Source organism: Apostichopus japonicus, chromosome 6, assembly GCF_037975245.1.
Source record: "Apostichopus japonicus isolate 1M-3 chromosome 6, ASM3797524v1, whole genome shotgun sequence".
NCBI classification, from domain to species: domain Eukaryota; kingdom Metazoa; phylum Echinodermata; class Holothuroidea; order Aspidochirotida; family Stichopodidae; genus Apostichopus; species Apostichopus japonicus.
Window position 1 is genome coordinate 12,841,084 of NC_092566.1, and position 63,173 is coordinate 12,904,256.

Genomic DNA, 63,173 nt, shown 5'->3' on the forward strand with positions numbered 1-63,173 from the left:
GAATATGCGGTACCGATCAATCGAATGTGCGGTACCGATCAATCGAATGTGCGGTACCGATCCATCGAATATGCCGTACCGATCAATCGAATGTGCGGTACCGATAAATCGAATGTGCGGTACCGATCAATCGAATGTGCGGAACCGATCAATCGAAAGTCCGGAACCAATAAATGGAAATTGCGGTACCGATAAATCGAATGTGCGGTACCGATCAATGGGATGTTTAGTCCCGATCAATCGAATGTGCGGTACCGATCAATCGAATGTGCGGTACCGATCCATCGAAGGTTCGGTACCGATCAATCGAATATGCGGTATCGATCCATCGAATATGCGGTACCGATCAATCGAATGTGCGGTACCGATCAATCGAATGTGCGGTACCTATCAATCGAATGTGCGGAACCGATCAATCGAATGTGCGGTACCGATCCATCGAATGTGCGGTACCGATCAATCGAATGTGCGGTACCGATCAATCGAATGTGCGGTACCTATCATTCGAATGTGCGGTACCGATCAATCGAATGTGCGGTACCGAACAATCGAATGTGCGTTACCGATCAATCGAATGCGAGTTACCGATAAATCGAATGTGCGGAACAGATCAATCGAATGTGCGGTACCGATCCATCGAAGGTTCGGTACCGATTAATCGAATGTGCGGTACCGATCCATCGAATATGCGGTACCGATCAATCGAATGGTCGGTACCGATCAATCGAATGTGCGGTACCTATCAATCGAATGTGCGGTACCGATAAATGGAATGTGCAGTACCGATCCATCGAATGTGCGGTACCGATCAATCGAATGTGCGGTACCGATCAATCGAATGGGCGGTACCTATCATTCGAATGTGCGGAACCGATCAATCGAATGTGCGGTACCGATCAATCGATTGTGCGGTATCGATAAATAGAATGTGCGGTACCGATCAATCGAATGTGCGGTACAGATCCATCGAATATGCGGTACCGATCAATCGAATGTGCGGTACCGATCAATCGAATGTGCGGTACCGATCCATCGAATATGCGGTACCGATCAATCGAATGTGCGGTACCGATAAATCGAATGTGCGGTACCGATCAATCGAATGTCCGGAACCAATCAATCGAATGTCCGGAACCAATAAATGGAAATTGCGGTACCGATCAATCGAATGTGCGGTACCGATCAATGGGATGTTTAGTCCCGATCAATCGAATGTGCGGTACCGATCAATCGAATGTGCTTTACGGATAAATCGAATGTACGGTACAGATAAATGTAATGTGCGGTACCGATAAATGAATGTGCGGTACCGATATATAGAATGTGCGGTACCGATCAATCGAATGTGCGGTACCTATCAATCGAATGTGCGGAACCGATCAATCGAATGTGCGGTACCGATCCATCGAATGTGCGGTACCGATCAATAGAATGTGCGGTACCGATCAATCGAATGTGCGGTACCGAATCATCGAATATGCGGTACCGATCAATCGAATGTGCGGTACCGATCAATCGAATGTGCGGTACCGATCCATCGAATATGCCGTACCGATCAATCGAATGTGCGGTACCGATAAATCGAATGTGCGGTACCGATCAATCGAATGTGCGGAACCGATCAATCGAAAGTCCGGAACCAATAAATGGAAATTGCGGTACCGATAAATCGAATGTGCGGTACCGATCAATGGGATGTTTAGTCCCGATCAATCGAATGTGCGGTACCGATCAATCGAATGTGCGGTACCGATCCATCGAAGGTTCGGTACCGATCAATCGAATATGCGGTATCGATCCATCGAATATGCGGTACCGATCAATCGAATGTGCGGTACCGATCAATCGAATGTGCGGTACCTATCAATCGAATGTGCGGAACCGATCAATCGAATGTGCGGTACCGATCCATCGAATGTGCGGTACCGATCAATCGAATGTGCGGTACCGATCAATCGAATGTGCGGTACCTATCATTCGAATGTGCGGAACCGATCAATCGAATGTCCGGAACCGATCAATCGAATGTCCGGAACCAATAAATGGAAATTGAGGTACCGATAAATCGAATGTGCGGTACCGATCAATCGGATGTTTAGTCCCGATCAATCGAATGTGCGGTACGGATTAATCGAATGTGCGGTACAGATAAATAAAATGTGCGGTACCGATAAAATGAAAGTGCGGTACATATCAATAGAACGTGCGTAACCGATCAATCGAATATGCGGTACCGATATATAGAATGTGCCGTTCCGATCAATCGAATGTGCGGAACCGATAAATCGAAAGTTACGGACTGATCAATCAAATGTCCGGTACCGATCAATAGAATGGGCGGTACCGATCAATCGAAAGTCCGGAACCGATCAATCGAATGTCCAGAACCAATAAATGGAAATTGCGGTACCGATTAATCGAATGTGCGGAACCGATCAATCGAATTAGCGGTATCAAACAATCAAACGTGCAGGATCCATCGAATGTGCGGTACCGATCAATCGAATGTGCGGTACCGTTCAATCGAATGTGCGGTACCGATCAATCGAATGTTCGATACCGATCAATCGAATGTGCGGTACTGTTTAGTCGAGTGTTCGGTACCGATCTGTCGAATGTGCGGAACCGATCCATCGAAAGTGCGGTACCGATCGATCGAATGTGCGGTACCGATATATAGAATGTGCGGTACCGTTCAATCGAATGTGCGGAACCGATGAATAGAATGTTCCGGACCGATCAATCGTATGTGCGGTACCGATCAATCGAATGTGCGGTACCGAACAATGGAATGTGCGTTACCGATCAATCGAATGTGAGTTACCGATAAATCAAATGTGCGGTACCTATCATTCGAATGTGCGGAACCGATCAATCGAATGTTCGGAACCGATCCATCAAATGTTCGGTACCGATCAATCGAATGTGCGGTACCGATCCATCGAATGTGCGGTACCGATCAATCGAATGTGCGGTACCGATCAATCAAATGTGCGGTACCGTTTAATCGAATGTGCGGTACCGATCCATCGAATGTCCGGAACCGATCATTCGAATGTGTGGCACAAATAAATCGAGATTGCGGTCCCGATAAATCGAATTTGCCGTTCCGATCATGCGAATGTGCGGAACCGATGAATAGAATGTTCCGGACCGATCAATCGAATGTTAGGTACCGATCAATCGAATGTGAGTTACCGATAAATCAAATGTGCGGTACCGAACAATCGAATGTGCGGTACCGATCCATCGAATGTGCGGTACCGATCAATCGAATGTTCGGTACCTCTCAATCGAATGTGCGGAACCGATAAGCCGAATGTGCGGTACCGATCCATCGAATGTGCGGTACCTATCATTCGAATGTGCGGAACCGATCAATCGAATGTGCGGTACCGATCCATCGAATGTGCGGTACCGAACAATCGAATGTTCGGTACCAATCAATCGAATGTGCGGTACCGATCAATCGAATGTTCGGTATCGAAAAATCGAATGTGCGGTACCGATCAATCAAATGTGCGGTACCAATAAATCGAAATTGCGGTACCGGTTAATCGAATGTGCGGTACCGAACAATCGAATGTTCGGTAACGAACAATCGAATGTGCGTTACCGATCAATCGAATGTGAGTTACCGATAAGTCAAACAGATAAATGTAATGTGCGGTACCGATAAATGAATGTGCGGTACCGATACATAGAATGAGCCGTTCCGATCAATCGAATGGTCGGTACCGATCAATCGAATGTGCGGTAACGATAAAGTGAATGTGCGGTACCGATCAATCGAACGTGCGGTACCTTTCAATGGAATGTGTGGTACCGATCAATCGAATGTGCGGTACCTATCAATCGAATGTGCGGAACCGATCAATCGAATTTGCTGTATCAAACTATCGAACTTGCAGAACCAATCAAATGAATGTGCGGTACCGATAAATCGAATGTGCGGTACCTATCAATCGAATGTGAGTTACCGATGAATCGAAAGTTACGGAATGATCAATCGAATGTACGGTACCGATCAATCGAATGGGCGGTACCGATCAATCGAATGTCCGGAACCGATCAATCGAATGTCCAGAACCAATAAATGGAAATTGCGGTACCGATCAATCGAATGTGCGGAACCGATCAATCGAATTTACGGTATCAAACAATCGAACGTGCAGAATCCATCGAATGTGCAGTACCTATCAATCGAATGTGCGGACCGATCAATCCAATGTTCGGTACCTCTCATTCGAATGTGCGGAACCGATAAGCCGAAAGTGCGGTACCGATCCATCGAATGTGCGGTACCTATCATTCGAATGTGCGGTACCGATCAATCGAATGTCCGGAACCGATCCATCGAATGTGCGGTACCAATCAATCGAATGTGCGGAACCGATCAATCGAATGTTCGGTATCGAAAAATCGAATGTGCGGTACCGATCAATCGAATGTGCGGTACCAATCAATCGAAATTGCGGTACCGGTAAATCGAATGTGCGGTACCGAACAATCGAATGTTCGGTACCAATCAATCGAATGTGCGGAACCGATCAATCGAATGTGCGGTACCGATGAATCGAATGTTCGGTACCGATGAATCGAATGTGCGGTACCGATCAATCGAATGTTCGGTACCGATCAATCGAATGTGCGGTACCGATAAATCGAATGTGCGGTACCGATAAATGGAATGTGCCGTACCGACAAATCGAGAGTTCGGTACCGATAAATAGAACGTGCGGTACCGATATTATGAATGTGCGGTACTAATCAATCGAATATTCGGTATTGATCAATCGAATGTTCGGTACCGATCAATCGAATGTTCGGTACCGATCAATCGAATGCGCGGTACCGATCCATCGAATGTGCGGTATCGATGTATCGAATTTGCCGTTCCTATCAATCGAATGTGCGGAACCGATGAATAGAATGTTCCGGACCGATCAATCGTATGTGCGGTACAGATCAATCGAATGTGCGGTACCTATCAATCGAATGTGCGGTACCGAACAATCGAATGTGCGTTACCGATCAATCGAATGTGAGTTACCGATAAGTCAAACAGATAAATGTAATGTGCGGTACCGATAAATGAATGTGCGGTACCGATACATAGAATGAGCCGTTCCGATCAATCGAATGTGCGGTACCGATCAATCTAATGTGCGGTAACGATAAAGTGAATGTGCGGTACCGATCAATCGAACGTGCGGTACCTTTCAATGGAATGTGTGGTACCTATCAATCGAATGTGCGGAACCGATCAATCGCATTTGCTGTATCAAACTATCGAACTTGCAGAACCAATCAAATGAATGTGCGGTACCGATAAATCGAATGTGCGGTACCTATCAATCGAATGTGAGTTACCGATAAATCGAAAGTTACGGAATGATCAATCGAATGTACGGTACCGATCAATCGAATGGGCGGTACCGATCAATCGAATGTCCGGAACCGATCAAGCGAATGTGCGGTACCGTTCAATCGAGTGTTCGGTACCGATCTATCGAATGTGCGGAACCGATCCATCGAAAGTGCGGTACCGATCCATCGAATGTGCGGTACCGATATATAGAATGTGCGGTACCAATAAATCGAAATTGCGGTACCGTTCAATCGAGTGTTCGGTACCGATCTATCGAATGTGCGGAACCGATCCATCGAAAGTGCGGTACCGATCCATCGAATGTGCGGTACCGATATATAGAATGTGCGGTACCAATAAATCGAAATTGCGGTACCGATAAATCGAATGTGCGGTACCGAACAATCGAATGTTCGGTACCAATCCATCGAATGTGCGGAACCGAACAATGGAATGTGCGTTACTGATCAATCGAATGTGAGTTACCGATAAATCAAATATGCGGTACCGAACAATCGAATGTTCGGTACCAATCAATCGAATGTGCGGAACCGATCAATCGAATGTTCGGTATCGAAAAATCGAATGTGCGGTACCGATCAATCGAATGTGCGGTACCAATAAATTGAAATTGCGATACCGATAAATCGAATGTGCAATAACGAACAATCGAATGTTCGGTACCAATCAATCGAATGTGCGGAACCGATCAATCGAATGTGCGGTACCGATCCATCGAATGTTCGGTACCGATCAATCGAATGTGCGGTACCGATAAGTCGAATGTGCGGTACCGATCAATCGAATGTGCAGTACCGAACAATTAAATGTGCGGTACAAATAAATTGAAATTGCGGTACCGATAAATGGAATGTGCGGTACCGATAAATGGAATGTGCCGTACCGACAAATCGAGAGTGCGGTACCGATAAATAGAACGTGCGGTACCGATATAATGAATGTGCGGTACTAATCAATCGAATATTCGGTATTGATCAATCGAATGTTCGGTACCGATCAATCGAATGTTCGGTACCCATCAATCGAATGCGCGGTACCGATCCATCGAATGTGCGGTATCGATGTATCGAATTTGCCGTTCCTATCAATCGAATGTGCGGAACCGATGAATAGAATGTTCCGGACCGATCAATGGTATATGCGGTACAGATCAATCGAATGTGCGGTACCTATCAATCGAATGTGCGGTACCGAACAATCGAATGTGCGTTACCGATCAATCGAATGTGAGTTACCGATAAGTCAAATGTGCGGTACCGAACAATCGAATGTTCGGTACCGATCCATCGAATGTTCGGTACCGATCAATCGAATGTGCGGTACCGATCCATCGAATGTGCGGTACCGATCAATCAAATGTGCGGTATCAATAAAATGGAATGTGCGGTACCGATCAATCGAATGTTCGGTACCGATCCATCGAATGTGCGGTACCGATCAATCGATTGTGCGGTACCGATCCATCGAATGTGCGGTACCAAAATGTGCGGTACCGATAAATCGAATGTGCGGTACGGATAAATCGAATGTGCGGTACAGATAAATATAATGTTCGGTACCGATAAAATGAATGTGCGGTACAGATCAATAGAACGTGCGTTACTGATGAATCGAATATGCGGTACCGATATATAGAATGTGCCGTTCCGATCATTCGAATGTGCGGAACCGATAAATTGAATGTTCCGGACTGATCAATCGAATGTACGGTACCAATCAATAGAATGGGCGGTACCGATCAATCGAATGTGCGGTAACGATAAAGTGAATGTGCGGTACCGATCAATGGAATGTGCGGTATCTTCAATCGAATGTGCGGTACCGATCAATCGAATGTGCGGAACCTATCATTCGAATGTGCGGAACTGATCAATCGAATTTGCGGTATCAAACAATCGAACGTGCAGAACCGATCAAATGAATGTGCGGTACCGATAAATCGAATGTTCGGTACCGATCAATCGAATATGCGGTACCGATAAATCGAATGTGCGGTACGGATAAATCGAATGTGCGGTACAGATAAATATAATGTTCGGTACCGATAAAATGAATGTGCGGTACAGATCAATAGAACGTGCGTAACCGATGAATCGAATATGCGGTACCGATATATAGAATGTGCCGTTCCGATCAATCGAATGTGCGGAACCGATAAATTGAATGTTCCGGACTGGTCAATCGAATGTACGGTACCGATCAATAGAATGGGCGGTACCGATCAATCGAATGTGCGGTAACGATAAAGTGAATGTGCGGTAACGATAAAGTGAATGTGCGGTACCGATCAATGGAATGTGCGGTATCTTTCAATCGAATGTGCGGTACCGAACAATCGAATGTGCGTTACCGAACAATCGAATGTGCGGTACCGATAAAATGAATGTGCGGTACCGATAAATCGAATGTGCGGTACCGATAAGTCGAATGTGCTGTACCGATCAATCGAATGTCCGGAACCGATCAATCGAATGTTCCGGACTGGTCAATCGAATGTACGGTACCGATCAATAGAATGGGCGGTACCGATCAATCGAATGTGCGGTAACGATAAAGTGAATGTGCGGTACCGATCAATGGAATGTGCGGTATCTTTCTATCGAATGTGCGGTACCGAACAATCGAATGTGCGTTACCGAACAATCGAATGTGCGGTACCGATAAAATGAATGTGCGGTACCGATAAATCGAATGTGCGGTACCGATCAGTCGAATGTGCTGTACCGATCAATCGAATGTCCGGAACCGATCAATCGAATGTGTGGCACAAATAAATCGAATGTGCGGTCCCGATAAATCGAATTTGCCGTTCCGATCAATCGAATGTGCGGAACCGATGAATAGAATGTTCCGGACCGATCAATCGAATGTTAGGTACCGATCAATCGAATGTGCGGAACCGATCAATCGAATGTGCGGTACCGAACAATCGAATGTACGTTACCGATCAATTGAATGTGAGTTACCGATAAATCAAATGTGCGGTACCGAACAATCGGATGTTCGTTACCGATCAATCGAATGTCGGAACCGATCAATCGAATGTGCGGTACCGATCCATCGAATGTTCGGTACCGATCCATCGAATGTGTAGTACCGATCAATCGAATGTGCGGTACCGATAAATCGAATGTGCGGTAACTTTCAATCGAATGTGCGGAACCGATCATTCGAATGTGCGGTACCGATCAATGGAATGAGCGATACCGCACGTTCGATTGATCGGTACCGCACATTGGATTGATCGTTCATGCACATTCTATTCATCGGTTCCGCACATTCAATTGATTAGCCATACCGATACATCGAATTTGCAATACCGATAAAGCAACCGTGCGGTATCGATCGATCGATCGAATATCGGAACCGTTGAATTGAATGTACGGTACCCTTAAATCGAATGTGCGGTACCGATCAATCGAATGTGCGGTACCGATCATTCGAATGTGCGGTATCGATCAATCGAATGTGCAGAACCGGACAATCGAATGTGCGGTACCGATCAATTAAATGTGCGGTACCGATCAATGGAATGAGCGGTACCGATCAATCGAATGTGTAGTACCGATCAATCGAATGTGCGGTACCGATAAATCGAATGTGCGGTAACTTTCAATCGAATGTGCGGAACCGATCAATAGAATGTGCTGTACCGATCAAACGACTGTGCGGTACCGATCAATCGAATGTGCGGAACCGATGAATCGAATGTGCGGTACCGATCAATCTAATGTGCGGTACCCATAAGTCGAATGTGTGGTACCGAACATTCTAATGTGCGAAACCGATGAATCGTATGTGCGGAACCGATGAATCGAATATGCGGTACCGATCAATCGAATGTGCGGTACCCATAAGTCGAATGTGTGGTACCGATCATTCGAATGTGCGGTACCGATCAATTGAATGTGCGGAACCTATGAATAGAATGTGCATGAACGATCAATCCAATGTGCGGTACCGATCAATCGAACGTGCGGTACCGATCAATCGAATGTGCGGTACCTATCAATCGAATGTGCGGTAGGGGTCAATCGAATGTGCGGTACCGATCAATCGAATGTGCGGTCCGATCAATCGAAAGTGCGGTACCGATCAATCGAATGTTAGGTACCGATCAATCGAATGTGCGATACCGATAAATCGAATGGGCGATACCGAACAATCGAATGTGCGTTACCGATAAAAAGAATTAGCCATACCGATACATCGAATTTGCAATACCGATAAAGCAACTGTGCGGTATCGATCGATCGAATATCGGTACCGTTGAATTGAATGTACGGTACCCTTAAATCGAATGTGCGTTACCGATCAATCGAATGTGCGATACCGACTAATCGAATGTGCGGTAACGTTAAATGGAATATGCGGTACCGATATATCGAATGTTCGGTACTGTTCAATGGAATGTGCGGTATCGATTGATCGAATGTTCGGTACCGTTGAATTGAATGTGCGATACCGATCAAGCGAATGTTCGTTACCTATCAATCGAATGTGCTTTACTTATCAATCGAATGTGCAGTACCGAAAAAAAAAGTATGTGCCGATCGATCGAATGTACGGTAGCGTTAAATCGAACGTGCGGTATCGACAAATAGAATGTGCGGTACTGTTAAATCGAATGTGCAGTACCGATCAATCGAATGTGCGGTACCGAACAATCGAATGTGCGGTACCGATCAATTAAATGTGCGATACCGATCAATGGAATGAGCAGTACCGATAAAAACGAATATGCGGTACCGATCATTCGAATGTGCGGTACCGATCAATCGAAAGTGCGGTACCGATAAATCGAATGTGCGGTACCGATCAATCCAATGTGCGATACCGATAAATAGTATGTGCGATACCGAACAATCAAATGTGCGGTACCGATAAATCGAATGTGAGGTACCGATCAATCGAATGTGCGATACCGATCAATGGAATGTGCGGTACCGAGCAATGGAATGTGCGGTACCGATCAATCGAATGTGCGGTACCGATCGATCGAATGTGCGATACCGATAAATCGTATGTGCGATACCGAACAATTAAATGTGCGGAACCGATAATTCGAATGTGAGGTACAGATCAATCGAATGTGCGATACCGATCAATCGAATGTGCGGTACCGATCAATCGAATATGCGGTACCGATAAATCGAATGTGCGGTACCGGTCAATCGAATGTGCGGTACCGATCAATCGAATGTGCGGTACCGATAAATCGAATGTGCGGTACCGGTCAATCGAATGTGCGGTACCGATCAATCGAATGTGCGGTACCGATAAATCGAATGAGCGGTACCGATCAATCGAATGTGCGATACCGATAAATCGAATGTGCGATACCGAACAATCGAATGTGCGGTACCGATAAATAGAATGTGCGATACTGATAAATCGAATTTGCGATACCGATAAAGCAACTGTGCGGTATCGATCGATCGATCGAATGTCGGTACAGTTGAATTGAATGTACGGCACCGTTGAAGTGAATGTACGGTACCGTTAAATCGAATGTGCGTTACCGATCAATCAAATGTGCCGTTACGATCAATCTAATGTGCGGTACCGATCAATCGTATGTGCGCTACCGACTATTCGAATGTGCGGTAACGGTAAATGGAATGTGCGGTACCGATATATCGAATGTTCGGTACTGTTCAATCGAATGTGCGGTATCGATTGATCGAATGTTCGGTACCGTTGAATTGAATGTGCGGTACAGGTCATACGAATGTGCGATATCGATCAAGCGAATGTGCGATACCGATCAATCGAATGTGCAATAACGAACAATCGAATGTGGTACCGATCAATGAAATGTGCGGTACCGATCAATCGAATGTGCGGTACCGATCAATCGAATGTGCGGTACCGATAAATCGAATGTGCGGTACCGTTCAATCGAATGTGCGCTACCGACTAATCGAATGTGCAGTACCGTTAAAACGAATGTGCGATACAGATATATGAAATGTTCGGTACCCATGAATCGATGGTGCGGTACCGATCAATCGAATGTGCGGTACCAATCAATCGAATGTGCGGTACCTTTGAATCGAATGTGCGGAACCGATAAATAGAATGTGCGGTACCGATCAATCGAATGTGCGGTACCGATCAATCGAATGTGCGGAACCGATCAATCGAATGGGCGATACCGATCAATCGAATGTGCGGTACCGATCAATCGAATATGCGGTACCGATAAATCGAATGTGCGGTACCGGTCAATCGAATGTGCGGTACCGATCAATCGAATGTGCGGTACCGATAAATCGAATGTGCGGTACCGGTCAATCGAATGTGCGGTACCGATCAATCGAATGTGCGGTACCGATAAATCGAATGAGCGGTACCGATCAATCGAATGTGCGATACCGATAAATCGAATGTGCGATACCGAACAATCGAATGTGCGGTATCGATAAATAGAATGTGCGGTACCGTTAAATGGAATGTGCGGTACCGATATATCGAATGTTCGGTACCGTTGAATTAAATGTGCGGTACAGATCATACGAATGTGCGGTACCGATCAATCGAATGTTCGGCATCGATCAATCGAACGAGCGGTACCGATCAATCAAATGAGTGGTACCGGTCAATCGAATGTGCAGTACGGTAGAATAGATTGTGCGGTACTGTTAAATCGAATGTTCGGTACCGATCAATCAAATGAGCGGTACCGGTCAATCGAATGTGCGTTACCTAACGATCGAACGTTCGGTACCAACCAATCGAATATACCGTAGCGATCAATCGAATGTGCGGTACCGTTCAATCGAATGTGCGCTACCGACTAATCGAATGTGCTGTACCGTTAAAACGAATGTGCGATACAGATATATGAAATGTTCGGTACCCATGAATCGATGGTGCGGTACCGATCAATCGAATGTGCGGTACCAATCAATCGAATGTGCGGTACCTTTGAATCGAATGTGCGGAACCGATAAATAGAATGTGCGGTACCGATCAATCGAATGTGCGGTACCGATCAATCGAATGTGCGGAACCGATCAATCGAATGGGCGGTACCGATCAATCGAATGTGCGGTACCGATCATTCGAACGTGCGGTACCGATCAATCGAATGTGCGGTACCGAACAATCGAATGTGCGGTACCGATCAATCGAATGTGCGATACCGATCAATCGAATGTGCTGTACCGAACAATCGAATGTGCGGTACCGATCAATCGAATGTGCGGTACCGATCCATGGAATGAGCGGTACCGATCAATCGAATGTGTAGTACCGATCAATCGAATGTGCGGTACCGATAAATCGAATGTGCGGTAACTTTCTATCGAATGTGCGGAACCGATCAATAGAATGTGTGGTACCGATCAATCGAATATGCGGTACCGATAAGCCGAATGTGTGGTACCGATCAATCGAATGAGCGGAACCGATGAATCGAATGTTCGGGGCTAATCAATCGAATGTTGAACCGATAAATCGAATGTGCGGTATCGATCAATCGAATGTGCCGTACCGATCAATCGAATGTGCGGTACCGATCAATCGAATGTGCGGAACCGATCAATAGAATGTGCGGTACCGATCAATCGAATATGCGGTACCGATAAATCGAATGTGCGGTACCGATCAATCGAATGTGCGGTACCGATAAGCCGAATGTGTGGTACCGATCAATCGAATGAGCGGAACCGATGAATCGAATGTTCGGGGCTAATCAATCGAATGTTGAACCGATAAATCGAATGTGCGGTATCGATCAATCGAATGTGCCGTACCGATCAATCGAATGTGCGGTACCGATCAATCGAATGTGCGGTACCGATAAATCGAATGTGCGGTACCGATCAATCGAATGTGCGGTGCCGATAAATCGAATGTGCGGTACCGATAAATCGAATGTGCGGTACCGATCAATCGAATGTGCGGTGCCGATAAATCGAATGTGCGGTACCGATCAATCGAATGTGCGGTGCCGATAAATCGAATGTGCGGTACCGATCAATCGAATGTGCGGTGCCGATAAATCGAATGTGCGGTACCGATCAATCGAATGTGCGGTACCGATCAATCGAATGTGCGGTACCTATCAATCGAATGTGCGCTACCGACTAATCGAATGTGCGGTAACGTTAAATGGAATGTGCGGTACCGATATATCGAATGTTCGGTACTGTTCAATGGAATGTGCGGTATCGATTGATCGAATGTTCGGTACCGTTGAATTGAATGTGCGGTACAGATCATACGAATGTGCGATACCGATCAAGCGAATGTTCGTTACATATCAATCAAATGTGCTTTACTAATCAATCGAATGTGCAGTACCGAAAAAAAGTAAGTGCCGATCGATCGAATGTACGGTAGCGTTAAATCGAACGTGCGGTATCGACAAATAGAATGTGCGGTATCGTTAAGCCGAATGTGTGGTACCGATCAATCGAATGAGCGGAACCGATGAATCGAATGTTCGGGGCTAATCAATCGAATGTTGAACCGATAAATCGAATGTGCGGTATCGATCAATCGAATGTGCCGTACCGATCAATCGAATGTGCGGTACCGATCAATCGAATGTGCGGTACCGATAAATCGATGTGCGGTACCGATCAATCGAATGTGCGGTGCCGATAAATCGAATGTGCGGTACCGATCAATCGAATGTGCGGTGCCGATCAATCAAATGAGCGGTACCGATCAATCGAATGTGCGTTACCTAACGATCGAACGTTCGGTACCGACCAATCGAATATACCGTAGCGATCAATCGAATGTGCGGTACCGTTCAATCGAATGTGCGCTACCGACTAATCGAATGTGCTGTACCGTTAAAACGAATGTGCGATACAGATATATGAAATGTTCGGTACCCATGAATCGATGGTGCGGTACCGATCAATCGAATGTGCGGTACCAATCAATCGAATGTGCGGTACCTTTGAATCGAATGTGCGGAACCGATAAATAGAATGTGCGGTACCGATCAATCGAATGTGCGGTACCGATCAATCGAATGTGCGGAACCGATCAATCGAATGGGCGGTACCGATCAAACGAATGTGCGGTACCGATCATTCGAACGTGCGGTACCGATCAATCGAATGTGCGGTACCGAACAATCGAATGTGCGGTACCGATCAATCGAATGTGCGATACCGATCAATCGAATGTGCTGTACCGAACAATCGAATGTGCGGTACCGATCAATCGAATGTGCGGTACCGATCCATGGAATGAGCGGTACCGATCAATCGAATGTGTAGTACCGATCAATCGAATGTGCGGTACCGATCAATCGAATGTGCGGTAACTTTCTATCGAATGTGCGGAACCGATCAATAGAATGTGTGGTACCGATCAATCGAATATGCGGTACCGATAAATCGAATGTGCGGTACCGATCAATCGAATGTGCGGTACCGATAAGCCGAATGTGTGGTACCGATCAATCGAATGAGCGGAACCGATGAATCGAATGTTCGGGGCTAATCAATCGAATGTTGAACCGATAAATCGAATGTGCGGTATCGATCAATCGAATGTGCCGTACCGATCAATCGAATGTGCGGTACCGATCAATCGAATGTGCGGAACCGATCAATAGAATGTGCGGTACCGATCAATCGAATATGCGGTACCGATAAATCGAATGTGCGGTACCGATAAATCGAATGTGCGGTACCGATAAGCGGAATGTGTGGTACCGATCAATCGAATGAGCGGAACCGATGAATCGAATGTTCGGGGCTAATCAATCGAATGTTGAACCGATAAATCGAATGTGCGGTATCGATCAATCGAATGTGCCGTACCGATCAATCGAATGTGCGGTATCGATCAATCGAATGTGCCGTACCGATCAATCGAATGTGCGGTACCGATCAATCGAATGTGCGGTACCGATCAATCGATGTGCGGTACCGATCAATCGAATGTGCGGTGCCGATAAATCGAATGTGCGGTACCGATCAATCGAATGTGCGGTGCCGATAAATCGAATGTGCGGTACCGATCAATCGAATGTGCGGTGCCGATCAATCGAATGTGCGGTACCGATAAATCGAATGTGCGGTACCGATCAATCGAATGTGCGGCGCCGATAAATCGAATGTACGGTACCGATCAATCGAATGTGCGGTGCCGATAAATCGAATGTGCGGTACCGATCAATCGAATGTGCGGTACCGGTCAATCGAATGTGCGGTACCTATCAATCGAATGTGCGCTACCGACTAATCGAATGTGCGGTAACGTTAAATGGAATGTGCGGTACCGATATATCGAATGTTCGGTACTGTTCAATGGAATGTGCGGTATCGATTGATCGAATGTTCGGTACCGTTGAATTGAATGTGCGGTACAGATCATACGAATGTGCGATACCGATCAAGCGAATGTTCGTTACCTATCAATCGAATGTGCTTTACTAATCAATCGAATGTGCAGTACCGAAAAAAAGTAAGTGCCGATCGATCGAATGTACGGTAGCGTTAAATCGAACGTGCGGTATCGACAAATACAATGTGCGGTACCGTTAAATGGAATGTGCGGTACCGATATATCGAATGTTCGGTACCGTTGAATTGAATGTGCGGTACAGATCATACGAATGTGCGGTACCGATCAATCGAATGTTCGGTATCGATCAATCGAACGAGCGGTACCGATCAATCAAATGAGTGGTACCGGTCAATCGAATGTGCAGTACGGTAGAATAGATTGTGCGGTACTGTTAAATCGAATGTTCGGTACCGATCAATCAAATGAGCGGTACCGGTCAATCGAATGTGCGTTACCTAACGATCGAACGTTCGGTACCGACCAATCGAATATACCGTAGCGATCAATCGAATGTGCGGTACCGTTCAATCGAATGTGCGGTACCGATAAATCGAATTGCGCTACCGACTAATCGAATGTGCAGTACCGTTAAAACGAATGTGCGATACAGATATATGAAATGTTCGGTACCCATGAATCGAATTTGCGGTATCGATCGATAAAATGTGTGGTGCCAATCAATCGAATGTGTGGTACCGTTAAATCGAATGTGCAGTACCGCTAAATAAAATGTGCGTTACCGATCAATCGAATTTGCGGTACCGACCAATCGAATGTTCGTTACCTATTAATCAAATGTGCGGTACCGACCAATCGAATGTGCGGTGCCGATCAATCGAATGTTCGCTACCGACTAATCGAATGTGCGGTACCGTTAAATGGAATGTGCCCAACCGATATATTGAATGTTCGGTACTGATCAATCGAATTTGGGGTATCGATCGATAGAATGTGCGGTACCGTTAACTCGAATGTGCAGTACCGTTGAATCGAATGTGCGGTACCGTTATACAGAATGTTCGGTACCCATCAATCGAATGTGCGTTACCGATAAAGCAACTGTACGGTATCGATCGATCGATCGAATGTCGGTACCGTTGAATTGAATGTACGGTACCGTTGAAGTGAATGTACGTACCGTTAAATCGAATGTGCGTTACCGATCAATCAAATGTGCGGTAGCGACTAATCGAATGTGCGGTAACGTTAAATGGAATGTGCGGTACCGACATATCGAATGTTCGGTACTGTTCAATGGAATGTGCGGTATCGATTGATCGAATGTTCGGTACCGTTGAATTGAATGTGCGGTACAGATCATACGAATGTGCGATACCGATCAAGCGAATGTTCGTTTCCTATCAATCGAATGTTCGTTACCGATCAATCGAATGTGTAGTACCGAAAACAAAGAATGTGCCGTACTGTTAAATCGAATGTGCGATATCGATCAATCGAATGTGTGGAACCGTTAAATAGAATGTGCACTACTGATCAATCGAATGTGCGGTATCGATCGAATGTGCGGTACCGTTAAATCGAATGTGCAGTACCGATCGATCGAATGTGCGGTACCGATCAATCGAATGTACGGTACAGATCAATCGAGTGTGCGTTACCGTTGAATGGAATTTACGGTACCGTTCAATCTAATGAGTGGTACCGTTCGATCTAACGTGCGGTACTGCATTATCGAATGTGCGGTACCGTTGAATCGAATGTGCAGTACCGTTAAAACGAATGTGCGTTACCAATCAATCTAATATGCGGTACCGATCAATCGAATGTGCGTTATCGAACGATCGAATGCGCGGTACCGTTAAATCGAATGTGCGGTACCGATCAATCGAATGTGCGGTACCGTTAAATCGAATGTGCGGTACCGATTAATAGAGTGTGCTGTACCAATAAATCGAATGTGCGGTATCGCTCAATTAAATGTGCGGTACCGTTATATCGAATGTGTAGTACTAATCAATTGAATGTGCGGTACCGTTAAGTCGAATGTGCGATATCGATCAATCGAATGTGCGGTACCGATCGATAGAATGAGCGGTTCCGATCAATTGAATGTGCGGTAACTTTTAATCGAATGTGCAGTACCGTTATATCGAATGTGCGGTACTGATCAATGGAATGTGCGGTACTGATCAATCGAATGTGCGTTACCGATAAATCGAATGTGTGTTATCGATCGATCTAATGTGCAGTACCGTTAAATCGAATATGCAGTACCGTTGAATCGAATGTGCGGTATCGATCAATCGAATGTGTGGTACAGATCAATCGAATGTGCGATAACGTTAAATCGAATGTGCTGTACCGTTAAATCGAATGTGCGTGACTGATCAATCGAATGTGCGATATCGATCAATCGAATGTGCAGTACCGATCAATCTAATATGCAGTACTACTAAATTGGATGTGCGGTAACAATAAATAGAATGTGCGTTACCGATCAATCAGATGAACGGTACCGATCAATCGAATGTGTGGTACTGATCATTCCAATGTTAGTTACCGATAAACCGTATGTGCGGTATCGATCCATCGAATGTGCGGTATCGTTTAAATGGAATGTGCAGAACCGTTGAATCGAATGTGCATACCGATCAATCAAATGTGCGGTACCGTGAAATCGAATCTGCTGTACTGTCAAATAGAATCTGCTGTACTGTCAAATAGAATGTGCTGTACAGTCATATCAAATATGCGGTACCGTTAAATCGAAAGTGCGGCACCGCTAAATAGAATTTGCGGTACTGTTATATGGAATGTGAGGTACCGATCAATCGAATGTGCGGTCCCAATCAATCGAATGTGCACGCGGTAACGTTAAATTGAATGTGCTGTACCGTCAAATCAAATGTACGGTACCGTAAAATCAAATATGCGGTACCGATCAATCGGGTGTGCGGTACCGTTCAATCGAAAATGCAGGACCGTTAAATAGAATGTGCAGTCCCGTTAAAACGAATGTGCGGTGCCGCTAAATCGAATCTGCCCTACCGTCAAATCAAATGTGCGGTACCGATCAATAGAATGTGCGGGACCGTTATATCGAATGTACACTTCCGTTTAATCGAATGGGAGGTACCTCTTAATCGAAAGTGCGGTGCAGCTCAATGGAATGTGCGGTACCGTTCATTCGAATGTGCGGTACTGCAACTTCGAATGTGCGGTACCGATAAATATGATGTGCGGTACCGTTGAATCGCATGTGCGGTACCGTTAAATCGAATGTTCGGTACCGTTAAATCGAATGTGTGGTATCCTTTGATCGAATGTGAAGTATCGTTAAATCGATTGTGCGGTACCGCTAAATCGAATTTGCGGTACCTTTAAATCGAATGTGCGGTACCGTCTAATAGAAGTTGCGGTACCATTAAATAGAATGTGCGGTACCGTTAAATTGATTGTCCGGTACCGTTAGATCATAATTGCGGTACCGATTAATTCGAATGTGCGGTACCGTTAAATCGAATGTGTAGTACCGTTAAATCGAATGTGCGGTTCCGTTAAATCGATTGTCCGGTACCGTTAGATCGAAATTGCGGTACCGTTAAATCGAATCTGCAGTACCGTTAAATCGAATGTGCGAGCCGTTAAATCGAATGTGCGGTACCGTTAAATCGCATTTGCAGTACCCTAAAATCCAATGTTCGGTACTATTAAATCGAATGTGCAATTTCGTTCAATCGCTTGTGCTGTACCGTTAAATCGAATGTGCGGTACCGTTAAATGGAATGTGTGGCACCGCTCAATCGAATGTGCAGAACCGTTGAATCAAATGTGTGGTACCGTTAAATCAAATTTGTGGGACCGTTAAATAGAAAGTGCGGTATCGTTAAATCGAATGTGAGATACCGATAAATGGAATGTGCGGTATCGTTACATCGAATATGCTTTACCGTTGAATCGATTGTGCGGTACCTTTAAACCGAATTTGCGGTACCGTTTAATTGAAGTTGCGGTACCGTTAAATCGAATGTGCGGTACCGTTAAATTGAAGTTGCAGTACCGTTAAATAGAATGTGCGGTATCGATACATCGAATGTGAGGTACCGTTCAATCGAATATGCTTTACCGTAAAATCGAATGTCCGGTACCGTTGAATCGAAAATGCGGTACCGAGCAATCACATTTGCGGTACCGTTAAATCGAATGTGCGGTACCGCACATTTGAATGTGCGGTACGGGGGGCATGTGCGGTACGGTTTAATGGAATGTGCGGTACCGTTGAATCGAATGTGCGATACCGATCAATAAAATGTGCGGTACCGTTATATTGTATATGCGGTAGCGTACATTCGAATGTGCAGTAGCGTTAAATGGAATGTGCAGTACCGATAAATGGAATGTGCGGTTCCGTTGAATCGAATGTGCGAAACCGATCAATAAAATGTGCGGTACCGTTATATCGTATGTGCGGGAGCGTACATTCGAATGTGCGGTACCGTTAAATGAAATGTGCGGTACTGATAAATGGAATGTGCGGTTCCGTTGAATCGAATGTGCGAAACCGATCAATAAAATGTGCGGTACCGTTATATCGTATGTGCGGTAGCGTACATTTGATGTGCGGTACCGTTAAATCGAATGTGCGGTACTGATAAATGGAATGTGCTGTTGGTCAGCATATCTCTCTGCCTCCATTTAGCTATGCTACATGTCACTGTTTTTAGTAACATGTGCTTTCCATGTGGACAGTGACGTAAGTGTCACAGGTCATGTGACGCCTGTTTACGGACCCTGTAAATAAAATTATGGGATTGGGATTTGCTTGCTTTGATATAAGACATCCGAGAAATTTACTTATTGGGGTATATTTTTACTCTAAAGTAATCGCATGGGAATTAGCAAATTGATTTGACAAGTCTGGTTGCTTCTTAGCTCATTGTGTCCCTCATGAGGTATCTATCAATCATATAAAAAAATAAAAAAAACACCACGTTACTAAGAATTGTGACCACGATCATATCGGTTTTAATTCTGAAAAATGTATTTTGGTGTTGAAATGTAATGAGGGTTACCGGGATCGTTATACAGGGATAAATGTGTCAGATGGGGTTCCATAATTGAAGTACAATCAATTTGTTTTACTTTTTTTGCAGGGGAGACTCATGGAAAAGGCGAGAATTAAATATAAAGGTATAATGGTGGTGGGAAGGGGAGGGGGAGGGGGATTGGAAGGTGTTGAAGTTCAATAAAAGTTAAACAAACTTGGTGTTATCGCATCCGCGTTATTTCATTTTTAAAATGAAAGTTACTATGGATACGATATCGCATTACCAGGACGCTTCGCTCGTCGTTTATTTGGAAGATCAGAGATATACGTTATCTGGCAACAATGTCACTAAGAGAGAACAGTGTTGATCAGCTGTGCAATTTTGATGTACACAATTAGGAGAGTGGGTTTTGCTTAATAGCTATAGCATATACTAATCCAGCAGCTTCATACGCAGTACTACGTTACTAGTCTTGCCATGATCTGCAGGGTGGGAGATAATGGGGTAAGCTGTTGGGACATACAGTAATCATACTCTACAATAGGATATTACATGCCACATACATTTTGCAACCTATTGGTATGCCCAGAGCTCGAGACACCTTAAGACAGAAAATGTGGTTCACAGGCGCGTATCCAGGATTTTCTAACCCGGGGGGCGCGAATTACTATCTAAGCGGAGCGCCACCATCGGTTGGCGCGCAGCGTACAAGAAAATTTCTTATTTTGATACCCCCCAGATCACCGGAAACGGCACTTCTCGGGCTTGAAATGACCAACCAGATGTACACTTTTTGCCTGAGAACCAAGTATTTCCTAAAAGTTTTTTTTCCATCCATAACCTTTTTGAAGATTGTCAACCCGGCACACATCATGTTCGACCTGATCGCATATCCTGTGGGTCTTTGCTTTTGTAGGTGATTCTACGTCGCGGCCCTCAATACCCGTCAGCCCCACTTTTCAAGGTTTTAAGCCCCATATTTGTTCAGAATTTGAAACTTCACATTTCTCGTGAATAAACTCACTTCAAAACATACCCATAATGTTGTACAAAATTTCATCTATGGACAACCAATATAGAAAAACTTCCTTCAACCTCTAACAGACCGTTCAAAATTGCACGAGTAGAGGGAAGTGTGATGCAGAATGTTGGTCCGAAATTTTCAAAAATTCAGACACAGTTAATTAATTGGTGTACAAATATTAAAACCTCTTATAACGGCTATTGTAAAACTTGGTTGAAGGAAATGAAAAAATAGCAGATATATCCGAAACCGAACACTACACACATAGGCGTAGGAGGCGCGGCGGCAGTGGCGGAGCTAGGGGTATTGGTCAGGAGGGGCGAGAATGGTCTGTAGGGACGCTTTCGACACTATCTAAGCGGAGCGCCACCACTGGTTGGCGCGTAGCGTACAGAAAATTTTTGAGTAAAGATACTCCCTAGATCGCCGGAAATGACCCTTTCCGGGCCTGGCTAATTTGCAGATAAACGAAGAATAAGGTGTCATCGCCAAATTACACCAACAAAATGTGACAAATGTCAATAAGTAGATGAGAGCGCAATAAAAAAGTCAATAATCTAGAATAAGTAAAAAGTGGTAAAGAGCTGAAAAAGGGCTCCAGCAGTCCATTTGAGTCCGTCGGGGGGGGGGGGGCATCCGCCCCTGACCGTATGGACGCTCCCCCACTGCGCGGCGGGGGTGCAGCCCCTAATTCGCCATTACTAATGTAAAAGAGAATTTTGACATAATTGGACCTCCATGCAGTGTTCGACTTATGGCCAAAAAATAGCAACAAATTTCGACAATTGCTATACAATACCTTTGTTGCATAGCAGTTCCCCAATATTGAATAGCAGTTTTGAAATTACCACAAAACGGACCAAATGTTGGCGATCAATGTATTAACTAGAAAATGTTTGTTTATTATTATATTTATACTAGTGTTGCTACGATAATCGTTTTCAATATCAGTATCGGCCGATATTTGCAATATCGGCAGCATATCGGTATCGGTAAAATTGTGCCTAATTGCCGATAACAGCAAACCGATATTGAACTTTTCTTTTTAACAGCAGAGCTACCTGTACTCAGGGGCGTAGCGAAGGTTTTTTTGTTGGGGGGTGTGGAGAATTTGATTTGCCAACGGATCTGGAATTGGTGACTGAAATAGGGGAGGGGTCTAAGGGTAGGGGGTCTACCCTTCCCCTTTGGAAAATTTTTAGTTTTGAAACGTCCTTAGATGCAATCTGGTGCATATTTTAAGTCAAATTTGATTTGCCGACGGATCTGGAAGTGGTGACTGAAATGGGGGAGGGGTCTAAGGGTAGGGGGTCTACCCCTCCCCTTTGGAAAATTTTTAGTTTTGAAACGTCCTTAGATGCAATCTGGTGCATATTTTAAGTTAAATTTGGCACGGAAGAAGCTCCCGTTCTCCTTTTCTCTATTCAGCTTTCCATCTTTCTTCCCCTTCCGCTCTCTTCACCTTTTCTCCTTTTGCCGACAGACCCAAAATTTGCCGACAGCGACCAAATTATTGGGGGGGGGGGGTGTGACACCGCCCCCACACCCCCCGCTCGCTACGCCCCTGCCTGTACTTATTTATACTTGCAATGATTTGTTAATCTGCCCAAGACGGTCCATTTCTTTAGCGTCAGTTAAACTCAGATTCATTTTCGATTAATATCCATGGAAACCTGACTCTCCGTAACATCTAAAACACGTCTACGGCGCGCGAATATAACCAATGACCTTCGTGAACCTTGGCCTACAAACAGCATTAGTGCAGTATATATACACTGTACTAACCATTCATTTCCTCAAAGGCCTCCGTGAAAACCTTGAACATGGTGCATACAGTAACTGCACAGTTCAGCAGTGTTGGAAAACCTTGTTCAATTTCCCGCGAACACACTGTCGATTTCCCGCCGGTGTTCGCCTGCCTAGCACGCGTAACGTGCGAGCATAAAGGCGTGGTGTCCAGGGGCCCGTCTTAGGGCTATGGTGGGGTTATGGGGTAGAACCCCTCTTGGGGATCCTGGGGGCGAAAGCCCCCGAAAATTGTCATTTTTTGCGATGTCTGGCGATGAAAAAATTCACAGTTGAGGATGCAAACTACTGACAACTTTTTTATTTAAATTGTCACGAAACTGATGAAAATTTTAAAATGACAAGTTAAAGTAGCTATATTATCGTATAAAATGAAAAGAGATTTAATCTGTCTTTCAATCTTTAAAAAGTGCAACTTACAAAACTTCCGATATTATGAAACAAACAACGTTCAGCAAAGCCCCGTTTCTAGACTGCCTAACAATGAATAGCGTGCACTATGCGTACATTTTTACAACTGAAGTGTTTAACCCTATACCCAACTACTGTACCACGGTACATGTGCTGTGAATTTGCCCAGGTACCTTCCCAACAACTGTGAGCTCATCCCCTGTGTAACACCTGTTTGTTAACATTTTTTTGGCACGTTGCCAGGGAGTTTAGTTACGTCAGATCCGTAACCGCCGAGGTGGTTAGGCTATTTGCTTTACACTTAACTATGGTAGGATAATATTTTTTCAGGTTTTTTTTCGCTATACGGTCAAGTGAATAAGTTGTACATTGAGTATAAACTCAATAAATTATAACTTCTACATTGTGATCGACAGTTCGTAAGTTAAGGTTTGAGTGTTTGCTCCCAAATCTGACTAGGAATTTGTATCGCACAAATCGGCACAATGTGCGATGCTGATTTGGAAACGTCTCGCAAGTTTGTCGTTTTGGATCGCATTTTGCGATGCGATACCGGAAAAATCGAACACTGCCTCCATGCTTTTTATACATCTACATCTACATGAGATATGTCGTTGTTTACATTAGCATCCCGCGGTATACTGCGCAATTTGAACGGACCGTACGGTACATGATGGCATGCGATGTAATAACCGATGCTTGCTTATATGATATTGACATGAACACGTTGAACGCGCGCTTCGCGCGCGAAAATTTTTGGTTATTTTTTCAGGCAAGTCGGACAGTTTTGAGGCTTTTCATCCTGGAACGCCATTTTCATGCTCACTGATATGATGTGATATCTGCTGTTTGCGTTACAAATTCGAACAGGCGCGTAGCGAGGAATTTGCCAAGGGAGGGGCGAAGCCTGTAGGCAAACTATCTAAGCGTAGAGCCACCATAGGTTGGCGCGAAGCGTTCAAAAAATTTTGGCCGAAAATGCCTCCCAGATCGCTGGAAATGGCACTACCCAGGACCATTTGTTAGCGCGAAGCGTACAAGCAAATTTTGGCCGAAAATGTCTTCCAGATCGCTGGAAATGACACTTCCCAGGCCTTGTAAGTTGCATCTAAGCACTGTCTATTTTGAAATTACTTAGCGATATCATTTAAAAAAATGCGTTATGATAGACCATATATAGTATATATATAGATCATTGGTGAGAGAGGAAAATGGAGTTGTCGGTGTAAGGGGTAGGGTGAGTCACATTTTTACGAAATCATTGATCCGTCACTGGCTACCCTTCAGCGCTGTAATGATGTCACTGTTCCTCTTTCTCTTCGCGTTTTTCTTTTACTCCCTCCTTTTCTCCTTTTTCTCTCTTTCTTCTTTTTCTTTTCCCTTCCTTCCTCTCCTCCTCCTCTTTTTCCCCTCTTTTTTCCTTTTTTCTTCCCTTTTCTTTTCTCCCCTCTTTTTCTTACCCGGGGGGCGCGCGCCCCCAACGCCCCCCCCCTGGATACGCACCTGGTTCATATGTCAATTTTGAGCTTTCCCCCAATAATTGTTTCTCCTTCTGGTGTTGCACTATACTATGCAACAATTGCAACTTTAACTCCCCGCTATGATTGCTGTTCAAGTCTCCATAGTACAGATCTTCAACATCAATACTTTCTGTGAACAAAAGTTAGGCACTTAGGCAGATACATGGTGTTACGTAATTGTACTTTGAAAACGATGTGTCTGAGCAGTATGAATTTCAACTTTTCTTCCACATTATGTAAGTGATGAACAAAGTAAAAACATGTCGCAGAATCATAAGTAAACAGCTATGCATACTGTAGTTTCTCAAACAATTAAAAATTAAACATATGCAAAAATACCTACGAAGATAGCTTGGCTTCTGTTACATCATTAGGGCTCCTACACTAGGCATATAATACAGACCGACACGGTAGCTAGGTGTGCGAGAGTCATAAGCATATACAGTACCTCACTGCTATGGCCGGCCATCAGTCTCAAATCGTGGGAGATCGACTTATACCGATTTAAATCGACATATACCAATTTCCTTCGACTTATACCAGTTTCCAGCAGCTTAAATTGACTTCTACCGATTTAAATCGACATATACCAGTTTAATTCTACATATCATCGATTTATATCAACATATACCAGTTTAATTCGACATATCATCGATTTAAATCGACATATAGCAATTTAAATCGATTATAAGTAAAATAAATCGGTATATGTCAATTTAAATCGACATATACCACACTGTTAATCTAAGTTAGTCAAATTGACTAATTAAAATTAGTCCTGCACAGTGCTTCGTACGCCTAATTAAAATTAGTCAAATGACTAACCAGCAAAGATTAGTCGTATGACTAATATGCTAAACTAGTCAAGTGACTAATATATCATAGTCATATGACCATTCAATTAGTCTGGTGACTTCCAAAATTAGTCCTGCACAGCACTTGACCTGTTATTCATTAGTCATCAGACTAATGCGCCATTCATCACGATTTTGATTTCACTTTAACCGATGTTTTGGCCTCCAGTTTGTGTGGAGATCTTCGTGTGCATAAAATCTGTAAGTTTCACTCAGGGTTCCTGCTGGCTGTTGCTAATACAATCCGACCCCCCTCCCAGAAAAATAAAACAAATTGGGCAATCTTGTGGGGTAAATGAAGGAAATCCTATTGCAAGGTTGAAAAGATATGTTTGAATAAAAAATACAGAAATCATGGCTTTATTTTACCAGACTCATTTATTGCTATAACATATACTGAAAAGCATACATGAAAAGCCTCAATAGGAGTGTTACAGCTAGAATGGGGTGATATTTCTCCCATGGTTCAATCATTAAAAAAACTTTGTCAGATTAAGCCAATATTTTCAGAGAACTGTTTCAAGGGATGCAAGTATTATAAACAAGTTGGTCCCAAATGGCTGTCCCAAATCACCAAATTATGTCAGAGGATTGAAAATACAATATATTGATATAAAAATTATACAGCAGTATGTCCACTCATACATAATGGACAAATAAATTTTAATAAGAACTGAAAAGTCAAAGTTCTATTAAAAACATGTCATATAATGACTCAAATCCTTGCTTTAAAATGTACTGCTACACAACAAGTGTGTTGACCAGAAAATACTGGATGATTTTCTGGATGAAGACCATGGTCTTCTTACAAACAGTGGGATAAGCCAAGTTGAAAACATAGTATGATGCTATGTATGCTGACAGAGCTGAAATCAACCAACTGCTAGAGCCAACTTCTTCCCCATCAAATATTGTAAAGTGGGTTTATTCTGCACAAGTGGGACCATTTCCCTTGATGTAGAGGGCTAAATATTTAAATCTTATTATGAATTACATTATAAGTATCAACTAGTTTAAAAGTATGATAATTTCGTTTTAACAGCAGACAAACGACAACGGTCAGAGGTCTATTCTTGTTTTTACACCTAGAGGTTTTGATTAACCCTCTCCAACACACTTAAAATAGAAAGGTCTAACTTAAAATTGTCATTAATGCTTAAGATGATTTTCTGAATGAATACCATGGTCTTCTTTCAAACAGTGGGGTAAGCTAAGTCGAAAACGTAAAATGATGCAATGTATGAAGACAAATCCGAAATCAACAGACTGCAAGATCCAACTTCTTCCCCGTCAACAAATATTGTAAAGCAGGTTGATTCTCCATCAGTGGCACCATTTCCCCTGGTGTAGAGGCTTGGGGGTCTTCATTCTATAAGCAAGAAAATACACCATAATATTTTACATGGTATGGTATGGTACAGGTGATTATTGGTATCAATGTGGCTTTTAGTCACCCTACTTGAACCTGAAATAATTTGGCATTCTACACCACTTTTTTAAAATTCCCATTCAAGTGTGATTTTAAGCAAAATGGCTGTTGTCTAGCTGCATGCAGTTTCACGACAAGTGAAATAAATCCCAACCAATCAAGCTGCATTTAAATTTGGAAAATTTGTGTTCTCTGTTAAAAATTAGTTCTAACACTAACCCTGGACAATTAAAACGTAACAATAAAATCACAAAACAATCTGCCAAAACCATACACTCCACACATATATTGATAAGAAATTTATAATACTAATATGCTTAGATTATGAACAGTTTTACAGGTCATATTTTTTGCACAGCTGTTCCTTATGCATCAAAGGTATGGTCACATGGCCTACATTTTCAGAGACCAACTCTTCACCTTCAGTTAGTGCCAACTGTTGTTTCCAAATACCATGAAAAAACATTTGCTTTCAAGATGAAATTCAAACTGGCTATTAATTATGGTTTAACACCCATCACATTACTTCTCATGAGATTTACAAGCGTTTTGTAGGAAATTCATTGCTATCCCTGTCCACTCATGAAAATTAATCTGAACAAATTAAAATGGCAAATGTTTATACCAACACCACCATGCTAAGTTTAAATGAAATTGACCATATATATCACTAATAAAAACATTAGGGGCTATCTACAGATCATAAAGGCATCCACATATATTCTTTTGGTAAAAGAATGTACAAACAGGGACGCCTACATGGGAATAGGGCAGGGGACAAATCCCCACGAAAGGGCACTTTGTGTTGAAAAAGGGCACACAATGGCGAATACAACAAGAACCTCATACAGTTCCCCAGCACCCCACCCCACTGAATGGCGGACTTAACATGGCTGACAGAAGTTCCCCCCCACACTACACTTGATCCTAGAGACTTGTTTTACAAAATTTCCATTTTTTGGTACTTGACTCTTTTTTGACTTTTGAGGCTACATCAGAATTTCAAGCAAACTTTGTTGGATTTTATGCCAATTTTGTCTAATTTTCATTCATATTTTGTCAAAAACTGCCATTGTTCCCAAGTGAAATATATATATATCCAACACTGTAAAGGGGAACTTTTTCCCCTTTGTCCGGACTGCCCTTGTGTGGTGGAGGGCAGTATTCAATATCCCCCCCCCCCATAAAAAAGTGTCATTTTCTGAAAAAAAGATTAGCTCTTTCGAATGATACCAACAGTCCTGTAACGTAGCGAAATGGTAAAGTCTAGTTTTAATTTTTTTGAAAAGTGCACTTGCAAATCAATTATGACAAGATCCCATGGGACTTGAAGGGTTAAATCTGTCCTTACACTTTCATCAGCAAATATCAGGTAGCTTTTTATTTTCTCCTTCAACAGCAATGGAATACCAAGCACAGCAGCTACAGCAGTGGCATCTGTTGACAAAATAAATAAGAATTATAATTAGATGTGCACAATGACAATGATACCCACATAAAGTCGGATACTTCTCTTATACATTGAAATTTTAATGTTTCTGAATAACGCTTCGTCTTTATTGTTCTGCAGCACCTTGCGTTCTTGTTAAATCGGACAAACCTCAGGATAGCCGCTTCGTGGACTTCATACGAATTCATAACATGGCTCCTTCTCACCAGGACTTTATTGCAATTCATAACAATGTAACTATTATAAACCTTGTCAGAGCTCTGCTGATATAACCTGTACAAAATGACAGCAAAATAGTCTCCCTTCATTGATCAGAATTCCTTTTTAGTACTGACCCAGGAAGCACCACACAAGCAATCATAAACATGTGTGTCATAAACATGACAGGCAAAATGTCTGCTTCCATTACTTAGGATCCACTATTTGATGCTTGCTTTCATGCTGATGAACCCATCTGAGTGAAATTGCATGGTACTGTTGAAAACAAGTACTAGTTGGACTGACAAAAATGGCACCCGATAATACAGTGTTTTCACAGAAATACTTGGGTTCCCAAAAAGATAAATAAGCAACATACTTTACTTTGTCTTCAGAACTATGTGATATAGTGTATGTGTAATACATGCTATCACCAGTTACACTATTTCATAAGTATTGCCACCGATGGTACTTCGGTCCTTTCATTTTTGTGGTATCGTACCTTGCTTGAACTGGTAATTACCAATATTTTTTTCAAATACTGGTTTACTGTGCAACATTACATCTAAGGTTAAGTCCATCCTCTAATTCCATGTTACCTGAATCTTTAAACCATTCCCGACTTGGGCTCTATTAATTCAAAGAGATAAGTCATTCACACTTCCTCACTGAATATTAATAAATAACCAAATAATGGAATGTACCCTTCTTACTCTGCTCATCTCGTTGCCCTTGCATCTCATCAACTGCCCAGGAAAAGACCTCATCCTTTCTCTTCATCGACTGGCACACTTAAGTACAGATTTGCCATTCTTCATAAGACCTTCCTACAACCATGGAGCTATAAACAAATCATGGATGCCCTCTTCTTTGCATACCTGTTGGAAATAAATATACAGAAATATCAATTTCAGGGTTTGACAAATAAACCTACTTGCACACCATTCACTGATATTTACATTATTGGTTGTGAGGGAAAAAATCAAGTTGAATATAAAGGTTACTTCTAGTGAGTGTTAGTGCAGGTAATTTCATGTAATTTCTCCTTATTCGAAGCCATTACATCATTGACATTTCCCCACAATATCATGAAGGCAGAAACAGTCATTACTGTGGCATGATTTGGCACTCAACATGATCACACCCAACAGCATTCTGAAAAATCACTAACAAATTCAAATTTATCAGGAAGTGTTTAGGAATTCCTCACTCTTGACATCACTAGAGATCTTAATTGGCATAAAAAGTGCAATTGCCAAAAAAAGTATAAAGAGCATAGTTGACCCAAAAAAGTATAATACTTTAAAAGAATTTAAATTTTGGATAACAAATATAGGGCTCAGTACGGTTTCTGCCTAGTAGGAACAACCTGCCATTGACCGTAGTGCCCTTGATTTTCAAATGTGTTAATGGGATTGATGAATTCACTTTTTGTTTCTTACATACACCAACAGAATGAGACTAATCCAAATATCGATGGATACAATTCGCATTGGTTTATTGAATTTCACTCGAAACTGTAGAAATCTGGCATTTTTTAATGAAATATAGCCAAATGTTATCTCCCTCAAAACATTAATACAATTACCTTATACACTAAAATCCGCCACTACCAAATGTCCGAGAGTCAATACTATATATTATTCTTGCAAATCTTCCACGTTATCAAACCTCATAAATAAAATTTCTTAGTCACTTATCAACGATTGTGACAATGGGCTACTCGAAAGTCTGATAAAAACAGCACATAAGTATAGCCTTTACCTGCGCCTTGTACATTGTTAGCCTTGTTCAACGAGTGGTACGCAACTTCAATTGAAAATGTGAATTAGCCATTTGCATTAAAAATATGCCCCCAAGAACTACAGAAAACCCATGTTGACATACCAAAAGTCAAACAAAACAATTAAGCTACGCCACACATATATGCTAACTACAAAGACCATTGACCGTAATGTTAATATCTGCATAATAGTAGTACAGCCCTCTAAGCCATGGATAATTTTAGTGCCAGCCTACTGCGTCACAGGTTCAGCGAATAAACATATAGGCTTGATTTCCCCCATTGACTTAGTGTGTTGTTAGGCTGCCAGAGGGTTAGAGATATAAGTGACTGTTCGGTGAAAATTTTATGCAAGCTTATTTGCGAAACAATTTCAGTTCAATTCACCACATTGTATTGCAGTGTATGAAGCAGAGGACCTTCAAGCTGCTGTATAGCTCAGCCCCGGTATGATCATGACACGTGTACTGGACAAACATTTCCAGAAACGTTATTGTAATACACCCTTTCGAGAAAACATGACCAATTGCTGTAAACCCCCAATCCAGTGATACATGATATGAAAAGGGATGTTTACAATCTAGCTGGCTAAAAAAAAGTACAGATTCGCTGGAATGCGAAAATTGCCCTACAGCAAACCGATTTTTTTCCACCTAGCTAGGCAGTTTAGGTCCTGTTCTTCACAAGTAGGATTATAGCCTTCCTGTATGTTAGGCTCTGGTTCACGCTAATGTGCACGTGTACAAGAAGTTAGATTGTGATTTGGTTTCAGTTTTTTTAGATTTTTAAAAACATTCAGGAAAATTGTCCTTGCAAAACATGATTCTTGTACAATTCCAAATAAAACACGATTAAGGACGGACAAATTAATGCAAGTAACCCCTTTATTCACAAATAGTTACGTTTTAAGCAGTTTTTAATGTGAAATTAGTGCCGGTCGGAAGCAGTGTTTTTCATCCGGAGTGGTGGGCGGAAATCCTCCGTGCTGGTCGGGCCCGCCCAGTGCCGACCACCGTAGTTATAACGCTGTTCACCGTTACTTTCAGTCAGACAATTTCATCGATTTGAACAGTAAATAAGCTAAGCCCTACTCAGGTTAACATTTAATGGTTCTGAGAATGAACTTTACAAAAATAAACAAAGATAAATTTTTGTGCACATCATAGCCTATTGAATCACGTTAGGCCTATGAGTATGAGGTAGCCTGCACATATCATGCATATGGCATAACGTTAGGCTAGAACGACGAACGTTCGTTGTTGCTAAGCAGAACTAAAAACTGGTAATTTACTTGTCATCAATTTAACTATCTATTCTAAAAATACTGAATAAAGAATAACTTGCAATTAAATCATAATTTAGTAAAGTAATAAGATACACCCACCTTGCGATTGCAAACATTTTCTCGGCTCCAGAATTTCTTACTGCAGTATCAAATATGGCGTCGGAATCATCAAGAGCTAGAGGCCTGCCGCCTGCAGAGTGCGCACGCGCGGCCACATATATCTGACGTCATTTGTGAATTCTAAATTAGTCAAATGACGAAGACGTTTTAGTACCGGTGCTGGAATATCGCCTTAACCTAATTAAGTTTTTGCTATAAGTAATTATCAATTTCCCCAAAAAAATTGTGAAAATTTTTCTTATGACGTCTTAGAGTTTACACGTAACCGAAAATTGTTAAATAGCATATCTATTATTCCTTTGGTTTTTAATTATTGGTGATTTTATAAACAATTATTTAATATTCATCCATATTGTGGCGCGGAAGTTGTTTGTAAGTAAATAACAAAAAACCTTGAAGACCAAAAATAACAAATAAAGCTTTGAAATCAAATTTCGTGATTCCCAATTGACTAATTATGCTTCGTCACTATTTTGGACAATGACTAACTTTCATTGGTCTTTAGCCATTTTAATTAGTCATATGACTGATGAAATTAGTCAAAAATTCTGACTAATGCAAAATTAGTCATTTGACCATTTTGGCATGTGTATATGACTAATTAAAGTTTACAGTGCAGTTTAAATCGATGATAATGTCGAATTAAATCGGTATATGTCAATTTAAATCGACATATACCAATTTAATTCGACTTATACCAGTTTAAATCGACATATACCAGTTTAATTCTACATATCATCGATTTATATCAACATATACCAGTTTAATTCGACATATCATCGATTTAAATCGACATATACCAATTTAAATCGATGATATGTAAAATAAATCGATGATATGTCAATTTAAATCGACATCTACCAGTTTAAATCGATGATATGTCGAATTAAATTGGTAGAAGTCCATTTCTGTGGACTTATACCAGTTTCTAGCAACTCAAATTGACATATGCCTATTTAAATCGACATATCATCGATTTAGCTCATTAACATATTCCAAATCCCGATTTTGGTGATGATTGACATGTGGAGATACATCGCGTGTAGTCACCTGACATGGCGCGCGAATAATTGAAAATTAACACGAGCACAGTGGAATGCATGATTTGAGCTTGAATACTGTAATTGTTAATCCCATGGGTATATATTTAGCTACAGTAAAACGTAACCTAGGCCTCACTGCAGAACAATATCATCTTTGTTTATGGTGTAACTGGAGTAGGCTGGAGTAGGCCTATGCAGTTGCATGTGTATTCCTATACTATAGCTCCACGTGTTTGAGTAGACAAGCCCAGTTTGCATTGAGATAATTGCACGTCATTGACATATCAGTTTTTCAGCCTTATTGTTACACCGAAATCTTTTTGCAAGTAATTGTTCATAATTACCATTGACATAATCATGATGAACACCCTTGCTAGCTTGCTAGCTTCGTAAGTTTGGAACTATTTAATTATTCGCCCGCCTCGTCAGGTGATTGCACGTGATGTATCTTGTATATCTTCACATGTCAATCATCACCGAAATCGGGATTTGGAACTTAATATTTAAACCCAGCATATTTACGAATGCCTTTAAAACATATAACGTACTTCGCAAGCTTAAACTGTTCCCTGTAATAAATTGTTAGTTTAGATTTTTAAATAATGTTTTCGCTGTATGTTTATATGCTCCGTGAAGTTTTGAACAATCTCCGCACCATGCAAACTTCCCGTACCTAATGCACGTGCAGCTAGCGAACCACTTTATACAGTTAATTCGCATTGATATTGGTCTTTGATAAAAATCTAACTAGGCGACAGTAATTTTCGTAAACGGCGCCTGGTCATTTTCCCAACATATCTACATCTAAACCTGAAGTTTTTATTTGGCACTGAATCTCGACAATTGAGAAATGCGACGAAAAAACTTCAGCAATGGAAGGCCAAAATACAACTATACCCAATCCGTATGAGAAAAAAATCAACACGTATTGATAGTTATATGTTGAAGCCTACCTGAGTTTACATGTGGACTTTGACCAAAAGAGAAGTCTTAAAACTATATTTTCATTTTTTTCTCTCGGTGGTGCCATTAAATCCTTCTCGAAATACAAGGATTAATGGTTGTTGCATATAGCCAGTACGGCGAGGAAGGTAGTACACTGGAGATGATTTATTACATTTATGAAAATTGCCGAAACTTGAACTCACGACATTATTCTTGAATCGATTATACAAAATCTTCCTGAACATTTTGGTATGTTGCACATGAATGCTTATGCTATGTTCAAACAGAAAAAAATTATCCAACGAGTAATGATACAGTACGATTGAATTACAAAATTTGCATAAGTGAAGAACAACTGTCTACCTAAAGCGATGAGATTGGTGAAAAGCGCAGCGTGATAGCTAGGCCTAGCAAATAACGTACATACGAACAGATCAACTAATCGAACTCAAGAAGCAACTTAGGTGGAGATAACTTTCATAATCGAGGGCGACCATCCTGCACTGCTTTTGCCGAGGCTAAGCCTTTTACTATATACTATGAGCACGAAATAGAACTTGGATGCAGTATCTAGGCCCTGAGCTAGATGCTAAGTTAAACGTAACGTTAGGGCCTAGGCTACGCCTACAGCATAGCCATAGCATAGCTTACAGCGGTTCCTTAATTTCGCGTGTCCCCTAGTTTCGTGCACCCATATGTTTGCCACCATTGTTTGTAACCTGTAACCACCGACATCGACCTACAGTGTTTTCATTTCGAAATGATGACTCCCGATGTAGGCCTACATGCTTTAAAAATTATCCACTTTTTACGCCACTTAGCACGTAGGTCTACTCTAACTTGGTTGCAACTAAGGTCAACGAAACCGACATAGAAAATGTAGATTTTCATGATTACTTCGGTCTGCGATGTGCAGCCTTTGGTATATTGTGAGATGTTATAATGGCCTATGAAATATTTATATTATGTGTATATTAGCTATTATTTATGTGTTTTGGGGCGAAGCAAACCAGGCGCGTAGCGAGAAATTCGCCAAGGGAGGGGCGAAGCCTGTAGGCGAACTATGTAAGCGTAGCGCCATCATAAGTTGGCGCGAAACGATACTAGAAAATTTTGGCCGAAAATGCCTCCCAGATCGCTGGAAATGGCACTTCCCGGGCCTTGTAAGTTGCATCTAAGCATTTTCAATTTTGAAATTACTAGCGATATCATGAAAAACATACAAAAAATATGCTCAAAGGGGGGGGGGGGGGCGGTCGCCCCTTCGCCCCCATTGGCTACGCGCTCAACGCAAACTACCCAGTACCATGCACGAAATTAGGCGTAAATAATTAGGTGCCTTCCGCGTTTATAACAGTAACGTTAACTATCAGTTAGGCCTATAGGCCGACACTGATACTGCGTTCCATTCCCTATATAAGAGCGTATACAATATTTGTAGTTACGCGCCCCAATCGATGATAATCGTAACCTATGCATTCATACAGGTGGAGAGTGTGTGTATGCGTGCGTGTGCGTATTTGGTATTTGGTGTATATGAGTACCACAGTGAGTAGAAGAACCCTATTGTTTTGTGGGGAGGTCAAAGGTCCTTTGGAATCACCAGGGGCCAAATAGTGAAAACCTTGTAAACACGATATCTCAAGAAGGTAAGCTTGGACAAATCTCATATTACGTGAGTAGGAGTACCATATGTAGGAGGAATATCGTAAAGTTTTTGTGGAGGTCAAAGGTCATTTGGGGTCACCAGGGGTCAAATTGTGTAAGCCTTGTAAACACGATATCTCAAGAAGGAAAGCTTGGATCAATGTCGTATTTCGTGTAAAGGAAGACCACATTAAGTTGAAGATCCCTATTGTTTTTGGTGGAGGTCTAAGTCCATTTGGGGTCACTAGAGGTCAAATTGTGAAAGCCTTGTAAACACGATAACTCAAGAAGGGAAGGTTGGACGAATCTCATATTTAGTATGTGGTTGTGACACGTTCGGTACAAAATTTTATTGAGGTAAAAGGTCATTTGGAGTCACCATACGCCAAATTGTGGAAACCTTGTTTTATAGGCTACCGTATCTCCTACCGACCAGCCTATCAGATAACATGTGCGTTACGCCTCATACGAGTAGGAGGCCATTGGCGATTGGAAATGAGCTAATGGGCATCCGTAGAATCTAAAACTCAAAACTGAAAACTCGAACATGTTTGCATTGGCTTCAACGTGCCGCTCGGAAGCCCAACTTTGCGTGCAGATGGTGTACTCTTTGTAGTAGTGGTTCTATTGCACGTTTTCCACCGTATTTATTTCAGGTTGGATGTAATTTCGTTGTGACCAGGCGCCGTTTATGAAACTTCGTCTATTTAGAATTGTTACTATGACCTATGCGAAATAATGCTCGTGAGTTCACGAGCTTTTGTCTGGATCGGCTGTTAATGTCAATTTGTGTAGTCTCTTCCCCCAGTTTCAGCTAGGCCAAGTAACGTTCGACTTTCGTCACGTTTATGATTTTGGGACAACTTGAACAAACCTGGCTAGGCCTGTGAGCAATTTTATGTTGTCTAGGCCAGCAACGGTTGGGTAGAATCAATAGGGTTCGTTAACACAACAACGTGAAGAATACCAGTCAGAATAAAAATACACTTAAGATGGCAAACCATCTCCTTAATTATTTCTTAAGGCATATTCCTACTGGCTATCAGTCATAATTCACAAGTATAGAACAATTTAAGGAGTTTTGAGACAAATTTGCTGTTGTTGCTGCTAGGATTTTTGGAAGATAGATGCTCTTACAACCTCAGATTTTCATTGCGTAAAAGATCGCTTTGATTTAGGCAGTGTAGTGGAGTAATAGCGATATTTTTTTCGCACATCAATCTGCAGCTAAAAGGCAAGATAAATAATTGGGAAAATTTGCGAAGTTGATCTAATCGAGCAGCGGTTCAAAGTAGCAGTGAGGTACTGTATATGCTCAGGACTCCCCCACACCTACTGTAGATGGTATATGCCTAGTAAAATAGAGGAGCCCTAATGTAACAGAAGCAAAGCTATCTTTATAGGTATTTTTACAGACGTTGTATTTTTAATTGTTTGAGACATTATAGTAAGCTTAGCTGCTTATTTATGATTCTGCGTCATGTTTTACTTTGTTCATCACTTACTTTTGGTGGCAAAAGATTAAATTTCATACTGCACAGAAATATTCCAATGTGCTATTACGTAGCACCATGCATCTGCCTAAGTGCCTAATCTTTTTTTCACAAAAAGTATTGATGTTGTAGATTGTACTATGCATGAGACTTGAACAACAATCATAGGCCTAGTGGTGAGTGAAATTTGGCGAGTAAATTTTAAGTCACGTTTGCCTAATAGCGAGTACTTTAAAAAATATTTGTCGAGGCCTGAAAACCTTGAAAACATGATTTCTCATGGTAAAAATCATTGATACTTTTCATACATGGTATATTGATTTGCCATATTGAGTACAAGAATCCTGTTGCTTATGAGGTCAAATCTCCTTTGAGGTCACCAGAGGTCAAACTCTGAAAAACCTTTTACATGATATCTAACGGTGGAAATCGTGGATACCTCTAACACTTGGTGTGTGGGTTCATAACACTGAGTACAATATCCCTATTGTTTTTGTTGTAGGTGTGTATAGCCAGGTTACAGTAAACTGACCTGTGTTTATCATGTCATATTGTTATTGTATCAAAATGGTGGTTCGGGCCATTTCTATTGTAACAGCTAGCTTTGGTTATACTAACAACCAGAAGTCTAGTGCACTGAAGTCATTGAAACCTCAATGCATTTTGCATTCTAGTTGACATAGCCCCACCGCATGAGAAATGATCAACTAATTTTTTTCTACGCGCCAAAACCGACAATATTCGTTAGTCCTGACATGGATACTCGCATACCACCACATAAGGACTAACGAACTTCGTTAGTCCTTATGTGGATACGTGAATCGCCACATAATCACTAACAAACTGCGTTAGTCCTTATGTGGCGATATGCGAGCCCCCACATAAGGACATGTGAATATTGTCGGTATGGGGGTCATTATGTGGAAGTGTTAAGATTGCATGATAAATAAAATGTTCTTGGTCATTATGTGGAGATGCTATTATTGCCACATAAGGACATAAATTGTTCTTGGTCATCATGTTGCGATAATTTTGTATTCGCATGACATGACTTAGGTTTACATTGTTTATTTCTGCATTTGTTTCGGTTTTGGCGTTCCATACACTACTCATGCATTGCCGCATGCAGAGTAGTCAAACATGCAAGTATATGATATTGTCAAAAATCCTCATCTGGAGATATGGAGCGCAGAAGATTCTCAGGTGTGACTTCTTGTGACTAATGACCTTCTCCAAAAACTGTAGATTTATTGATTATGATGAATTTACAAACTTTCTCCGAGCAGCAATTCTCGAGACTGAAAGATTTGCACAACTTGACCTATGCTAGCACGTCATAGGGTCAGTCAATGAATCAAGTACAAACGTTCCTCTTGTTTTTTAATCCTACATCCGTCCAGGCAAATTATATAGCTACTTAAATAACTGATGAGTTCCAGAACTTTATTATCTCGCTGCCAAGACGACAACTGGATTAATATTGTTCGTTTCAACTTGCTCTGTATCCAGGGACGTAGCTAAGGCCTGATGATTGGGGGGGTGTAGTGGCTGAAATTCCAACTGGATGGGTTTTGGAGTCAGAAAATTCCGACTGCTCCCTTCCCCCCCCCCCCCCCCCGCACTCATCGTCAACGATACGGTCAGTGTCAGTCAGACACCCCATCTTTCGCGACTGCACTTTTGTTCCGAACTTTTTTCAATACATTTGTACCTTATGGGGCAAAGTTTTGCTTATGTTGATGGCACTTTTAAACTTCCGTAGATTAGCATTGAGTGTTTTAATTGTATACCATAGAGACAATGTATATCCCAACGTCGTAGCCAGGAATTTGAAAGGGGAAGCACTTTTTGCGATTGATATGGGGGAGGGGTCTAAGGGGAGGGGGTGTCCCCCTCCCCTTTGAGATTTTTTTGAACAATTGAAGGTCCTTAGATGCGATCTGGTGCAATTTGTTGCCAGTTTCATCATTATGATATGATATCATATTATCAGCAGATTTTGTTTCCTGTTTGAATTCTTTTACATGTTCTTTTACATAATATATCAGAAAGACAAACATAGTGCTCTTTTGCAATTTTTCCAGAAGGATGATTCTTGTTTATTGTCCAATGTCTGGACTTAAATACATTTGACGAACTTAACTGATGGACAATATAAACTTTCATATTTTGTAAGACAGCCAGATTTGCAGTGGCCTAAAAAATATCGTTATCTCCGTGTATTAACAGTGTAATAATTATTTATAGGAAGTGCGTATCACGTACGATTGCTAGCTTAGCTTCATAACATGCTGTTCGTGCAACAACTAAGGACGAATCATAGAACGGATGAGAACGAACTTGTCGTCGTCGTTGTGCATACGGTTCGTGACATTCCATCGAGTGAGGTTAGGTAGGCAATATGTATTTTATTACGCAGTGGCCAACTGTAGGTTTGAAATAGGCTAAATTTATCTAATTGCATCTGCCAAACTAAGTAAGTAGTTGAATCAGTAGGCCTGCATGTTATTACGATTATAATCGAGTTAACGGAGTTGACGAGTATTCAAGATCAAAAGAGCACTGACAAAATACCATGCTAAAAAACAACAGTTTTTAAACATTTTTTTCGACACTCAAAGGGGGGAGCAGTCGCTCCCCTGCTCCCCCTGGCTACGTCCCTGGTCGATATCCTGAACTTACTTTAAGCTAGCGAACAGGGTCGACCCACCCAATAGAAAAATTAATACATAAATTTTCCGAATTGAAGCTGGCGAACGTTGTATTATCTTTTTAGAGTATTCAAAATCATACCAAGTTTTGTATGGTGGAGTATAAGGATCGCGAGATACAATTTCTCAATGTGACGAGGAAAACGTGGTAAATATGACTGATTAAAGGTCAATTTTGATCGAAAATTTTATGTCACTCACAAATTACAAGAACATATGAAAATAAGAATGCGACAGTCAGAAAAATTAGAGCGCGACAGTCGGGAATTCCGAATTGAAGCTGGCGACAGTCGGAAATTCCGACAGTCGGAAATTCCGACTGTCGCACTCAAATTTTCCAACTATCGTCATTTTTACCAAGATTGGGGGGGGGTGAGACACCCCCCACACCCCCTCTAGCGACGTCCCTGTCTGTATCAAATCGCACATTTCTTTACACCTATTAGAAGAAAACCATGTCATGTTGTTTGTCTAAATGAGTTAATGTGGAATAACTCCACATGCCCAAGTTTATTATCTCATCTCCCTAAATGTAATGCATAGGGAGATGAGCTACTAATACTATACTCACCCCATATCAGAAATGTGAGTAAGTGTGTGTGTATGAATTAGCAAATAAGTGATCAACTTCAAACTTGGTCGGTAGGTGCCTGGCCAGTGGCGTAGCCAGGAATTTTCAATGGGGGGGGGGGGCGCTGGGGAGGGGGCTTGACCATTTCCTGGGAGGGCGTCTTGTTACTATCTAAGCGGAGCGCCACCATTGGTTGGCGCGCAGCGTACCAAGTGTCTTTAGCTAAAAAAGGCCTCCTAGATCGTTGGAAATGACACTTCCCAGGCCTTGTAAGCTGCTGTAAAGTTTTCTCAACATCCTTTATTTTGAGATCCCATGTCTTGATATGGTCATCAAATAATTTAGTGAAGTAGAAAAAAAACAGTCTGGTAAGTTACTTTGAAGTATCATGACATATCTTGTGAGTTTGACACCGGCATTGACATTTTTCGACACATCTGCAAATTGCGCGTGGAAAATAAGGAAAGATTGACTGGGCTTTCAGCCAAGTATCATACTGAAATGACCGAACTATATGTCAAGCTGACTTCAAATATTGAGTCTGAAATATTAAAAGGGTGATATAAGGGTGAATGGTTAAACTTATATTATCATTATTGTAACGACTTCCCCTAAAATTATAACTAATATGGAAGGGTTATTACACGGCAAATGTTTGTTTGTAATTGACATGCGATGTAATAACCGATGCTTGTCTATATGATATGTACATTTACATGTTGGACGCGCGCGAAAAAGTTTGGTCATATTTTTCGGGCAAGTCGTTACAGCCCCCCCCCCCAACCCCAATCAAATTAAGCTCCTACGCCTATGGATAGACTGATTGGCCGGTAGTTCTCAGCGATAGTATTGTCTCCTTTCTTGATAATTTGTTTGTTTTTTTAGCGGTTTTAAGAGCATCAGGGTACGTCCCAGAAGTGAAAACCCGATTTAAAATGTAACAGTATCGAGGCAATGACGCGATTAATGATGTGAGAAACCTGTACGAAGTCAGCAATTTTTACCTTTTAACATCTGCTTTGGCATTCCAGTACCTGGAAATCTCATCATGGAGATTCGAGACCATTCAGATCAATGATTTATTTTCGCACATGTAATTTTTTTCTACACCCAAAATCCCAGTGGAAGGGCGACTGGGGAAGCTTTAATGGGGGGGGGGGGGGCTGTCGCCCCCACGCCCCCCTTGGCTACGCCACTGTGCCTGACCATGTATACTCGTGCCTCCGTGATTGATGGCGTCAAAGGTCAAGAAAACTAAATATTGGTTTTATCCATATTCCGCTTGTCAACATGGAGGAAAATGCATTAAATCACACAGTATGTCAAGAATGGTCAGACGATCAGCCGACTTTCAACCAAGGACGTGGTTAAAGGTCAATTGAGGTCAAAGTCAAATTGGCCTAAATTGTGCGGAATAAGTGTGTCCGAACATTTAGACCGTAAGTCCTGACCATGTTAACTCTTGCCTGCGTGATTGATGACGTCAAAGGTCTAGGAAAAGAAAAAATGGATTTTAACCATTTTCTTGTCAACATGCAGGAAAAAGTCATTAAACCACTATAGTAGAGAATGATATGACAAATTTTAAATAGGGCAGATTTAAGGTGTTTAGTGTCGGAGTCAAAAGCTCAGTTGAGGTTAACGGTCAAATTGGTGTAAATTGTGCGAAAAGGTGTGGCGTGAACTCCTACTAAACCGTAAGCCCGATCAAGTTCAAACCAATTAACTGTGTGTACAAATGGCATTCTTTTTAGCAAAATTAGGATGCCAAGAGTAAAGTCATAAAAGAGATGATATCTGCAACTCCTGGATGGCCCTCTTGTTTGAATTGCAATAAGACATCCGTCAGTTTACTGTTGGGCAATGCTAGTATGAGGTTAGAGACATACTAATAATGTTTGATCGCTTCTTTCGGACAGGCCTAATAATGATGACAGCTAGCTGTGTTAAAGAGATGTTCCTACGACCAGGAGAAATGTGGCCACACGTACTGCAACTGACTTCGTTGTTTCATCTAAACCTCAGTAAATCTCCAGTTTACGCAGGTTCGATTCGTTCTTCCCTTTGACCAATAATAACTTCACGTAACCTTGACTTCTTACTCCTTTGTAAAGTCTTTTACATCGCTACTTACGGTAAAATATGGATAGATTTCCAATAGCTAAATGAGTTTTGCATCGATAATACTCTAATCTAGCGAAGACCTCCTTCCCGCACTTCGAATCCATGCGGTTGGTATGATATAACACCCCCCCCCCCGTAGTGTGATTGATAGGTCTAATCATTGTCCCTTTAGAAACGGAAGCAGGTCACTTCGCCCAACAACCATTTCGCCCAACTGCCAATTCGCTCAACCTTACCATTTCGCCCAACCAGCCTGGTCATTTCGCCCAACCAGCCTGGTCATTTCGCCCAACCTTGATTAAATATGATACTTTAATAAGGAAATGTTCGGGAATTGTTAACGTTACGGGATACGAACCGAATATTAAGGAAACTTGAGGATGGATCAGTGTTTTAGGGGTTAAGTTTGATGGTAAACGTTCGGGAATTGTTAACGTTACGGGATACGAACCGAATATTAAGGAAATTTGAAGTCGTGGTTAAATTGATTACATATGTGATTACATATGTGGTTACATTGATACAGTGGTTACATTGATTAAATATAGTACTTCAATATTACGGACGGGTTTTATATATATATATTTTTTCAATTTAATAAGGAAACGTTCTGGAATTGTTAGTCGGTAGGCAAGGGCGGCGGAACCGGGGGGGCACAGGGGGCACGTGCCCCCCCACTTTTCCTCAGGTTAAAAATGTGCCCTTTTTCTACATAAAAATTGAGGTGTCTCGAGTTAGCAAGAGGCCAGGGAACCAGAATGAATACTCGGGAAGGGCCGTTTCCGGGCATCTGAGGGGTTTGTAAAACCAAAAATTTTCTTGTACGCTCCGCGCCAACCAATGGTGGCGCTCCGCTCAGATAGTCGTGCATACAACTTTGCAAATCCTGGCTACGCACCTAACTTTTAATGAATTTCTGTGGGTCAAACTCTAAGCTATTTCGAATGGGAAAAATTTGTTAAGATATTAACATAATCCTTGTTTCAAAATTTGCACATTGGATATTGCAGTGCTAGTATATATGCATATTTTCCTTGAGAGGGGGGGGGGGGGGGCTTGATGGAGTGATGTGTATACGCAAATAAGATAATACAATAAGAGTTATAAAGGGTACTAAATATAAGGCTGCATCAGTCCAATCGAATTTCTGCAAAGTGCCCTTTGATGTCGGTGCCCCCCCAGATTAAAAGTGCTTCCGCCGCCCTTGTCGGTAGGATTGATCAGTGTTTTAGGGGTTAGGTTTGATAGGTTTTTATGGAGACCGATTCCCCTTTGTTTGTATAACATTAAATTAACACTACGTAGAACTAGATAAACAATACCCTTGATTAATGCCTGGCGGACTTGATATTCGCTTGACCGAAGTCTTCAAGCATAATAGTGTGGATTAATAAACCAAATTGAACTAGTGAAATAGAAAAGGTGATATTATTCCACACCGATTCCCCTTTGTTTGTGTAATAAAATAACTTCCATTGTATGCGTAACCGCCTAAAGTAGTGTAATCCTCCCATTACACCCGAAATAACTGCTTAGACTCCGATCGATATCGAGCGGACCTCACTTTATTTACCTACCACGAAGTAACATAACCCAAAATAAATCAAATTGAACTAGTGAAATAGAAAAAGTAATATTATTCTGACTGAATATTAGTAAAAAAAAGGTTGGGCGAAATGACCAACAAGGTTGGGCGAAATGACCATGCTTGTTGGGCGAAATGACCATGCTGGTTGGGCGAAATGACCAGGCTAATTTGGCGAAATGACCAGGCTGGTTGGGCGAAATGACCAGGCTGGTTGGGCGAAATGACCAGCAAGGGCGGCGGAAGCACTTTTAATCTGGGGGGGGCACCGACATCAAAGGGCACTTTGCAGAAATTCGATTGGACTGATGCAGCCTTTTATTTAGTACCCTTTATAACTCTTATTGTATTATCTTATTTGCGTATACACATCACTCCATCAACGCCCCCCCCCCCCCCCCCCAAGGAAAAATGCATACTAGCACTGCAATATCCAATGTGCAAATTGGGAAACAAGGAACAAGTTTTCTTTTGAGACAAAATGAGGTGACATCATGCTAGTTGCTAATGTAGGAATCTTCTGAATTAGAGTTTATTTCTTGTTAATATCTTAACAATTTTTTTCCATTCGAAATAGCTTTGAGTTTGACCCACAGGCGTAGCCAGGATTTGCAAAGTTATATGCACGACTATCTGAGCGGAGCGCCACCATCGGTTGGCGCGGAGCGTACAAGAAAATTTTTGGTTTTACAAACCCCTCAGATGGCCGGAAACGGCCCTTCTCGAGTGTTCATTCTGGTTCCCTGGCCTCTTGCTAACTTGAGACACCTCAATTTTTATGTAGAAAAAGGGCACAATTTTAACCTGAGGAAAAGTGGGGGGGGGCACGTGCCCCCTGTGCCCCCCCGGTTCCGCCGCCCTTGATGACCAGGCTGGTTGGGCGAAATGGCAGTTGGGCGAGATGGTTATTAGAAACTAAGTACAATTATCCTTCCCGAGGAATGCTGAAGCTTTCACTTCCTAGAAAATGCTCAGACAATGACACCATATAAACAACACTATGAAGAGGACTTTTAGATTAAATCAAATCAACAGCAGTATATATCTGTGTTTACTGGTCCTTGGTTGATCATTTACAAGTACTATGAATCAGTTTATACGTGTTCACCCATTTTATGAAAATATAATTCCTATAAATTCCTGCAAATAGTAAGAAAAGCTGATCTAAATGAAAATGTTATCAAAGGTCCATCTGGGCGGGAACTGACTGCATCACCATCTTCACAGTTCAACATGTATTATTGGTAATACTAGTTATATGTGGATGTAACAGCTCAAGTCAGGTTTTAGTGTAGCGGAAGCCAAGATAGTCCCTATAGTTCATCAGTGATGTATCAATGGGTCAGAAGCTTACAGGCAGTAACGCATATAGGTTCAATAATTCTTTGTTTCTCTATCTCTAACACCTACGGAAGCGTAGAAGGGACATGGTGATGAAAGAAAACAAACTCGTCAAAATAACAAAATTCAGAAATATGACGTTTTGCCGAGTTTAAAACTCGTCAAAACGACAAAATTATTAAATTAGCCGAGATGCAACAAGTCGTCAATATGACAAAATTCTGAAAATTGACGTTTTGCCGAGATACAATAACTCATCAAAAAGACAAAAATCTGAAAATTAACGTTTTGCCGAGATACAAGTCGTCAAAATGACAAAATTTTGAAAATTGACGTTTTGCCGAGATACAACAAGTCGTCAAAATGACAAAAATTTGAAAATTCAAAACTCAAAACGTCAATTTTCAGATTTGTTTCATTTTGACGACTTGTTGTATCTCGGCAAAACGTCAATTCTCCAAATTTTGTCATTTTGACGACTTGTTGTATCTCGGCAAAACGTCAATTTTCAAATTTTTGTCATTTTGACGACTTGTTATATCTCGGCAAAACGTTAAAATTCAGATTTTTGTCATTTTGACAACTTGTTGCATCTCGGCAAATTTAATAATTTTGTCGTTTTGACGAGTTGTTACACTCGGCAAAACGTCAATTTTCAGAATTTTGTCATTTTGACGACTTGTTGCATCTCGGCAAATTTAATAATTTTGTCGTTTTGACGAGTTTTTATACTCGGCAAAACGTCATTTTTCTGAATTTTGTCATTTTAACGAGTTTGTTTCTTTCATCACCATGTCCCTTCTACGCTTCCGTAAACACCACCCTGCTGGCACGTGTGAATGCGTCTGATATCCACAATTCAACAACATCGGTGAAACAAAATGGCAGGACAATGATGACAAAACTCAATTCTGGTGCCAGTTGTCATATGTATGATATTAATATTGTCTCCTATTTAGTAATACAATTCAGTGGGCAATATTACATTTTTACTACCTGTACTTTCTAATTAGTGAAATTAGAGACACAACATACAAGAGCTCACACTTTGATCATGCCCGATTTCTCAAACAGTCAAATATTAGGTTTAAAATATCCTCTGAATAGTACAAGTTACAGTAACTGTGCTTTTTTTTCAAATGTTCACGGACAAAAATGAGTCATTACATTTTTTCCTGAGTGTGCTCTCATTTTTTAAGTCCTCTTGACCTCTTTTATAAAGATTTTGAGAAGTAAAAAAAGAAGTGTTATTTACTTCAAAGCATAACTTTGGCTGATAAGCATTGCAAGAAAGTAGCTTAAGTAGCTTAAGAGATAAGTACCATGCCTTCTTGTAGAACAAATACGTACCCAAAAGTACCTTATAAAGGTTGATAGTTAATGTACAATTACATCTGCAGAACACCGCTCTGTTTCACCTATAACTGCAATAAGTATTGACTGTAAGGTTCATAACTGATGTGGATGAGTGTTATGTTTTCTAATCCCATTAAGTACTTCACAATAGAGATAAAGCATGTTATTAAATGATATATCTGCAGAAAACATAACACTCATCCACATCAGTTATGAACCTTACAGTCAATACTTATTGCAGTTACAAATACTGAACCAAATGATACAACTGCATTAATGTCACTGAAAGTTGCTCCTTACAGCAACTATGACTTCTCAAGAGCTCACTGGGGAGGCAATGCTTCCTGGGTCGGATGTTTTAATCTAAGCTGGTTACTACAGCTGTTTAACTTATCCCTTTTCCTTCAAGAGTTATTACACCCTTTCCAGAATAAACGTCAAGAAACAGATCTATTAAAAAGTTTAAAATAAAAGTTTAAAGTGAAAGTTAAAAGTATAATCAAAGAGAAAAACAACAATTATATAAGTTGGCATGATGGCAGGGAAAACAACATTTATGTAAGTTGGCATCATGACAACATTTACCTCATAGGATGTGTTCATTTAGAGAAACTCTGTATAAAAAAATCCTTTTACATGCTCTCTGTGTTAAGAAGGAAATTGTGATGAAATAGGCAAGTAGTAGTTAATTTTCATAGCAATGCTGAAATATCTTTCCAGAAAGCAATAACAAAGTTAACCAATATGATATCAGAGGTTATGTTATTATTTTAACAGTAGGAATGGGTTGAGTTATAAACTTTTTAAAATACTATGATTAAATTTACTTATGTTAATACTGATCACTGTATTAACAGTATAAAGTCTTATTAAATTGTTCCATATTAATGGAATTTATGAACACTACATTGCACATTCAAAGCTAAAAGCACTATAAAGCACATAATTGCTATTTCTCCACTTGACCCATCTCAATCACAGGTGGAGGGATACTATTGTACAAAAAAAATGTTGAGAAATGCTGCCTTTAAAATACTACATGTGTTTGTACTGTCCACTTCATTCTGTTTAAGTAATTACGTGCGTACCGAAAAAGGAAAAACATGAGATGTTGATGTTATATTTTCTTAATGTTTCAATGTACCACCATTGTTTGTTCATGGCTGAAAATCTGAAATATGTCATTTAATGACTGGAAATGACAGTGACAGTTGTTAAAACTAACTGAAACGGTGTAAAAATGGTAAAAATTTTACAGCATTTAAAAAACCCCAATTCTCATTATAAGATGTAGACCACGCCTAGATGTGAGTTTAGAAATGAATATGCAACACTGAACAGTGACAGTATTACCAGTTAAACACATTCATTGTAGTCAAGTTTAAGTTTTAGATTTCGTTTGATAAACCGATTCTCATTCGGTCTGAAAAACCAATTGTCAACATAAGAGCTAGACCACACCTAAATGTGTGTTTAGTCATGAATAAGCAAAGCTAAACACCGACAGTGTTACCGGTGTAACACATGCATAATAGTCAAGTTTTAGTTTTAGATTTAATTGCGGGCTTCTCCCATATTCATGGTCCAAAAATAACTGCCTCATGGCCTGTATATATTTACTTAGCTCTGCCAGTAGTATTCGTACATAGTACATGCAAATCTTGTTATATAGTTGAACCCTGCTGTTTTCTCCTCAACCTAATTCTTCCTCTGCGTTAAGGATTTATCATCAAAAACTCTTTGCATATTATAGAAGCGAGATTATTGCCGAATTGAATACACAATAAAGTTGGTAAGTCAGTGTTCCTTTGATCAGCTTCATCCAAGTCAGAACTGAAGCTATCTGCTATGGTTAGTAGGCGTACTAGTACTACAGTTAGAAGCCTAGGTCTTAGTATGCTATTAGTAGCCTAGTCAGAGACCTAGTTCTGATAAGGTTACGCTATTAGGCCTAGGCAGAGAGACATTGTGACCATGACCGAAGGTCTGTGATACCAAGTGTAGAATTATGCGTGACCATATGCTAGGTTTTGCACACTTACTACTGTTGTCACTAGTCTGCTAAACGCATCCACGATCAGCTTTGCTGTACTGAATATGCATTACAATCAAGAGGCACGGCATAACAGAATACAGGAATCAAATCTATCTTCAGCGGATAAATGTTGATATCATTAATTACTTAAGTAATAAAACATATTTGGCAAAATGAGCTTGGTAAAACCTCATTTTTTTCATGGTTCGAAATGCAAAGAATCACTTAAATAAGCTATGAAACTATCCAGAAGGTGCTGATCTGTTTTCCTACTGTGAGTTCAGTTTAAAACTAGGTAAACTCAAAGCAGCTTTTGGGGTTTATTTTGCAATATTTCCAAACCTACTGAGCATTACTCAAGATGAGATTGGCAAATGATCACACCTCCAACACATTCAATGGATTTCACCACTTGGAGGTTAATGAGAGAGTTATTAATGGAGTCAAATCAATTTTACATTTTGTCACCCAGACACACTAAAAAGCAATTGGGATTTTGTAACTGAACAAGAATTCACTCAAAAAGCTGCTTTAATTCTAAAATAGGGATTATAGAAAGGAACATCGTTGTTAAAAGAATTTTACATTCAATTACTACTTCTTTTTTGGTGTGAATATTAATCTTTTTGTCAGCATAGAAACAAAGCATGGTATTTGCTTCTTGCCAATCATCCGTGGATCCAAGCACCTCTCTACTGCCCTTTTTGCTACTAGCTGGTTGACCAATGTCAGGATCTGTGTGAATTCCAGAGTGGTAGCATGAGTTTCCAACACTTTACTGAGAGCTTGTATGTACCAGGATCCAAAAGCTGTATCCCTATGAGAGTAATAACCTATGGAAAACAATACAATTCACTGTTGGTAACACAATATATAAAAGTATTTCAATTCTTGCTGGTGTTAACTGAACACTAAAGATTTCTGATTCACGTGAAACAGGTCACACTATCAGGCCTAGAATTTTACAGTTCTAGCCAGTACATAGAACATGCCAGTCCTTCTGACTAAAGCATGTTCCCATTGGCATCTACCTGAAAAAGACTGTACAACACAAATTGGTAAGTATCCAAGCTTGTGGGTGAAGCTCTATAAGATTGGTTGATAATAAGCAGTCAGCTTTTGTAAGTACGGAAATCTTGCTGACTTTTCAACTGACCATTGTTACCATTGTTTCCATTTCTTATTAGTTGTTTGTGTTCTAAATGTCTACCGGCAGCAAAATGCAAGTGCCTTTTTTCTTCTACTTGCAAAAAGTAAAATGCACTGGAAGTTAGCCAGAATTTCAAGGCCTGTATTAACCTCACTGTGCTTCGGAATAACATGATATTTATTCTTTTTATTTCTTAATTCAAGAAGTACTTGGTTTTTCTTTTACCATTTCTACAAGGGACAAGCCTAGGAAAAATTGAATCACTAAATTGTAAATAATGTGAGCTTACTTTGTGCCTCCCAGAGATAACGAAGATCATTCTCATACTGTAGTTGGAACTATAAAACACACCTCTACCATTACTTAATCTTACAATAGTTTTACAGTTTGAGCATTAACAATATTCCAACACAGAAGAAGGGTTTTGGTATACAAAAGTGACAAATATTACTGAACATACTCTCATTACACATTAAAAATACAAACGTAGTCGCCAAAAGCATATTGTTAAATTTCTTTCAATCATGACCGTGTCCTTCCATCTAGGGCACAAGTCAAAATTAACATTAGAACAATGTAGCTTAAAGCTAGTGACATTAAAGCTAACATAGAAAATAAGAGTAAGATGAATGAGAACCAGTAGTGATTTATAATGCAGACGTAGGCACCCTGAAGTGTGCTCAAGACAGCAGGCTTAGTGTTTCCCTGCCACGTTTCAACAGAGTAAAATAAATGCACACAAGAGCTTCAAGTTTTCACTTGAATCACCTGTGACCTTCACAGATGGAATAATAATTCTGGTCATTAATGGGAAACTACAAACTTGGTATGAAGTTCACCTACCTTTTCTTTTTAAAGGAATTTATAGTTTATATTTAAAGTTTTCAGATACTGACCTTTGATGAAGTCTAATGCCCTGTGCCCTCCACAAAACAAGAGGTTCCTAGTAATAAGTAAGGTGAATCTACATACCTTGTGTGCATTTCGGTCAAACTTCACTTTGAAAGTTATCGTATTTAAATGCTTTTCAGCTTTGGAAGTTATCAGATTTGCAAAGTTTTTTACTCCAGACTTTGACCACTGCTGACCACAAATGAGATTTCACATCAATAAAAAATCGATAAAGACTTGTTGTACTCACTTACTTGCATTCACTTAACAAGCACGGAGATCATCCAATATTTGCAGTTGAAGTTATTGAGCTTGCAAGATTTTCAGTATTTGACCTCTAGTGACCTCAAATGACTTTTGACCTCCACAGAAAACAACAGGCTTCTAGTACTTGCAAAAGCAAATGCACATACAAAGTATGAAGTTCATCAGAGCTATGGTTTTTGGAAGTTATAGTGTGTACACCCTTTTCAGACTTTGATCTCTGTTGGCCTCAAGTGGCCTTTGACCTCTACAAAAATCAACTGGTACATTGCCCATACTGAAGTAGATGCACATACCACACCTGAGGTTCATCTCAACTTTACTTTGACACACATGTTTTTCAGTCTTTGACCCAACTGTTGACCTTCATAACCGTTCTGGTTCTTGCACTCAGTGGGGGTACAGTAGATCTACATGCCATGTATGTCAAGTTCAACCATAGTGTAGTTATTGATTTTTTGTGCTTAAAAGCTAAGGTACACACTAATAAACATGCCATGACCATAATTAGAACCCTTTTGCCTTCAGCAAGGAGTCTAATCAGTAAACATATGTTTAGCCCTAATTCTTAGTTAAACTACCCTATCCTATATTCATAGTTCATAGTCCAATATATAGTTTGGATGCTTTTGAGATAGCAACGATAGAAGGATATCTGCATGTTAAAGTAACAAATTTACTTTCACCATTTTAAAAATGATTCCTTTACAATTCTTTGCCACCAGACTATATCTGCCCATCAGCATTATATAGCAATACAAAACATATCAAATCTTCAAATATCATTTCAAATTTTTTTAATAACTGTAAATTGAGACTGTTATAACAAATCTAGTGACTTGCTTTGAAATGCATTTTCTCACTTGATCAGTGTGACACTTGATTTGTCCTACCTTGTGTGGCAGAGTAGGATAATAAAAAGTCAGCCCCTGCTGGAATGGTAGGTATGGATCCCTGAGAAATGGTGGTGACTGAACCCCTGGAGTCTGTCTGATCCCCACTATCTGCTTCAATAACACCAACTTCATGTTGCTCTCCTCGGCATGCCTATTAGTATTGAATTTTTCACCACATTTAGTTTATATTGACTTAAAATAATAATGGCCATCAAATTATGCATAACATTTTCTGTTAAAAGGTACCTTTTGTGCCATTACTACTATGTTGTACATCTGACAAGTCACTGTAAGGACTCCATTGCTTTGTACAAAGGTATATTGTAACTTCCAAACACCAGAACCAAATACCAATTTAACGATTGGAAAAGAATTGTGAAATCACATGAATTTCTTATGATTTTCAGAATTCTTTAACATTTTTGTCATTATTTAATTGTTAGCATTCTGGGAAAGATCTCTGGGAATTAAGATTCAAAGACTGCTTCATGTGCAATCACCAATGTGCTAGTCCCTTCAAATTAACATTTTGCTGCACATGGTTCACATTGAGAGTGTTCAAAATCAAATTAACACAGTTATAAATTAAACAATTTTTAAATAATCATTCGCAATCAAAAGGTTTATATACATGTACAGTATGTATTGACTTCAGGTTTGTTTTGTTGAATTTATTTGAACTTGATTAATTGTTCTTTGCGATGTAAAACACTTCCAAGTTGGTGACATACTCATAAACATGTTATTTTGAATATTAAACATATTTACCTGAATGAAAAATACTTTTGGTTTCCCAACCAAAGAGGGGCATTTTTCTCCTCTGAATAAATCAAACAACTCTTGCAACTCTGTTGTTCCATCTCTTCCATAGATTACCCCATCATCTCCATGAGTGAGAAAAGCACACAGGAAGCAATCTGAATCTGAGTGGTCCAGCTTGGAGACTATGAAAAGCAGACATATTTAATTGGAAAATGCATTATATTGATAGTTTCTTTTAAAATTATAAGAGATTCATCAGAAATTAGACTCTTCTATGTACATACTGACTCTCACCATGAACTAATATTCTGAACTAACTAACAATCATGTCCAAGTAGCTGGTATCATGTTACCTGCTAAGCATTGACACAAAGATTCATCATAAATTAGACTCTTCTATGTACTGACTCTCACCATGAACTAATATTCTGAACTATCTAACAATCATGTCCAAGTACTGGAGCTAGTATCATGTTACCTGCTTAGCATTGACACAGAGATTCATCATAAATTAGACTCTTCTATGTACTGACTCTCACCATGAACTCATATTCTGAACTATCTAACAATCATGTCCAAGTAGCTGGTATCTTGTTACTTGCTTAGCATTGACACAGAGATTCATCATAAATTAGACTCTTCTATGTACTGACTCTCACCATGAACTCATATTCTGAACTATCTAACAATCATGTCCAAGTAGCTGGTATCATGTTACCTGCTTAGCATTGACACAAAGATTCATCACAAATTAGTCTCTTCTATATACTGACTCTCACCATGAACTAATATTCTGAACTAACTAACAATCATGTCCAAGTAGCTGGTATCATGTTACCTGCTAAGCATTGACACAAAGATTCATCATAAATTTGACTCTTCTATGTACTGACTCTCACCATGAACTAATATTCTGAACTATCTAACAATCATGTCCAAGTACTGGAGCTAGTATCATGTTACCTGCTTAGCATTGACACAGAGATTCATCAGAAATTAGACTCTTCTATGTACTGACTCTCACCATGAACTCATATTCTGAACTATCTAACAATCATGTCCAAGTAGCTGGTATCTTGTTACTTGCTTAGCATTGACACAGAGATTCATCATAAATTAGACTCTTCTATGTACTGACTCTCAACATGAACTCATATTCTGAACTATCTAACAATCATGTCCAAGTAGCTGGTATCATGTTATCTGCTTAGCATTGACACAAAGATTCATCACAAATTAGTCTCTTCTATATACTGACTCTCACCATGAACTAATATTCTGAACTAACTAACAATCATGTCCAAGTAGCTGGTATCATGTTACCTGCTAAGCATTGACACAAAGATTCATCATAAATTAGACTCTTCTATGTACTGACTCTCACCATGAACTAATATTCTGAACTATCTAACAATCATGTCCAAGTACTGGAGCTAGTATCATGTTACCTGCTTAGCATTGACACAGAGATTCATCAGAAATTAGACTCTTCTATGTACTGACTCTCACCATGAACTCATACTGTATTCTGAACTATCTAACAATCATGTCCAAGTAGCTGGTATCTTGTTACCTGCTAAGCATTGACACAGAGATTCATCACAAATTAGACTCTTCTATGTACTGACTCTCACCATGAACGTATATTCTGAACTATCTAACAATCATGTCCAAGTAGCTGGTATCATGTTACCTGCTAAGCATTGACACAAAGATTCATCAGAAATTAGACTCTTCTATGTACTGACTCTCACCATGAACTCATATTCTGAACTATCTAACAATCATGTCCAAGTAGCTGGTATCATGTTACCTGCTAAGCATTGACACAAAGATTCATCACAAATTAGACTCTTCTATGTACTGACTCTCACCATGAACTCATATTCTGAACTATCTAACAATCATGTCCTAGTAGCTGGTATCATGTTACCTACTTAGCATTGAAACAGAGATATTCATCACAAATTTCCAATGAATCTGTTTGTATTGAATTATTTAGCTTTATACATAAACCTTTGAACTGTACAAAACAGTTGCAAATATTTGAAACTTATGCTCAACTCACTCTTGAAATGTGTATTTACTTAAAATTGAGACCAAAGTTATTGTTATCATACATGGTAAAGCTTATTATCAACCTACAATAATACACCATTTGGAGAAAGAAGATATATTTTAACTAATGAAGAAATTAGTCTTGTAGATGATCATCTTTAAACTCTGATGCCCTTTAGTTACCTTTGATCACCACCACAGGACATTTGCTCTCTGTACTGATAATGCAACATTTACATCTTCTGTACTTCTCCAATATGATATAACATGTTGTAAATGTCTTCACCTTTCCATGGCAACTGACCTAAAATGATCATATACCTCCATCAAAAACCATTAACCTTGTGTACCTTAGATGGGGTATCAATGTTTTGAAATTGTTACCAGGTCAATTTCCCTCTGGTGAGACAATTGTTGTTGCAGCAAACCTTTAAGAAAACTCTGAACAAGGAAATTCATTAAAATTGCATCACATTGAAAAACATCTTTATATCTAGGGTCTTACCTTGGTATAATGTATGCTTAATTTCATCAGTACTTCTATCTTGTAGCACATTGACTTCAAAACCGAGCAGACCGAGATAATTCTGTAAATTTTCAACATCTTTTTGGGTTCCAACTCTCCTGTTCATTCTCGTTGACCAATCAAAAGTTTCGTTATTAAAGATGACAGCAATTCCTCGTTTTGCATGGTTCATTTTGTAAGTAGGAAGCTGGAGATCTGCAAGCTCATCAAGAAGCCTAAAACAATATAAAAAGGATTGCATCAACAATCAGTTATTTTATCCTTTCTGAATACCTTTAAGCTGTAGTACTGTATGTGTTTCATTACCAACAACATCAGCATCTGTTTATCGTATCTAATTACTGTCAAGTACAGTACTACGTACAGTACTACGTACATTCACTTTAAAAAAACCATTACCACACAATGCAAAGGTATCTGCTTTGACTCCTTTTTGGCTCTTTCAAACTTCAATTACAATTTCCTTGATTTCTGCTGAATGTCTACTGATTAATGTAAGAAACTTGATGACTTTACCAAAAGAGAAAGTTTGTGTGTTGCATATTAACATGTAACATTTAAGGCAATGTCTGTTTCCATCTGTGTTGAAATGGAAAGAAATGTATTACTTACAAGATAAATTTCTGGACTGCTCCTTATAAACATTGGTGAAGATGATAATGATGAAGACACCTAAGCTGTAGCTATTGTGATGTCATATTATGTATGAGCTTGTGTTAATCACCAAGGCTGGTTAGATCTGAATCAGAAGGATCCCACAATGATTTTGTTTAAGTTGCATACAGGTAACTTCATCAATTGAACTAAATCAACAGAAAATCAACAGCAACTTTTTGATCATTTATTTTGAAGTCATTAATTGGTTCATGCCCTAGCTTTTCAATCAACCCCTAAGGCAAGATCTGTTAGCCATACCCTCTACCCAATGCTATTGCAACCCACAGTCCAATCCTGTAACATAATGCATTAGAGAAAGTTAGGTATTTACATGTCAGCACAGAGCTAAATGACTACTGGACCACCATTTATGATCACATTCTACTCTAAAACAGAACTACAGTAAGTAAGAAAATGATATGATGATTAACTTACATGATGATGTGCTAATTGTGCACGATTACCTAATGAACATGATGTACTAAAACAATATGATTTTTTTACTTTAACTTATGATGAACACCAACAAATACAATGATGTTGCAAATATGTACTGATGTACTAATTCACTTACACAATAATGTATTTACTTTTATAAATGAGAGCATTTTACCATTATCTTCTCCTTCCCCTTAGTGCCCTTACCCGAGGTTCACCTATACAATCTCTTTTCTAGTAGCACAGACAGGAAGTCCTCCTACATTAGACTTCCCAGAAAGATTACTAAGTTTTACAAACAGTTTCTGTTTAAAAGCCATCAACATAATAATATACTTTTCCAACTTCTAAGTTCCAGTAAACCACTTACACTTTGACCTCCACAGTAACACTCTACAACAGAAACCCTACACCTGTCTGTGCACCTACTGTAATATCAGATCTCTACCAATAAAGTAACCTTCGGTATGATATCATTGCCAATGATGTCATAGTGTGTTCATTTCTGTACTGTAGCTTAACCTCTCTTTAAGGAGAAAGGTAAATGTGTGGGTTCTATTACTCCCCAAGTGAGATCTATGTACTCAGTATGAAGTTCAGCTAAGATGTACTTTTTGAGTTATGTTTACAGTTTTCACACTTTAACCTCTGTTTACCTGATACGACTTTTGACTTCTACCAAGGTCAAATGGATTCTTGTACTTATCAAGCGGAATCCACAAACAAGTATGAAGTTCAACCACTATGAACTTTATAACTTATATAAATTTATGTCAGCATAAAATGAGCTTTGACTGCTAACAATTTCAATATAGTTCTTGTACTCACCATGGTGAATCTATATATTAAGTATGAATTTCAACTAAGATACATATTTGAGTTTCTTGTGTTTTGAGTTATCCTGTTGACAAAGCTTTCAGACTTTGACCTGTGTACTTTAAAGAAAATATTGAAGGTCCTGTACTCCATAGGGTGGATCCACATAAATATGTATGTGTTTTATATCCTCCTGCAAGCAGGAACTTGCATCGAAGCCATCATTGGCTTATCAAAGCCGCAAGCTGACCGAAGTCAGTCTCTTAGATTCATATTTAACGTCCATGATTAGGAATTGTCAATTGTCAACAACTCTGTAACTGGACGACATACATTAATCTTGGAGTGACTCGAACTAGAGACTACAGTAGTGCTAACACGGGTCCAAAAATTGGGAACAGGATACCCAAGAGCTGGATACCCGTCGGGTATCCAGAAAAAAATGTTTACTTTTTGTGTATCGCGAATTTCAAGAAATTACATATTGGATGTTATACTAAATGAATTATATTCTCCACTGACAACGTTTTCATGATTGAATAGTTGAAAGATAAGGTATAAAACCTTCCCCAATAATTTCTATTTGCTTCTGTGTCTTTCACTAACTTGTTAATAACTAACTTCATATAATTAACATTACTACTAACATATCGCACTGCCGCTGCTGATTATGTTTGCTCTCCACCTCTTTTGGATCAGACCATATAAATATCCAATTTAGCTCTTAAACTATTATGCAGGCCCAACTGCAGGGTTCGCATTAACTGTGAGATTGCGCGATTCCCGCAATTTGGTCGCACTTGGAATAAATGTTTAGTGAAAAGCCACTGGTGGTTATTAGTTTTTAGTTATCCCGTCTATAATCCATTAGTAACATCTCGTAAATTTCCTTGTCAGACTTTCCTTCTATGAAATAAACGAATGAAAAAATAGTAATTATGAAAATTCTTTCAATTTCTTCCACATGATAGCCTAACACCAGACTACTAAGTCTATAGGTAAATGTAGCCTAACTATCTGTTTATTTGCTGAAATTGTGACGCAGTTATAAGATGTGTAAAAGTAAGTTGGCCTGACGTTTCACCCCAGCAGGATCTTCAAAGGCTAGATGAATTATAAGATATCCATTTGAATTCTTTCATTATTGCTGTTATCTTCGACCACATGGTAGCTTAACACCACACTAAGTCTATGGGTAAATCTAGCCTAATCATCTGTTTACTCGCTGAAAATGGTGACGCAGAACTCCCCGGAATACTTTCATTATTTCTGTTATCTTTGACCACATGGTAGCCTAACATCTACAGTAACTACTGTAAGTCAATGGAAAAATCTTGCCTAACCATCGGTTTGCAAAATAAAAAAATTAAACTGCCCGTAGCATTCGGGTAATGAACTACCCGTATACCCTTTGCAAACACTACTTGGGACCTTATGATTGAAAGGCACTGGCTTAAACCACTGAGCTAACACTCCTATATCAATACATATATATACAGTATAAATATACAATGAGTTTCACCCATCTTTTTGAGTTAAGTGTTTTCAAGCAGGTGTCACCAACAGAGACACACTATACAAACACACACCATCAACAAATCATAGATTTATTTTGCCTCTTGCATGAAATCAAGAAATGGTCACACTAATTCTTTGGTGAACACATCCACAGCAAAGGGGAGAGACAGTGTCCCACTCAATATGTTAACCCGAGAAGCTACAGTAAATCATACTTTTCCAGCATCTATTACAGTTTGGTTTGGATAACTGTGTGATCACTTAGGGTTTTAGTATTTTTGTTTATTTATTTCCATCTCTTTTTTGAGAAATTGATAACTGTAGCCTAGGCCTACTCTGAATTTACAGTAAAGTGTATAATGTAATTTCAATCACAGAAAGATTTGGACAGTTTTTTTGTTTAGATATATTGTTGTAATATTTTTTAATAGGCCTGGGCTACAGTGGGTGCCAGGTAGTAAGATACCTCAATGGAATAGTAATGCAAAACATCAAACACTTCTTCCATAATAATCTCAAGGATATAAAAAAAATATTCTTCCATCGAACAAACAAGATGGAGCCTGTAACACTTCCTCAATTTCAGTCAAAATATGGCAATAGGAAAAGAAAGTAGAGCTTATTTAAGGGGACCTTTTTTGGGTATGATCAGTGGCAGTACATGAGTCCGGAGACACTTTTAATCCGGGAACGGTCCAAGAAATCTAGGGGATGTCACCGGAAAATTGGAACGTCTGGTCACTTTAACCTACCGTTAAGACTAACTAAGGCCGAGGCTTGTCTAACTCAACTGTGCTACTGTTAGTGTTAGTTCTTAAGGTACGCCTAGGCCTTCACTTGCAAGTGACATAGTGAGGTGCATATCGTTACTAATATTCAACTAAATATGATGATGTTGAGCTAAAGTGTTTTACTCTTTGAATTGGAATACTTCATCACTTTTTCCCGAAACATCACGCCGCCTTTCCGTGGACGATTCAGTTCGGGTATTGGTTTTTCCATAGCCAAAGGAAAGAAGCGAACGGGTGTCTAGTTCGGCGACATTTCCTTCAGGGTCATTTTTAGGAGGCGATTCAGTTACGTGTTGAGAGTGCTTTCCATTTTTGTCTCCCGGTGGATCACTATCATGATTTGTGGAACTCATGGTTGTAAAGATCAAGCTGAATTTCGAAAGAAATCACGAATAACAGTAGCAGAAACCCTTCTTGTCGTCACTGTTTCGCGACAGGATGTTACAAGGGGTCATATAAGTAAGTTTTATACTATCAAGATTGGCCGAGTGCTCCCGATCATTGTAAGAGAAGGAGTCTGAATGCGATGAAAAGAACCTGTTCTTTGATGTGATGACCATAGGCGTAGGAGCCTCATTTGATCGGGGGGGGGGGGGGGGGGAGGGGGCTGTAACGACTTGCCCGAAAAATATAACCAAAATTTTTCGTGCGCTCCGAGCGCGTTCCACATGTTAATGTGCATATTATATAGGTATTCTTCCATTATTACATCAGTACATCACATGCCAATAACATACAATCATTTTCCGTGTTATTACCCTTCCATATTGGTTATAATTATTGGGGAAGTCGTTACAACAATAATGATAATAATAATAATGTAAGTTTAACCATTGAGAAATACATTGCAAATTCTTCTTCTTTCAGCAGTTGCCAGTGGCGGAGCTAGGGGTATTGGTCAGGGGGGGGGGGAATCAGGCGCGTATAGCCAAGGGGGGGGGGCGAAGGGGGCAGCCCCCCCCCCTTGAGCATATTTTAAAAAAAAAATTAAAATGTTATTATGATATCGCTAGTATTTTCAAAAGAGAAAATGCTAGGATGCAACTTACAAGGCCTGGGAAGTGCCTTTTCCAGCGATCTGGGAGGCATTTTCAGCCAAAATTTTCTTGTACGCTTCGCGCCAACTCATGGTGGCGCTACGCTTAGATAGTTTGCAATGCCGAATCTACAGTTTCGCCCCTCCCTTGGCAAATTCCTGGCTTCGCGCCTGGAGAGAATGGTCTGTAGGGCCGCTTTCGACACTATCTAAGAGGAACGCCACCACAGGTTGGCGCGGAGCGTACAGAATTTTTTTTGAGTAAAGATACTCCCTAGATAAGATATAAGATATAAGAATCTTTATTGGCCATAAAAGGAATTGGAGTTCACTCCATCTCAGTATAACATACATAAAACAGTCAAAAATACATCAAAACATATGATTTATAATATATACATTTCTTAAGACAATAAAAAATCCATGCACTGGCATATAAAAAGAAGAAAACCCTATTTCCTACAAAACTCGTTGGCAAGGCTAAGAATGGCCCTTGGCAAGAAGGAACGTCTGTATCTTTCTGTCCGGCATCTGATGACAATTGGCCTGCCAGTTCGACTGCTATACTCAACCTGATTTCCTAGAGGATGTTCCTACGACGTAATTGACATAATATTTCTTTTAGTTACCCTGACAAGCAGCTCATCTACTGATCTGAGATCATCAGACCGGCAAACTCGCCTCGCTTTTCTAACAAGTGTATTCATCTTAGCCATGTCTCTAGCAGTCGTATTGCCACCCCATGCAGCCAAGCAGAATGTAATAATGGTCTCGATGGCCGCATTGTAGAACAAAGAAATGAGAGAGGCGTCTAGTCTGAATAAATTGAGCTTCCGTAGAAAGAACATACGTTTATTAGTTTTGGCCAGGACAGTATTAACCTGTTCACCCCACTCTAATTTATCAGTAATGGAAACTCCCAGATACTTATAAGAATGGACTTGTTCTACTGGCTCGTTCCTAATTTCAATTCTCTCTAGTTGGTGCCCCCTACGCCGGAAATCAACAACAAGCTCCTTTGTTTTAGACACATTCAGTTGTAATCTGTTTTCGTCACACCAATTCGTAAAGGTGGATATTTCATGCCTATACCCGGTGTCGTCACCATTCTTCTCAATAAGACCTAAAATGCATGTGTCGTCAGCAAATTTAACAATATGCGTGTTGGGTTGTGTGCTGCGACAGTCAGAAGTATAGAGGGTGAAAAGAACGGGTGATAAAACACAACCTTGTGGGGCACCAGTATTCATCACAATATCGCTAGAAACTCTGCCATAGATCGCCGGAAATGACCCTTTCCAGGCCTTGCTAATTTGCAGATAAACGAAGAATAAATAGGTGTCATCGCCATTTGTCAGAAAATTGCACCAACAAAATGTAACAAATGTCAATAGTTATTTGAGATCGTAATGAAAAAGTCAATAATCGCGAATAAGTAAAAAAGTGGTAAAAAGCTGAAAAGGGCACCAGCAGTCCATTTGAGTCCGTCAGGGGGGCACCCCCCCCCCCCCCCGCCTGCTACGCCTATATGGTGATGACATTTATCAGATCTTGTTAATGTTTGCCAAATTCAGAGTGTCTCAATATTATCAGAAACTTTCTGATATTGGTAAGACAAAGTGGCAATAGCAAGCAACATCCCGACGTTTACACAATATTCCAATCATGATCATGCTATAATTGGACCGTACATCACTACTAATGTATATTTATCCGACTAAGTTGTCTGTATCGTTGACGGTTGCTCAACGTATTCTACGAGGTCAGACGTGCAGTCTTCGTTTTAAGACGGACTGCCAAATTAAATTTTGAAGCGCCTAATAATCCAGTTAGGCTTATTTGGACGGATTAACCAATAGGAACCACATTTCCATGAATAAAAGAACACACTTCCTCCGCATGTATATACTTCACA

The 63,173-nt window shown here is 40.5% G+C and overlaps 1 protein-coding gene across 1 annotated transcript; it reads right to left on the bottom strand.

Moving 5' to 3' along the window:
- Nucleotides 1-46,979: 46,979 nt before the first annotated feature.
- LOC139969018 (caspase-6-like) lies at nt 46,980-60,702 on the bottom strand. Its single transcript, XM_071973712.1, has 5 exons — nt 60,346-60,702; nt 55,982-56,217; nt 53,425-53,600; nt 52,654-52,807; nt 46,980-50,288 (listed from the first exon to the last, which is right to left on the bottom strand). The coding sequence occupies exons 1-5, from the start codon at nt 60,573-60,575 to the stop codon at nt 50,050-50,052; spliced, it is 1,035 nt and encodes a 344-aa protein (XP_071829813.1). The 5' UTR covers nt 60,576-60,702; the 3' UTR covers nt 46,980-50,049.
- Between the last annotated feature and the right edge of the window lie 2,471 nt (nt 60,703-63,173).

Excerpts from the sequence above, each read along its gene's own strand:
- LOC139969018 (XM_071973712.1), bottom strand. The coding sequence starts at position 60,575 with ATGAGTTCCACAAATCATGATAGTGATCCACCGGGAGACAAAAATGGA. Across the intron at positions 53,601-55,981 it reads TAAGCATACATTATACCAAG|TCTCCAAGCTGGACCACTCA; the intron begins GTAAGACCCTAG and ends TGCTTTTCATAG. Across the intron at positions 50,289-52,653 it reads ATCCTACTCTGCCACACAAG|GTTATTACTCTCATAGGGAT; the intron begins GTAGGACAAATC and ends TGTTTTCCATAG.